Consider the following 52221-nt stretch of genomic DNA (forward strand, 5'->3'; position numbering starts at 1 on the left):
TAGACGCATTTATTCATTATTACACCTCAAATAAAATAAATACGCTTTATTCAAAGTATTGTACTTGCAATTAATTAAAAAGATTTTTTTAAAAATAAGATAATGTTCCGTATTTTAGAGATTTGAGAAAGTCGTGCCCTAACTTATAGGGCTTCTATTTTCTCGTTAAATCTAAACGACCAAACATCCTTCGAAATTTAAAATACCCAAGTTTTAAAAAATTAAAAGCAAGCTACATGTCGTCTTTGGAACTTCAAGAAATCGTGCCTTAACTTATGGGGTTTCGATTTTCTCGTCGAGCTAAAACGGCTAAACATTTTCAGGTTTCAAATACACGAAATTTCAATAAAAATTAAGGGCTAACTTATTCTCGAGAATTCAAATGTCGCTTCCTAACTTACGGGATACGACATTTTATCGCCTCGGGACGAGAGGGCCTTTTATACTTGTTCAAATTTATCTAAATGTTGTTTAAATAAAAAGGGAATTGTATTTTTAAAATCTTTTTAGGTTTTCGATATTCGACTTTAAGACATTAATTAATAAATTAGGTACCAATTTTAGGCGTTACGAGGGTGCTAATCCTTCCTCGTACGTAACTGACTCCCGAACCCGTTTTTTAAAAAAATTCGTAGACCAAAACCGTTTTCAAGGTGATCCGATCACACCTCAATGAAAGATCGGTGGCGACTCCGATCTTTTTTTTAGTCGGCAACTATTTTATCTTTTCAAAAAAAATGGTTTTGACATGTTTGATTTAGATTCTCAGTTTTTTTCCCTGTAACAACCTTTTTCAAGCCGTTTTAAACTAGAATTGCCATCATCCGAACTTGCCATAAATTGAAATTTGTCTCACCATCGAACTTCTCAATTTCAAACCTTGTTGCTGCCATCTCTGAACGGGCTGATCTATGAAAATTGAAATAGCTCTGATACCACTTGTTAGGATCGTCCCGATTAAAGAACGAACAAGTAAAAATAGCAGAAGAAATTGAGAAGATGAACACACAAATTTAACGTGGAAAAACCCCTCCAAAAATGATAAAAAACCATGGGCAAAGATAATTTTATTATAATGGCAAAAGAACGAAGAGTACAAAAGATGAAGATAAAACTAAACCCCAAAAACCCGAAAAATAAAGAATCCTCCAAAACGTAAACACAAAATTCTCTAAATATATTATGAATTCTAATCTAATGAGTGCGTCTCTCTAAGATTGTAAAAGAGCCTATTTATAGGCTAAATTAGTAAGTCAAATAAACTATGCTAATAAATGCTAAATATATTATACTAATAAATACTAAATTTTCTAGAAAGAAAATATATTTTTGTTTAACTTAACTTGAAAGCAATTTCTTAAAATTTGGGTCACACAACTCTAACATATTCCAGCATTCCGCCACTTCCCTATCCTGTCAAACCAAGGCTTTTACCGTAAGTAATGCCACAGGTTCTATTATTCTCATTCTTTTTTCTTTTAGTAGAAAAATAAGAGTTTCCCTTCGTATCTTTTATTTGTAATTTAGAACCCCTGGATTTTCAATTGCCACGCTAAGTACAACAGCACCAACGACTCGTCGTCTATCATCGCCTCCACGAGGAACTCCATGGTTTACGACTGTTTGCACTACATGCAAGAAAGAGATGGAATGCCCTAGGACTTATATAGACGCTTATATTTTTTGCCCTTGCTGCAAATTCCACTTTTTGGCTTCAGAGAAGGGCGACTCTACAAATCTTAGCACTGGCCGGTTAAGAAAATTTCTCTAATTCCTCTTTTATATATACACCAAATGAACCAATTAAAAAGGGAACCCGATTTGTTTCCTCTCTAAATACATCTCCATACCAAAGCCCTTCTCGATACCTTTTAGACAATCCTCCGGACTTCCCCTCTGCTGGTTTGTGCCAATATCTTCTCTTCTTTTGTTAATTAATGTGACATAAAAGTTGGTCTTCAAGTCTAACCCTATGGCACCAATGCTTATTCTCACAGATGATCAAAGTTCACACACTACACCAAAACAGGCTTTTAGCGGCGCTTTTCTAGCTTTTTAGCGGCGCTTTGAGAAGCGTCACAAAAAACGCCACTAATGATAGCGTCGCTAACTTTAGCGGCGCTTTTACAACAAGCGTCGCTAAAGACCAAGACCTTTAGCGGCGCTTTTCCAACAAACGCGCTAAAGACCACGACCTTTAGCGGCGCATTTTCCACAAATGCCGCTAAAGACCATGACCTATAGCGGCACTTTTTCCACAAACGCCGCTAAAAAAGCATTACCTTTAGCGACGCTTTTAGCACAACGCCGCTAAAGAATAAACCCTTACCGACGCTTCTCATAAAAACGCCGCTAAAAACATAACCTTTAAAAAAATATATTTTAATCAAATAATATTTATTTTTATGATAAATATTTTATTTTATTTTTTAAATTTGAATTTTAAATATACTTTTAAGGATAAATATTATTTAAATTAAATTTTCCATAAAAATTTTAACTTTAAAATTAAATATAAAAATTAATGAATTTAGTTTTAGAATTGAAAATAATAAATTAATAACACAATTAAAATCCAAAAGTTAGAATGCAAGTTATCGTAAATATTAAAGTAAAAATAAAAAATTAGAATCAAAACTAAAATAAATAATACCTATGATTAGCAAGGTAATAAAAAATACAATGCATTTTCTTAATCAAGTAAATCTTGGTAATAAAAGATATAATACAATTTACATGACTCAATAATTTACAGTTTAATAAAAGATATAATCAAGCAAATATGAAATCCAAATCCAGAATAAACGCCTATTTACATCTCTAACTACCATGCATTACTTCTTTACATGACTCAACAATTTACAGTTTAACGGAATTGAATTTCTCACCCACTACACCACCTTTTTGTTTTTGGAACTGAATGTAACGCAAGGTGCTGGCAAGGAAAGCATCCGCCACACTATCAGGGTTTGTGGAATCACTTTGCATCTCAGTATTATTTAATTCTATCAGAGTCCTATGATCAATAAACATTCATGAAACCCCACACAAATTAGAAAGGCATAACAGACTTCAACAATAGCTGATTTGAGTAGTACAATTACCGCAATTTCTTCTTCATATAATACAAACGCTTGTGTGAAAAATTCATACGCAACATGCTCAATATCACAGCCCTTAGCTGCCTGATAGTCAAGAAACAGAACAAGGACAAAATACAGGTTAAAAAGTTAAACATAAAATTCAAGCCTCTCTTCATCAAAAAGGAATATAACCAAAGACAAAGCCTGCAATACTGTTCACTATGCATATATTGCTAATATCATAATGATAATATGCCATTCATTGAACTTAAAAGTCATAATGATAATATGCTATTAGAGTCTTTTGCATAATGTGATATAAGTTATTAGATTGTAGTATAAAAAGAAAATCAGTATTATAAAAATAAAACATCTGATAACGTTTTAATTCCACTTGTGGAATTAAAATTTATTACTCACAATATATCAGATGCTAATTTATATTAACATATCAAAATATATAATTATAAAACAAAAATATAAGCACAATATATATATATATGAGAATTAAGGATCGTTGAATTTTTTAAATTTAGAATTAAATTAATATAACATATAAATATTAGAGGATTAAATTTGTTATTAGACTAATAAAAAAACTCACCACAACTTTTCAATCACTCACCTACAACTAATAAGAGAATATATTAAATATTTAATTTCAAAAAATTAAATAATTAAATAAAAATGAATAATTAAGCGACTAAAATAGAATAAATTATATAATTAAGTCACTGTTCTTATATATTACCCTAATATAATAGTGAAGGGAGGCGTAATTATTTGGTTACGTGTCCCATGATTGTGTATATTTTAGAAAAAAAAAAAAAAGGTACTTGTACTTGAAACGCAAGATACTAGTGGCTTCTACTCCAGCTAATATACTAATTAATTAATACCTATTCTTATAATATTCCATTTCTTAAATCTGTTCAATGACTGCATTTCACGTCCCCAACTTGTTATTCCCTTTTAGATATCTTCACATGCCTCTCACCTTTCTTCTAACTCTTTCTTTATTTTTTTAAAATATTTATTCAAATATCAATCAAAAATATAATATGTACTTTTTAAAAGAATATATACTATAAGGATACTCATTCAATTATAAAATTTTTAGATGTTTTCAAATTTTGATTTTTTTTGTTATTCTATTATTAAATAGTTAAATTTGTATTTTTTATATATAAGAAAAAGAGGGAACTTATTAAGTAAAATATTCATTACAGTACCTAGGAATGATTATCCTTTAACAAGACACATGCACAAGTAACTTCACTAGTAAATCAAACCACATCATCATATTTGATTGTATAGTACACATTGGGGGAGCAAGGTGAAAATAGCAGTGGTATTCCCTAAATTCACTTAACAAAACCTTCTTAGAAAGTCATTCTCTATTGTGATGGTGAAAGACCTAAGAGCTAGACAGACAATTGCAAGAATGACAACAATAAGACAAACCAAAACCAAAAACAACTCAGCAGTGGGAGATTTATATTCCCTCAAAGGTCTTTTTCCTTGAAAATTTAGCTGTTATGTCAAAAAGAATTACACAATTCAATGGTTCCTTCACTAGTGTAACAGAATTAATGTAGATGCAAAACAAGAGCTTAACAGATTAGAAGATATGCTCACCTCAATAATACCTCTCTCTGGACCAGTTGGGAGAACACCATAGGGAAATAAATAGAGATTAAGTCCAACAGCTGTAAATATGTCTCTTAGAAGAGCTATCACTTGAAGAGCAAGAACATCTTGTCGACAATCATCTCCAACCTTGTATAAAAGTCAATTATAAAAGATGGCAGCATGGCTTTATGTAAGAAATCAAGATAATGCATTTTACCCAGCAAAACAAGAAAGCTAAACAAGTTCAATTATGCAACCTGGAACTGTATTAGGAATTTAAAATTGAATAACTAGAAATTTGTTACATAAATGCAACTGTAATCTCAAAAGGTGAGTTAGGGTGCTTTTATTCCAGCGGAAAGATCAATTTCTAAAATCCAAAACTCCCATAACATACTAAAAAGGAAACCCCCTTTCAGAGTTGGTTGGTGCTCATAGTATCCCTTGTCTTTTGTAGGAGAAAAAAAGGGAGATGGCCCCATAATTGGTGCATAAATGTGCCAACATGGGCAGCCAAGCACATAAAGGGGGTTTCGAATTTTCCCAAAATTATTGGTACAAGATAGAATTTTGTGCTTATGTGTAAGCAATTCAACCCATAATGTGTCCTGTCCAATTAACACACAAGTTTATTAGGAGCAGTTGGCAAATAAAGGTCATCTCCCTGCACTTGAATTTTCTCCAACTCCTTAAACCAATAGCATGCCACTCAACCAATTTAATTGCCAGAAAGAAATCAGACATGACATAAGTGTAATCATTAATAAAGGGAAATACCTCCTGATGCCAGCCCGACGTTCCTCCTTTGGAAGAGGAAATAGGACACCAGAAATGGATGTAGCTTTGTCAAAGAAATCAAATTCTCTTCGAAATACATCAATGGCCTTGGGCGTGAAACCATCAATAATATGTTGTCGAACAATTGGTAACAGTTCTAGAAATGAACTATTCTGAAATGAGAGAATGTATACAAGTCACTGATCAGAGAATGGAAGACTACAGCTGTATGCTTTACAGCTTCAAAAGTTCAACAAATTAATGGCGTCAGAACAATCATGTTATGTTTAGCATTCAACATAAAATCCCATCAGAAAAAATATTTTTTTAAAGCAAAGACAGAAAAAGAAACTGGAATAGAGATCCTTCACCTTCTTCAACCTTTTTTTTTATCTCTTTATTTCAGCGAACAGCCTTACTCCCCTCTTCGTTTCCTTTATCTTTCAACTCCTCTTCCTCCGATTTCTTCTCATCTAGGGTTTCCGTCGCCACAGAAATCACCAGTAAAATTAAAGGAGTAGCTATGGTGAGTGAATTTAGTGCAGTGAAATGAAAAGGAAAAAAAATGATGGGTTTATTTCCAAAATTTTTTCTTTCACTGAAAATAGTCTCAAAAAAAAATACTGAAAGCAATAGAAATAAAAAAGAACACCTCTTGAACAGGAGGAAGTGCGGCTCTTCTTAGTTTTTCTCTTGACATCTTCCCTTGATATCCTCTTTCACTTCTTGTTCTTCAATGGAAAGAAAGTACTGATTTTTCTTCTTATTCAGAAAGATCTGATTGCTTTTTCCTTCTATTGATTTCTTATTCAATGGGAAGTTTCAGTCTCTCTTTCACCTCCTCTTCCTCTGGTTTCTTGTCATCTAGGTTTCCGTCTCCATAGAAATCACCAGTAAAATTAAAAGGAAACTGTATGTTTCCCTTGAAAGCCTAAAATTAAAAGAAACCCTAACAGATTGAGAGAAAATGAGCAGCTATGGTGAGTGAATTCGGTGCAGTGAAATGAAAAGGAAAAAGAAATGTAATTGGTGTAGGTGTATTTACTTGGTGTTGCTGAAAATGGGAAATTTGGTGGCAAATTTTGAGATTAAAAGGGAAAAAGAATCAAGTAGAAACTTTTATTTGGGAGATAGAAAAGAGGGAGCAATGAGCGGGATTTAGATTACCTTTTGCGGCGTTTTTTATAAAAACGCCATAAAAAATATTTTATTTTGAGCAAAACGACGCTGTTTTATTAAGTAAAATTATTTTTTGCGGCGTTTTTTGCTAATTTTTGCAGCGTTTTTTCAAAAAATACCGCAAAAAATTATTTTTTTAAACAAAATGACACCGTTTTGCTCTGTTAAAAAAAATTTATTTTGTCTACTAAAAATTATTAGTTAAGTAATTTTATAAAACATTTTTTATTACTATTTTTTATAAATTGATTTTTTATAAAATAAAAATAACCAAGTACTCTCAAAATAAATATTTTCATTTTAATAAGAAAACAAATAATAAAATGACTGTAATTAATTATTAAGTTAGAATTATCCAATATAAGCAATTAATCTCTCACATATCAAATTTCTATTAAAGATTGAGTTTTAATCATGATTTTAAATTATTCTTTTCCGATCTAATCTCCATTTTATTAGAGATATTTTTTCTAACTAAAATATAATTACTATTATTTTGCTAGATGTTCGATGTGGAATTATTTTAGTACTTATATTTCATTTTTATTTGTTATAATTTGGTCCTATCCAAAATAGATAGTTACCTATCCACATCAATATGTTACTTTTTTTTATTTATCAATTTTTTTAAAATTTAATATTTAAATATATCAAATGGTTTAGATTAAATATTTTTTAAATATAAATGCATTAATTATTAATTGTATAAAATTTCATTATTTAACAAATCTCAAGTAAACCTTAAATCCTAAACCATTTAATATATATAAAGTTTATCGATTATCTCTTAAATAATTTAAAATATCATCATAATTTTAATATATCAAAATTAATATTATCTCTTTCACAATTATATAATAAATTATTTAATATATGAATTAAAAAATACTAATTAATCTAAACCCTAAACCCTATCCCCTAAACCATGAATCATAAAATATAACCCTAAAACCCTAAACCCCTAACCCCTAAAATTTAAATCTCAACCCTTAAACAATAAACCATAAACCATAATACTATCTCTTTTACGATTATATAAATTAAAAAACAATTAGTCATGTACCAAGAACACTATAATCATTATTTTAATATATTAAATTATTTAATATATAAATTATTTATAAATAATTTAAACTATAATCATAATTTTAATATATCAATTTAATATTATCTCTTTTACAGTTATATAATAAATTATTTAATATATAAATTAAAAATCTAATTAATTTAAATCCTAAACCCTTAACTCTTAACCCTCAACCCCTTACCCCTAATCCCTAAACCTTAAACCTCAACCCTTAATCTATAATCTTAAACCATAAACCATAACCCCTAAATCCTAAACCTTAAACCATAAACGGTAAACCATAACCCCTAAACCCATAATCCATAAACCTTAAACTCTATACCATATACCCTAAACCAAAAACCTTAAACTATAGAGATAATTAATTCAATATTTTAAAATTAATATTCTCTTTTACGATTATATAAGAAAATTTTTAATACGTAAATTAAAAACACTCAGTAATATTGTACAAATTTTAAAATTATTTTAAATAATAATATTTTAATATTTCCATTTTTAACAAATATTTTTCTATGTTTTTTATTTCAAATTATTTCTACGTGTCATTGTTTCAAATTTATCTATTTTTAACAAATATTCAATTAAAAATAAATTAAATTTTAATTAATAAAAATAAACAAATTAAATAGTAATTAGACATATAAAATGTTTTTGCGGCGCTTTTACAAAAACGCCGCTAAAGCCTGAGCATTAGCGGCGCTTTTCCAAAAACGCCGCTAAATCCCCTGAGCATTAGCGGCGCTTTTCTAAAAACGCCGCTAAAGCGCTGATCATTAGCGGCGCTTCTCCAAAAACGCCGCTAAAGCCCCTGAGCATTAGCGGCGCTTTTCCAAAAACGCGACTAAAGCCCTTAGCATTAGCGGCGCTTCTCCAAAAACGCCGCTAAAGGCCTGAAAGGTCAAAAAACGATGTCGTTGGGTTTAGGTTTTTTTGCGGCGTTTTCCTTAAAGCGCCGCTAATGCTCGATCTTTAGCGGCGTTTTATATAAAGCGCCGCTAATGCTCGATCTTTAGCTGCGTTTTATATAAAGCGCCGCTAATGCTCAATTTTTAGCGGCGTTTTTTATTCAAACGCCACTAAAAATGCCGCTAAAAGCCTGTTTTGGTGTAGTGACATCTGAGCACTGATTGGGATACAAGTGAATGGAAAGTTCATCCTGAGTTCCGCAGGCATGCATGGGAGCATCCCAAGCATTGGTAATTAAGTCTAAAAGCCTTTTTCTTTAATGTCTTATTAATTATTTGCCTTTTTTGCGCATATGGCATATACATATATAGAAGAGAGAGATTCGTGGTAAGCAATTCTTTAGGCGCTTATAGTTATTACTTATTATAACATTTATATAGCATATAATTTCACTACGTTGTGTCTTTTACTATGTTGATAACGTTGCCTTTGATAAACCATTTTGAAGATCCACAACAAGATCACCGAAGAGTTCAAAAGAGAGATCAACGGATGGCAATAAGAAAGGAGATTCATCAGCAAGTAGTTTCACCATCAGAGACCAAGGCAACCCTGATGAGGATCTTGATATTGACTTCGACTAGCAGAAGGCAGAGTTAGCAATTTTTTTATACATATAAAAGTCGGGATAAATAATAGGTTGAAGAGGTTGAGATTCGGATTACTAGCTCTGATTGCTTGAGGTTTACTTTTGCCAATCATAAATGATAAAAAGAACCCATATTCAGATTACAGTTGAACCAAATAATGCAAAATGATGACCGAGTGGAAGGAATTTTTTAAGAACTAACTTACATATAATATGTTTTAACGTGAAATAATTTGATTATACCAAAAGCGTTGGTTATCTAAACCTAAATAATTTGTACATGTTTTAACGTGAAATCCATACATGCTTTATAAAAGGAACTTTCTGTACTCACTAGCAGTCCTTCACAAAAGTTAGTTAATTTAGTTAAACTCACTAGCTTATATATTGTTAGCACATAATTAAATTAATCTTGCACAAAATAAATTATGAAAAGCTAGAAATGTGAAGAGACTTGAATATGAAGAGTGAAGAGACTTGAAGATAAAAAGTTACACACATGCATGAATAGTCACAACTCCTATAGCATTTAAGTTATGTAAATGAATAGTCACTTACAACTCCTATATAAAGAGTTGTATGTAATGAAGAATTTTTAAGAGTGAGTGAAATAAAAATTTATTAGAAAGGGTGTTTTCTTTCTTTCATAAAAAAATTATTTCTCTTTTCATTATATTCTTTATCATTTTCTTTGTTTTATTTCTCCAAATATTAATCAATTTTCTACAAATTGGTATCAGAGCCTTGTTCGATCGAAATGAACAATTCTATTCCTCTTTCCTCCGTTCCCCAATTAACCAAAGAAAATTATGGCAAATGGAGTATCCAAATGAAGGCTCTTCTTGGATCTCTAGAAGTTTGGGAGATTGTTGAAAAATGTTATAATGAAGTTGGGGTCGAAGAAGAGGAATGATTAACACAAGTTCAAAAAGAGAGTTTAAGAAAATCAAGGAAGAAAAATCAGCAAGCATTATTTTGGATATATCAAGGAGTTCAATCATATGAAGCGACTTGGGAAAAAATAGCTTGTGCCACCACGACAAAACAAGCATGGGAGATTTTACAGAATTCATTCAAATGAGATGAAAATGTGAAAAGAGTTCGGTTGCAAACTCTTCGAAGAGAGTTTGAAAGATTGCAAAAAACAGAATCGGAATCAGTTTCTGATTACTGTTCACGGGTTTTGTCCATAGTCAACCAATTAAAAAGAAATGGTGAAACTATGGATGATATTCGTGGTGTTGAGAAAATCCTCCGTTCTTTAGATTCCAGATTTGACTACATTGTGGTAGCCATTGAAGAATCAAAGGACTTGAGTACTATGACTATTGATGAACTCACAGGTTCGTTGCAAGCCCATGAAGAAATATTAAACAAGAAGAAGAAGGAAGTAGATCTAGATCAAGCACTCCAGTCAAAGTTGTCTCTAAATGAAAAGAAGGGGGATTTTAAAAATCAAAGAGGGAGAGATCGTGGCCGTGAAAGAGGAAGAAATTTTAGAGGAAGAGGCTCAAATGCTCGTGAAAGAGGTGAAGATGCAAGCACGGAGAATGGATGGAAAGAAACCAACCAAAGTCAGAATTTTAGAGGATCACAAAGAGGACATAGACGTGGAAATCAAAGAGGAAGAGGTCGTGGCTATTTTGAATGTTATCATTGTCGAAAACCTGGTTATTTGGCAAGTGAATGCTGGTATAAGAAAGAAGAGAAAAATGAAGGTAATATAGTACAAAATAATCAAGAGCAAAAGCAAGAAACTTTGTTGCTCGTGTCTCATGGTGGAGAGATTGATGATGTCTGGTACATAGACAGTGGTGCTAGCAATCATATGACAGGTAACAAAAATTTATTTTCGAAGTTCTTTGAATCTGATTGTGGAGAAGTAAAAGTAGCAGATGGCAAAGCTTACAAAGTTAGCGGTGTTAGTGAGTTGGAGTTCAAAACAAAGCAATGAAGGGTAGAGAAAATGTCTGAAGTTTATTTTGTTCCTAGTCTTAAAAATAATCTGCTTAGCGTTGGGCATCTCTTGAAGAAGGGGTATGATATTCATTTCCGTGACATGGCATGCTATTTGTCAAGGAAAAATCAGGTTGTTGCTAGAGTTGGAGTGACATCAAATAATCTTTTCTCTCACACCCTTCAAAATCAGAATATGTCTTGCTTTATTAGTGCTCATAAAGGAGTTTCAAAGTTATGGCATGATAGATATAGACATTTGAACTATGGAAATTTGGAGATGCTTTCAAGAAAGATGATGGTCAGAGGTTTACCAAAAATCGATCGGCTTGATGATGTTTGTGAAGCATGTCAGCTTGGAAAGCAACACAAAATTGCTTTTCCTTCTCAATCCTCGTGGAAAGCAAGAAGACTGTTGTAACTTATTCACTCGGATCTTTGTGGTCCAATGATAGTTTCATCTTTGGGAGGTAATCGTTACTTTATCTCTTTCATTGATTATTACTCAAGAAAGTTATGGGTGTATTGTGTTAAAGAAAAATCATAGGCTTTTCAGAGATTCAAAGATTTCAAGGCAGAAGTGGAGAATTTTACTAGGCTGAAAATTAACACCTTGCGGACAGATCGTGGAGGTGAATATTTTTCAAAAGAATTTGAGAAATATTGCAGAGATAGTGGCATCCGGCATGAAATGATAGTCTGCCATACACCTCAGCAAAATGGTGTGTGTGAAAGAAAGAATAGAACAATTATGGAAATGGCTAGATGTCTTCTTAAGAAGAAGAGGTTATCAAGAAGATTTTGGGCTGAAACTGTTTCTTGTGCAGTTTATCTTATCAACAGATCACCAACAAGAAGCTTGGAGAATTGCACACCACATGAGGCGTGGTATGGTACAAAGCCTATTGTTCGTCATCTTAGAGTATTTGGGAGTGTTGCTTACTTTCATATTCCAGATGCAATGAGAAGCAAGTTGGATGACAAGTCAGAGAAATGCATTTTCATTGACTATAGTGAAAGAAGTAAGACATACAAGTTGTACAATCCAGAAACAAAGAAGATTGTGATAAGCCGAGATGTTCGGTTTGATGAAAATTCCATGTTTGAAGATATGGAAGTTGAAAAGGAAAATTTACCAATTTTTCCTTTTGAACTTAAAGAAGAAGAAGAGGCAGTAATTGAGACTGCTGAAGATGATGCTCAAGCAGGAAATCCTCCTGCTTCCCCAAGTTCTTCATCAAATTCTTCTTCATCCAGCCCGATTTGAAAAATGAGAAGCATCCAAGAGTTATATGATGTAACTGATGAAGTTGTGCAAAATGATGTTGTATTCTTTGCCTTCTTTGCAGGAGAAGATCCAATTTTTTTTGATGATGCATATCAAGAAGAAATATGGAGGAAAGCCATGAAAAAAGAGATTTGCTCAATTGAAAACAATGATACATGGGAGCTTACAGATTTGCCGCCGTACAAGAATTCAATTGGAGTCAAATGAGTGTACAAGACAAAGATGAATCCGAATGGCTCTATCAACAAGTACAAGGCAAGACTGGTTGCAAAAGGATACAAGCAAAAGGAAGGAGAATATTTTACAGAGGTATTTGCTCCAGTTTCAAGACTTGAGACAGTTCGGTTACTTATTTCTCTTGCTGCCCAAAACAATTGGAAAATGTTCCAAATGGACGTAAAATCTGCGTTTTTAAATGGTGTTCTCAAAGAAGAAGTCTATGTTGATCAACCACCAGGGTTTGTCAAAAAAAGAGAAGAAGAAAAAGTTTACAAGTTGAAAAAAGCTTTGTACGGGTTGAAGCAATCACCCGAGCTTGGTACAGCCGCATCAATTCTTATTTTCAGAAGTGTGGATTCCAGAAATGTCCATATGAGCATTCTCTCTACATCAAAGGCAATTCTTAAGAAAGATTCATGGTTGTAAGTCTCTGCGTTGATGATCTTATTTTCACAGGAAATGATGTGAAAATGTTGAAAGAATTTCAACATTCAATGATGGCAGAATTTGAGATGACAGATTTGGGAGAACTTCATCATTTTCTTGGCATTGAAGTTCATCAATCTGAGAAAGGAATTTTTATTTCACAAGAGAGCTACGCAAAGGAAGTTCTAAAAAAGTTCAAGATTGAAAATGCTAATCCAGTTTCTACTCCATGCATCACAGGTCTGAAGTTATCTAAAGAGGGGGAAGGAAAGCTTGTCAATTCCACCATATTCATAAGTTTGGTTGGGAAGTTAGTGTATTTAACTTCGACAAGGCCTGACATCGTGTATGCTGTTAGCTTGGTGAGTAAATTCATGGAGAAACCTACTCCAAGCACTAGGAGGCTGCCAAGAGAATATTGAGTTATATGAAGGGAACCATTGATTATGGAATTTTCTATAAAGCTAATATATTAGTTGATCTCATTGGTTATACGGATAGTGATTTAGCAGGAAGCATTGATGATAGCAGAAGCACTTCTGGTTATGTTTTTCACCTTACTAGTGGTGCAATTTCATGGAGCTCAAAGAAACAATTAGTTGTGGCACTTTCGACTACAGAAGCTGAATATATCGCTGCATCTTATGCAAGATGTCAATTGATTTGGTTACGTGGAATTTTGGAGAGTCTTAAGCAGAAGGAGAGCAAGTCAACGATTTTGTTTTGTGACAATAGTTCTACTATTTCGGTCACAAAAGATCCAGTTCTTCATAGAAGGACAAAACACATTCGCATTCGGTATCACTTCTTGAGGGAACTAGTGAATAATGGTGATATTCAAGTTGAATATTGCAAGACGGAAGATCAGATGGCTGATATCTTCACAAAGTCGCTAAGTGGACAAGTCTTCAAGAAAAATGGTGAAAGGTTGGGAGTTCGAAGCAAGTTTAATTTAAGGGAGGCATTGTTGGCACATAATTAAATTAATCTTGCACAAAATAAATTATGAAAAGCTAGAAGAGTGAAGAGACTTGAAGATAAAAAGTTACACACATGCATGAATAGTCACAACTCCTATAGCATTTAAGTTAAGTAAATGAATAGTCACAACTCCTGATGTAGATGAATAGTCACTTACAACTCCTATATAAAGAGTTGTATGTAATGAAGAATTTTTAAGAGTGAGTGAAATAAAAATTTATTAGAAAGGGTGTTTTCTTTCTTCCATAAAAAAAATTATTTCTCTTTTCATTATATTCTTTATCATATTCTTTGTTTTATTTCTCCAAATATTAATCAATTTTCTACATATATAACTCTTTTTTTTTCCGTCATGATAAGATTCTACTAAAATCTAAAAGGATAGAATTAACTAAGATGTCAATAGAGACACATCTCCCCTAATTATAGAACACTGGTTTCTTTTTTGAAAGTTTGAAATATATTTTTCAAATCTAAAAAATCAACTCCAATTATTAACACCATTAATTTATTTTAAATTCATTAGAGTGACATTTTAATTTTTTTTTAAATACTCACATGGTAACTTGATGTGTCTCACGTGACTAACTAAAAATATGATTAAGGCAAGTGCACGTATCGATAAATAATATAGTTGTGGTGAGTAGAGATATCGTATCCACAAGGATTAAAATTATTAGTAATTGCCATTTTCTTATTATTTAGCCGACAAAATAGAGTGATGTGTTTAAAACTAAATTTACTAAACTAATTTAACTAAGAACTCAACAGAGAATGAATAAGGAAAATAATCGAAAGATAACCAATGAGAGAGACAACATCTAAGAAAGAATCCACCTAGACTTCATCTATTATTATGAATATGAATTAAATGATTTATTCACTTAGTATTTTGATCCGTAGAAATCCCTAAATTATGCTAATATCTCTTTCGAGAGTAAGAGCAACTGACTTTAAGTTGATTAATTGAAATCTCTTTCTAATTAAAACCCCTATCGTCGTATTAACTCGATCTATGGATTCCTTTATTAGATTTGACTCTAATTCAGTAGATTTATGTTGTCTTATTTCTAGGATTGCATGCAACACCACTCAATTATGATAGATCTACTCTTAAACAGGACTTTTCCTCCACTGAATTAAGCACATTAAACATGAATTAATATCCCAGAAATATTAAAACAAGAAATAAGCACACATAATTGAGAACAAGAATCAAGTATTTATCACATAAAACAAAAATAAAATAATAGAATTCATCATAGGTTTCATCCTCCCTAGGTATTTAGGGAATTAGTTCATAATTCTGTATAAAAAAAATTTCAAAGTTAGAAAAACTACAAGAAATAAAAAAAACTTATAAAAACTTCAAAAGAAATTAAAAGGAGGTCTTCGATCTTGATTGAAATCTACTTCAGAGTTGGCTCCAATGGTGTTCTTCAAGTTGTTTCTTCGATATTCTTTTATGGCCCCCTATCTCTTCTTCTATTTAGCATTTATAGACTTTAGAATGCCCAGAAAGCCTAAAAATTGTGTTTTTACGCGTGTTTGAGAAGCAGGTTGCAAAATCTACACGGGTTAACACATGGGCGTATGTCTAGCCTGTGTGCTCCTGAAATCTACTTTTTTTTCTCTAATTTTCGCTTCTTTTTCACTTCTTTCTCTCCCAAATGCTCTCCTAAGTAAAGAAACATGAATTTAATTAAGGAATATTAGTATCTAATTCACCAATTTGCATAATTAATCATCCAAAAATGCATTAAGAATGAGTTTAAATATGCTACTTTTGTCATTTATCATAACCATGTTACAAAAAAAAACATTGTAATGGTCATAAATTTAATAGATATTTTAATGGTGTTGACAACTCTTAAAAATTACATAATCATTTTAATCAAAATAAAACATGTGGGCTAATTAATGACATTGTAAAAGTTGAGGTACTAAATTATGTCAAGAAGTTTAAGTGTAAAGATTAAATCTTAAATTTGAGCATAGTTTAGGGACCAAAATTGAAACTTGACCATTGTTAAATAATCTATAGAAAAAAGACGGTGTCATTCCACTTTGCCATGCTTACAATATTTTTTTTGCCAAGACGTTTATCAATAGTTGAAAAAAATCACCTTTAACCTTTCACATATAAATAACTTTTTTTTTCATGGACATTTGTTAGCGTATAAATGATATGATAGTACAATAAGATAACTATCATATATAAGTATGTTAAATATTTGGACTAATTAATGCCATTTGTAAAAGTAAAGAACCAGATTATGTAAAATTAAAATATAAGGATTAAGTATCAAAAGTGAGCATAGTAGAGAAATCAAAACTTCAATTTTACCATTATTTTATAATGACTAAAAAAAGGAAAAAGTAATGTATTAGTTAGTCCAAATAATTAGCACGGTTAATAATTTTTGTAGCTGATGTGGATTTTTTAAAAAGACTTATTCCAAATCATCATGCCAGTTTAGCATTTATTCTCATAAGCACTTTTGAGATAAAAACATTGCTACACAAGATTTTTTTGAGTTTTTTAAAAGTGCTTTTGGGACAAAAAATACTTTGAAAAATCACTTTTTTGGCCAAAAGCATAAGCACAAAATTTTAGCTTTTGCTCAAAAGTTCTTTTAGCACTTTTGAAAATCATTGCTAAACTAACCCTTAGTCACAAAGTCATTTCACTATAGTATTGTGACTGAACTCTCCCTAACTACATATCATTACTAAAGCAACTACTCAGTGCTCGTCCAATGACATTGTCATAAGTGTGTTACCCTCATAGGATATCTTTGATCTATTTGGGATAATATTCGTTCTCCCAATATGATTTTATTTTATCTCATGGTAACCATTACATATTCCTTCATAAAAAGTCAACTACTATCAAATAGTAATTAAGTCATTCATCACAAAGCGATATCTGGGGCACATATTTCCATTTTATTCATTTTTGTATTTTGGTAAAATACACCATCTTGATTAATTTATTCTCATTTTGTATTCTAGCAAATTTGCTATCTTGATTAATTCATTCATTCCGAGCTTTACTCTCAACAAAACTTCATCTTGTCCATTTTGATAATCTTTTTCAAGTATTTTTCATTGAAGTAACGATTAATGGACTGATAATATTCAAGCAGAAGGAGTTCTGTATTTTACTCTGAAAGTTTCTAAATAGTACGAGGACCTGAAACAGAGCTATTGTTTAGAACTAACCAACTTAAGGGTTGAAAGCATTTGAGGAAGAATAGTCTAAATTGCGACTATATCTTTGATTTTTTAGTTGAAGATACCAGTTGAACAAGAAGGCATTAGTGATAAAACCTTGATGAACAACGAGGAATGACAACCCAAACATTAAAAAGGGGTCATTCTCGAAAAATGACATTCTGCATTCATGCAAATATCATATATACACATCTAGTTAGGAGCATTTGATTCATTCTAATCATGACATCCTAAACACTAGGTATAAATAGGTCCATAAAATGGATTTTACAGGTCATGTTCCCCACAGAGCAGATCAATGAAGTTACCCATACCCCTGAAGTTACAGTGGGATGGATTGAAATCATGACGGCGAATCTTATCTTCCCAAGGTAGTAGGGAAGCAGATTTAAGCCACCAGCCTTATCTCCCTGAGCAGCAGTGGAGTAGGTTGAAAATAGTAGATCTTGCATTCCTGTACTGGCAGCGAAGTAGATCGAAGACACCAGTCTTATCGCCTTGATGTTGCAATGGAATAGATTAAAGCTAAAGATAGCGAATCTTGTGTCCCTGGCGTTGCAGCAGAGCAGATTAAAGCTAAGGGCAGTGAATCTTATCTCTCTGGCGTTAAAACTTGGATTAGCTGAAGTGGAGTGGATTAAATCTATGGGCAGCGAATCCTATCTCTTTGGCATTACAGTGGAATAAATTGAAGTTATAACGGCGAATCTTACCTCCCTAGCAGTGTAGTGGAACAGATTGAAGCTACGACGTTGAATCTTGTTTCCCCGACATTACAGGTAAATAGATTGAAGTTACAACGGCAAATCTTACCTCCTTGGCGGTGTAGTGGAATAGATTGAAGCTATGATGGCGAATCTTGTTTTCCTGATATTGCAGTTAAATAGATTGAAGCTACAACGGCGAGTCTTACCTCCCTGGCGGTGTAGTGGAACAAATTGAAGCTACGATGGCGAATCTTGTTTCCCCGACATTGTAGTTAAATAGATTGAAGCTACAATGGCAAACCTTACCTCCCTGGTGGTGTAGTGGAACAGATTGAAGCTACGACGACGAATCTTGTTTCCATGACATTGCAGTTAAATAGATTGAAGCTACAACGGCGAATCTTACTTCTCTGGTGGTGTCGTGGAACAGATTGAAGCTACGACAATGAATCTTGCTTCTCTGGCGGTGTAGTGGAACATATTGAAGCTACAACGGCGAATCTTGTTTCCCCAACATTGCAGTTAAATATATTGAAGCTAGACGGCAAATCTTACCTCCCTGGCGATGTAGTGGAACAGACTGAAGCTACGACGGTGAATCTTGTTTCCCTGGTGGTGTAGTGGAATAGATTGAAGCTACGACGGCGAATCTTGTTTCCCCGACATTGCAGTTAAATATATTGAAGCTATAACGGCGAATCTTACTTACCTGGCGGTGTAATGGAACAGATTGAAGCTACGACAGTGAATCTTGTTTTCCCGACATTGCAGTTAAAATATTGAAGCTATAACGGCAAATCTTACTTACCTGGCGGTGTAGTGGAACAGATTGATGCTACGACGGTGAATCTTGTTTCCCCGAAATTGTAGTTAAATAAATTGAAACTACAATGACGAATCTTATCTCCCTGAAATTGCAGTGGAGCAGATTGAAGCTACGACGGCGAATCTTGTTTCCCCGACATTACAGTTAAATAGATTGAAGCTACAATGGCGATTCTTATCTCCCTAAAATTGCAGTGGAGCAGATTGAAGCCACTAATCTTATCCCCCTAAAGTTGCAGTGGGGCAGATTGAAGATACAAGTCTTATCTCCCTAAAGTTGCAGTGGAGCAAACTGAAGATAGCAAATCTTATTTCCTTGAAGTTGCAGTGGAACAGATTGAAGCTAAATAACAGATCTTATCTCTCTGGAGTTGTAGTAGAACGCATCATATCAAACCTTATCTCCTTGAAGTTGTAGTGGAACAGGTTGAAGCTACTAATCCTATCTCCCTGAAGTTGCAGTGGAGTAGATTAAAACGATGAATCCTATACCTCTGAAGTTGCAGTAGGCCAGATTAAATCTACCATGACAAGTCTTATCTCCTTAAAGTTGCAGTGGAGTAGACTAAAACCATAAATATCGTCCCCCTGAAGTTGCGGAAGCTTAGATTGAAGCTACATGTCGTATCTCTCTCAACTGCAGTGGAGTGGATCGAAGCAACAAGACGCAGTGGACTGGAATGAAACTACCTGAAGAAGGAAAGCACCAAAACAAGTCAAGATCCGGTGAGACCGGGCAAAATTGGTCTTTTTTGAAGTCTTTTCTCCATTCTCGTTACACAACAATGAGCAAAGAGGGGCAGCTGTAAGACCCAAATTTTGCCCGGGCCCAACACACTCAAATCAGACAAATAAAGTCCATTACAACAAAATTAACCCAAAATACCCAAAACCCAAAAACTTAAAAAAAATTTCAGCAAAAAAAGAAAAACAAAGAATAGCAGTAGACAAAGAAGAAAAAACAAAAAGAAACAGACAAAAGAAAATAATGGCGAATAGCCTAGGTTCGGCTATAAGAGCCGAAAATGAAACTTTTTGTTTTTTCCAAATTTCTGAAATAAAAAAAAAGATACAAAAGTTTGAACTTTGATTCGAAGGTGATTTTATTTTTCTCTATGTTTTAGATCTAGTTTATTATTATTATTTTATTTCATCTACGAAAATAAAAAGAAAAAGGAAGGAAAACTTACCTGAAACGCCCATCGGCCGCGTCGCCAGAGATCTCACTGTCGTTGAAATTGGCCTTGAAAGGTGGGTTTAGGGGTCCTTTTCTCTCGACCTTCGGGCCAAGAAAGTTTGGCCTTCGAAGGGATTTAAAGCGGAGGCTTAAAAATCGCCCTTTGCGCATTGCCGGCCACCGGCCACGGCGGCGCTGCGACGGTGGCCATGGCTGAAATCCTATGGCCGGATGTGGGGGGAAGAGTTTTTGAAAGAGTGCTGCAGTTTTTTTTCTTTGGAAATGGAAGAGAATGATTTTTTTTACAAAAATTTGGATTATATAAGTGCAAGAAATGGCGCCGTTTTGCGCCAGTGCACATCGTCGTTGAAACGATGTCGTTTTACACCCTTAAACCCGCGCACGACCCGACCCGATCTAGGAGGATCTGCGCGTTTTCATGAAATGGGTTATTTACAACCCTGGTCCTTCCGCTTTGTTACTTGTCTTGAATTCAGTCCTTTTATCTTTTCTTTAGCATTGTTAATTTGACACCGTAGATTTTGTACCTATTTCGATTTGGTCCCGCGCGAAATGACGCGCTTTAAGGGTCAGGGATTAATTTCCCAATTGGCCCCTTCATCTTTGCGCCTGTTCCATTCGACTCCAAATTATTTTTCTTTTATATTTCAAATCTAACCCACTGATTTTATTTAAACTCCAATTCGGTCCTTAATCAATTTAAATTCAAATTTCATTCTTTTTTTTTAAAATAGTTATTAATTTTATTTATTTATTTATTTATTTTATATTCGTTTAATTATTTGTTTTAAATTGCCAATTAAACTTATATGTCTTTCATTTTATTTATTATTCATTTGCCTTATGTTTATTGGTTGATGCGTATTATTCGTGCCTTTATTTTTACTATCTATTTATTTGTTAATTTCAAATGCTTCCAAAATTTAGATCTATTAGTATTATGTGCATTGTCGTTGTTAAGTTCGTAATGTTATATTTGTCATTGTATTACAATTATTCATGCACATTGATACTAGAACTTTTAAATATTAAAACATTTGTATTTTACGATGCATGTTAGGCCTTTGTTTCAAATGTATGTTGTATTATTATTAATAGCCATGTACAATTCCTTTTGCGTGTTAACGATTTTGTTGGAAGCATAATGAATTAAACGTGTACCCGTTCAGTATTTTATTCATCTTTGCTCAAAAAGAAGAATTTCCCAAAATAAGGAAAATATTTTGCACTTTAAAAAAAAAAACAAGAAACCATACCCTAACTTACGGGGTTTCGGTCTTTCTTGTTAAAACTAAATAGTAAAATATTTTTTTAAAAATTTCAAAAAAAAATGGAAGAAATTTCTATAAGGCAATATTTTTACATTTTGGTGATTCGAGAAATCGTACCTTAACTTACAGGGTTTTGGTTCTCTCGCTAAACCTAAATAGCGAAATATGTTTTTTAAAACTTAAAAAATACAAAAGAAATTTTGTTATAAGGTAACATTTTGTGTTTCGGTAACTTGAGAAACCGTACCCTAACTTACAGGGTTTCGATTTTTTTCATTAAACCTAAATAGCGAAATGTTCTCCTAAATATCAAAATATGAATTTTCAATAAATTTTTTAAGACGAGTTTACTCTCTTGAGTTCCAAATATTGCGTCCTAACTTACGGGACATGATATTTTGGTAGCTTAGAGACAGTCAGGTCTTTAACCTTCTTTTTAAATTACTCAAATGATTCCAAAGCATACATTAAATAAAAATGGATGTACTTTAAATTGCTTTTCAAATTTTTAATTTTCGACACTAAGACATTAATTAATCAACTAGGTACTAATTTTGGGCGTTACGAGGGTGCTAACACTTTCTCGTGCATAACCGACTCGCAGACCCGTAAACTGCTATAAGGTAAGATTTAATGGGAATTGAGACCAGTGATAAACATATAAATAAGTCTTAACAAAATCAAGAGTAAAAAGCCTAATTGGACTCTCTTCAAGTCGTCCATTTGTTCTCAAGAAACTCGTGTATAAGCCTGTTTCCTAGCTTGTCAGCAGTTCTTCATCTGGGTGGATTCCTTTTCTTGTTTCTAATATAAATAGGGAAGTTTTCTTTCTGCTTTGCTGGTCGCTTAGAAATCAAGAGGATTAAGAGACTCCTCACGTTTCTCCTTGCGATTCCCGATGTTCTTTGTTGGATCTTTTCCTTCTCTAGTTCTAAATCAACTAAGTTTCTTGAATAAGCAATCGTTTCTGGGTTCTTCTTATTTGCTTGGTTTATTGGACATAAGATTACAAGGACCAATGGCTCACAATGATCAAGGTGAAGATGATAAACGAATCAGAGTCCGAGGCCAAGGTCGAGGTCGAGGTCGCCCACGCAAAAGGAAGCAACCTGAAGCATCTCACTTTTCAACGTCTACTCTACCAACAGACTATAACAATACGTCCAATTCTTGGAGTAAGAATTATCGTTATGGAACAACCTTTCTTGGTGCCCCCTCTTTGGCAAACCAACTGTCATTTAAGACTGCTTGCACTATATGCAAGGAGGAGATGGACTCTCCTATGATTTGCATCAACACTGATTTTCTATGCCCTTCCTGCAATCACTGCTTTTTGGCTTCAATCAAATCTTCAGTTTCGCAAAATCCACAACCAAAGGTTCCGCCACCTCTCTCTTCAACTATCTTCCGAAGCCAATTTCTTGAAATAATGAATCATCCCTACAGCACAGATTTACCGGTGTACAGTTTATATGATCAATATAAACTTGCACTGAAAGATCCACGTTTCTTCCGTATCATGCTGGACCTTGTATCTATTATAAAAAACAAACCTCTCCCGTAAGCCTTTTTCTGTTTCTTATTTCACCCTATTGTTATTATTTTAATGTTCTTGATTTTCAGATTTTTTTTGTCTGTGCAAATCGCAGAGTTCCTATATTCCAGGGAAAGGAACTCAACTTGCATCCGATTTTCGTCCAAGTTACTTGTCGAGGTGGCATACGTAAGGTAAGATGAAACAATTTTAGAATTGCAAGCAGCTCTTGGTTCTTTCAGCTGTTTAAATGACTTTTATTGCAATGTGCAATATTGCAGGTTGTTCTGGAACGAAGAATGCAAGAATTGTGCGCTGCACTTGCTGCAAATTTAAGTGCTGGGGTCTTATATAAAATGTATATGAAATGGTTGTATGACTTGGAATCCTGGTTCTTTGATTCCCCTCATAGTGAGTATTTACAAACTTCTTCAACTTCATTTGCAAGAGGACATCTCATGCAAGGGTTACTAGGAGGACAACCATCATCACAACGAATACAAGCATCAGCTCCATATAGAAATCCAGCATCAGTGAATACCAATAGGCAGTCGACTAGCTTGCAGGCTGGTTTCGACTTCGGTTTGACATGCCATCTGAATAGTTCATCTTCCAGACCATGTCCAATGCCAGGGGTGATAGGAGGACAACCATCATCTTCAAATTTGGATTCAGCAGTAGCAAATAACAATCGGCTCTGGATTACTGAACCCTCCGCCTATGATTACGACTCTGATTTCGAGTACAATTTGGATTTTGATTTCGCTTCACCAGATCATCCTTTCAGTTCTCTTCCCAAACCACATCCGATACAAGGATTGATAGGAGGACAACCATCAGAACAAGGTCATACATCATTAGCAGATCTCAATTCAGCAATTGCCAATGATCAGATAACTTTCATTGATGATGGTCAGTTAAGAAATTTCTCTTCATCTTCTATATGGAACTGTCATATCAACTATTCAATATATTGTGAACCTATTTCAAAGGGGGCCTGAATCAAGTTTAGCACTACCAGGTACTACATCTCGAGACTTTGCAGACAATACTCAAGACTTTTCCCCTGCTGGTTTGAGCCAATAACTCGTAATTTCTTTAGTTAATGCAACATAAAAGTTGGTCTTCACGTCTAACACTATGGCGCCAATGCTTATTCTCACAGATGAGCAAAGTTCATATGTGAGCTCGGATTGGGTTCCAATTGAATGGGAAGTTCAGCCTGAGGTCCCAGTCCCAGATGTATATTCCACAGGTATCCATGGGAGCACCCCAGGCATTGGTATATCCAAACAATGGATAACCATAGAATGTCGGTTTTCACTTTGTTATGTCTTTCACCACGTTGACAAAAGTTGCTTTTTAACACCTTTTTGAAGATCCATCTCATAATGAGCGGAATATGGTGGGATCAACCGAAAGCAGGGATGGCAACTATGAGAAAGGAGCTTCATCAACAGGTACTGTCACCAGCATCAGCGCTGAACAGCAGCCAAGTAATGACAGAAAACCAGAAATTCCCAACAAGGAAACTCCTCCGACGTATGTTCCTACCCGACCTGGACAAGAAAAGACGGCAAACCAGAGTGTGAGATTACAACCTTCATAGATGAAGAAAGAGTAGCAGTCAAGAATAGAATAGGATAGAAAATAAATTTTTCAAGTCTAAAGCGAACCCCTTTTTTTTTTATACAAAAATCATGATGTGAGTGTCAAGACTCAATTTTTGACCCATGAATGTGATGTTGACACTAGCTCAAGGCTCAACAACAATGTTGTTAAGCAAATTAAATCAAGATTCGATCAAATATTGGTTTTGTTTGTCAAATATTTCCTTACAACATATTTTTCTTGTTGGTCAAATTTCATTAAACCTTGGTCTGAAAGTTCAACTGATTTGATGGGTTTATCTACCTTTGTTAAGGTTAAAAATAGTAATTCTATTGCATTTTTAAAGCATTTTATATATTTCCTCTTACAACAAAATTTTCTATCTTGACCTTTAACGATGAATTTTTACATAATAATATTAATTTTTTTATTTTTATAATTATATGAAATTTTTGACTTATCGTTAGAAATTCTTATGGATGACCATGCATATTCAAAAAAACTTACAGGTTATTTTTTACTTGAACATTCATGTGCCTAATATTTCCTTATGTAGTGTTGATGATTTGTTTTTTAAGGAGAGATACTTGATCCATTGTGATTTGGGATATCAAAATCATATCTTTGATCCTGGAGATAGTTTTGGCTCACAAGAAAGCTTAGGTAAGTATTTTATTCATTTTATTGTTATTTATTCTAATTCATTTTCTTTCTGTGCAGCTAAAGATTAAGGGACGAATCTTCTTGAGGAAGGGGGGAATGATGTGAGTCTCAAGGCACAATTTCAAACCCATGAATGTGATGGGTTCACACTACCTCAAGGCTCAACAACAATGTTAAAGGTTAAGCAAATCAAATCAAGATTTGATCAAAGACAAGATTTGAAGAAAAATCTTTTTGAGGAAAGGGAGAATGATACATGCACAGATGGGGTGAAATTTATTAGATTTCGATCATCAAAACTACCAATTTTCAGGCTTGGGAAATCAGCAGATTTGTAATGACTTTTTGAATAGGATCCTGGCATTTTTGGGTTGAGATGTCTCATGGCGTTTGAAGATCTATCTCTTAGCTTCGAAATGCATTTTGAATCACTTGATTTTGAGTTTGGGAGCTCAAGTTATGACCGTTTTAGTGAAGACTGCGCGAGTAGAATTTATGAACGAGATTATGACGGGAATTACGAGTTTTAGGCTTTTAATTCAAGTTTAAATCATATTTGGTTTGAGTTTTAGGCTTAATTTTATTATATATGAGCCCAATATTATATTTATCATCTCTTATTATTTTATTATTTTATTCCGAATTTTTTATAATTATTAAGTATTTTAAGTTATTTAGGAGTTTTATGTTAACAAGAAAGTTTAGTTTAAAACTACTTCTTATTTAGATTAAATTAAAGTTCTATTATACTTAAGAGTTTTATTTAGATTTATTTAGCTAGCTTATATATAGGTCTTTGCATTGTACACAATTAAGACAATTAATTATTATTCTATTTCTCTTTTGAGTTAATAAATTATCTCTGAGTTTTTCTTTTCAAGAATTTCTCTTGAGTTTCTTTTAAGAGAGTTTTAATTCAAGAATTTCTCTTGAGTTTCTTTTAGAAGAGTTTTAACAATCTTTTTAGATTGTAGGGATTATCTTCAAACTTTTTTTTACCAAAGTTTCTATCTTGGAGGGGAAATTAGAGCCGCTTGAAGGGGGTTGTGGATTCTTCGTGTTTCCAAGGCTTCTTAGGACTTCTACACGTCACGTTCTATCTTTCCATTTATCTTTTTTAATAGCTTCCTTAATCTTTGATTTATTATTTTATTTTAGTTATTTATTTTAATTTTTTATTTGATTTGGATTCAATTTCGTTTCAGGTTGTGTCAAAATCCAAGTTTTTTCCGAATGTCTAGAGCCCTAAGTCAAACCCACGACTTTGACCAACTTTACGATCCACTTTCGCGTTCATCCTTCTCATCCTTTATCAAAACAAGTTGCATTTGGATAAGGAAAAGAGTTGAAAGATGTTGAGATTGGAGATGGAAGTTTACTTTTGCCAATGATAAAAGAATCCAAATTCATATTACGAAGTTGAACCAAATATTCAAATCAAGAAAACCCTTTTTAACAGTATATGATAAAAGGAGATAATTCTCATCATTAGTTTAAATAAATATATCTGTAATTTGAAGAAGGAATCAAAATTTATGCTATTTGATTATACCAAATGAGGTGGTTGTGCTAACCCTGAATAATTTGCATATATTTAAACATGAAATACACGCATGGTTTCATAGGAAAAGAGACAGGGTGGCTTTCCGTACTACCACAAGTCTATAAGTTCGTTAATTTAGTTAAACTGTTTTCCAGCCTTGCCACATGCTATATAATTGAAAACTGAAGCCACAACAAGGACATACATACGTACATACATGCAAGCATGCATACATACATATATACATACATACATACATACATACATACATACATACATACATACATACAACAATTCAAGAAAAGTTACATTGTCACCAAGTTAAGTGTAAATCTCTCTTAGAAACTCGTCACTTTTACAAAAGATTACGAAGATCAATGGCTGGTAATGATGAAGGGAAATATGATAAAGGAACAAGAGTCCAAGGCCAATGCAAAAGGAAGCAACCTGATGCAGCCAACAATATTGCAACGTTGAATTCTCTGGCTAAGAAACGTCAACATCCAACATCCTTTCTTCCTCTCCCTTCTGTTACAAACCGACCTTCATTTAAGACTGCTTGCACCATATGCAAGTGTCACGAATTTAGAATTTTCACCTCGTGAATTGTACGACCTTAGGCAGTTTCGTCGCTCCAAAAATGCCTAAGTCAGCCTAATTCCCAACAATTGAGGATTCAATAGAATTCCTCTAAGGCACCAACACAAAGCGGAAGCAACTTAAAGATGAACAAAGAACAAAACAAGAACAAAGCCACAGAAAAGCTAAGAACACAAGAGAGAAAGTTTTGAGTGAATGCTCTCAATAATTATTATTACTCAAGAATGAAATGATTTACAATGAGGGGAGAGACCTCTATTTATAGTTGAGCCTCCCCAAATTCAACGGTACAGATCAAAGTACATCAACGACTAAGATTAAAATCTATCTACAAATCAAATCTCTAAAATTATAGAATCATACTTCTAAAATTTACATATCATATCTAAGATTGCATATCTTCGAAGATTATGTTCCATATGTGCAAAGCTTTGTAGATGGGCTTTCAATCTCTCCAAGTAAAGGGTCAGTCTGATTGGGCCAAATGACCTCCTTTGAACTTAATGGATCACACAAGTGTTCCATGGTTGCAGGCTCCCATGCGCAACCCATGACATTCTCCCCCACCTGTTTTAGCGACGCCCTCACCATGTCCTCTACATGGAACTGGTCTATCTTGTCTTGGAACTGCCACAAGGCCATGGCGGGTTCCCAACTTGTCTCACTATTGGGAAATCCTTTCTGTCGAACTAAGTATTCATAACGTGGCCGATAGTACTTTTTTTTGGTCACATGGTCTGCCTTGATGCTTTCAACTTCACGATCGAGACCTTAACCCCCATTGGTGCTCATTCAGACTTACTTCGATTTGGATCCTCTTGATCCTCATGGAATAACTTAAGCATACTTACATGGAACAATGAGTGGACTTTGAGCTTTGCAGGCAACTCAAGCTTGTAGGTCACCTTGCCTACTCTCTTCACAACTCGAAAGGATCTCTCATACCAATTATAAAATAATTCAGATTCATATTACGAAGTTGAACCAAATATTCAAATCAAGAAAACCCTTTTTAACCGTATATGATAAAAGGAGATAATTTCTCATCATTGGTTTAAATAAATATAACTGAAATTTGAAGAAGGAATCACAAGTTCTGCTATTTGATTATACCAAACGAGGTGGTTATGCTAACCTTGAATAATTTGCATATATTTGAACAAGAAATCCATGCATGGTTTCATAGGAAAAGAGATGGGGTGGCTTTCCGTACTACCACAGGTCTGTAAGTTCGTTAATTTAGTTAAACTGTTTTCCAACCTTGCCACATGCTGCATAACTTAAAATTGAAGCCACAACGAGGACATACATACATACATACATACATACATACATACATACATACATACATACATACATACATACATACATACATACATACATACATACATACATACATATATACATACATACATACATACAGCAATTCAAAAGAAAAGCAGAAAAATATTGTCACCAGGTTAGTTAACTTTGATTAGTTAAGTTCAGTTACATTGTCACCAGGTTAAGTATAAATCTCTCTTTTATACATAAGACCCTTTGGCATTTTCAAATTGTCAGGATTGTTAATTATCTAACAAATTACGAGACAGAAAAGAAAAACCCGCAAATTAAAAGCCTAATTCGACTCTCTTTAAGTCGTTCATTTGTTCTCAAGAAACTGACTGAAGGTCGTCGAGTAAATTCTTTTCGATGTTCTTCATAACTTTCTCGTGCATTGCTTCTCTCTGTTCTCTTGTGAATGATTTTCTGTTGTTCTTGATCTAGGTGGGTTCTTTTTCTTGTTTTTAATGTAATAGGGAAGTTTATAGTTTTCCTTTTGCTTTCCTGGTCGCTTAGAGATTAAGTTACTTGAGTAAGCAATGGTTTCTCAGTTTTTCTTATTTGCTTGGTTTCTTAGACGATTGTGGCTACTACTTTTACAAGGACCAATGGCTGGCAAAAAACGAAGCAAAAGCGGACGCAAAACGAAGCTGCTATCATTTTTAATGTCAGATACAGAGACAGCCTCCAACAGCAGTAGCAATACTGCAATGTCGATAGGAGAACAGCAACCATCGTCTTCAAATTTGGATTCAGCGGTAGCAAATAACAATCAGCCTCAGGATGACTTCAATTTAGGTGCGGCAGATCATCCGACTCAAGAGTTGATAGGAGGAGAACAACCATCAGAACAAGGTCATATACCATTTGCATTTCTAACTTCAACCATTGTCAATGGTGAAATAGTTTTCCTGGATGAAGGTATCTTCCATATGCAACTGTTATATCAATGTATTATGAATCCATTTGAAAAGAAGCTTGATTCAAGTTTACTACTACCAGATGTCAATCGATACTTTGCAGAGGAGAATCCTCAAGACATTGTCCCTGGGGGTTTGTGCCATACCTTGTTTTCTTTTGTTAATGTGACATAAAAGTTGCCCTTCAAGTCTAGCCCTATAGCATCATTAATGACTTTTCCTCTGCTGGCTTGTGCCAATAATTTCTTTTAATTTTTGTTAATGTGACGCCTTCAAGTCGCACCATTAATGTTTATGTACAGATGAGCTTTTACTACAAATGGGGAAGATCCAACTCCAAGATCCATGTTCCACGGGCATCCATGGGAGTACCCCGGGCATTGGTATATCCAAACAATCAATATAGAGAGAAAGGGAGATTTGTAATTAACTTCTTTAGGCATTTCTAATAGTTGAATTTGATAACCTTTCTGAAGATCCACCCCATAATGAGCCGGCGAAGGTGGGAAGACAGGGATCAGGCAAGAGCAAGAAGAAAGGAGCTTCATCAGCAAGTAAAAACGCCATCAGAGATCAACAACAGACAAGTGGTGAGGGAACCGGACACGGATATAATCTCCGAGTTCGAAAAGCAAAAGACAGAGTTAGCAAAGCAAAGTGAGATTACAAACTTCATTGATGAAGGAAGAGTAGCAGACAAGAATGTACATCTAGCCACTAAGGAAAGAGTATCTAGCTATTAACCAACTGTTTCTACATAGCATGCAACAGTTTTTTTTTGTTCCGTAGGGGGGAAATTTAAAGCTGAAAGTATTTTTTTTCCAGAGTTTACGATGTTAAGATTCGAATAGCTAGATGTCAACCTCGGATTGGTCGATAACAGAAGCATCCATTGAGCTATCAAATTGCAAAGTTGAACAAAATTATGCAAAATGATAGACTAGATGGAAGGAATCTTCGTCTTTTAGTTGGAGAAATGATATTGTGGATCGACAATGATTACATCACTGGATGCATTTTAAATATAAATCCAAATAAATTCATGTGTCGGGTGTTGTTCCTTGGCTTCACTTTTCAGCTATGTAACGGAGTTATACGAGTTAGAGTAGAGAGTATAACTGCTAATGGGTCAGTCAAAATAAGTGGGTTTCAAGAAAATTTAAAGTATATTTTTTTTATATAGATTGAGTCTTGGACAAGATTTTTTTGGCCCGAAATTAATGCGGCCTATTCAAATATATAATGTTATAAAATATATTATGTTAAATAATAATTATATATTTATATTTATATTAAATTATTAACTCAATAACAATTAAATTTATTATCTAAAACCTAAAAACCACTTCTTCAACTAAATAACCTAACTCAAAATTTAAAATTTAAAAAATATATCTATTACAATAAAATATTTATTATATTCATTTGTGCTTTTTAATATAAATACTTTTTAATGTAATAGAAAACTTTTATTTTAACATTTTTAATGCATTTAGTGTATTATATATATTTTAAAAAATTAAATAAAAATCAATCTACAAAATTTAAATATGGGCGAATCAAGTCGAGTCTGGGTTTACCTTTCTTAAATTAAGCTAGGCTTAGACAAAAAAAATAACTCCATTTTTAGACTAGATCGAACCTAAACTTGAAAAGAAATATAAATACCTTACATGAACCTAACCCGATCCATGAGTACCTTTAGTAGAGAGCATGGGCCAAGAATGAAAAAAGCAATTACTTTGTTGGAAAAATGAAACTAAAGAACAAGAACACATTTATATATCATCCCAAGAAAGTCAAAAAAATATTTCTCTATTTGAATACATTATGAGTGAAAATTTTAGATTCCAAATAATGTTTAAATAATAATGTGTGTAGTAAAAATAAAATTTAAAAATTAAGTATCAAGAAATGAGTATGATAGTATTTGAACTTATTTGTGTAACCCTATTTCAAATTGCACACGATTGTGTGACCCTATTTTCGAATTGTACACAGTCTGATCACACAACCATGTTCTTGAGCCACACAAGCTAAGCTTTGTCACACGGCTAGGTGACACGATCGTGTGACCCCAAAACCACACGGCCTCAAGTTTTTGCACAGTTACTTGCACGACCATGTGAGCCATCCACATGACCTCGACCATTCCACATGAGCAAGGAACACGGTCGTGTGCCCCCTGTTTTCAATTGTTTTTATTTTTTATTCAAATTGATCCCTGTTCATTCCCTAATCGTTTTTAAGCTTTCATTTTCTCTGTATTTACTTGAAATAGATTGAATAATGACCTTATACATGCTTGTATGAATTATTTAGTATTTATTTATGAATTTTGAATTGTAATTTTTGTAATTATATGGTAATTGTTTGTATCACCCTATGGCTCAGATCTGATGACCAGACTAGGCGAGGGGTGTTGCATTATCCTATGGCATGCAAACTATATTCGATTCTGCCTAAATAGTTAATTAGATAACAGTTTATCAATTTCATTTCTTAATTTCATCAACCAATCATCAATTCTCAAATATGATAGCATTTTTCATAACAATACTGATTCAAACTTATAATAATATATAATATTTTCACATATATTCAATTCGGTCATTATCCCTATCAACCGATCCAAATCAATTCAATTCAACTCATTTTATCAAATCATCAGTTTAACACATAACATATCCTATTTCAGTCCAATTCAAGGTCAATTCCTTAATTTATCGAATTACACTGTTTTAATTCTATTCAATTTAATCCTCTATCTCGATAATCTATTAAATTCACACTAATATTATTCAATCAATCATAACCAATTATCTATTCATTAATTATCTCCAATTGAAATTCATTATACTCAATTTATCAATTAATTGATCATTTCCTTACGATTTAGCTCATACCTCACTTTTTGCACCAAATTGCAAGCAATTTAATTTACTATCAAACATACGCAAATTTATAATTCAAATATATAGAAAAATAATTATAATCATAACATATGAACTTACCTGAAAAAATACAGCAAACGGACAATTCTCGAAGGACTAATCAGTAAATTTGTCTTTTCCTTGATTAATTTTGATTTGGTCCAATTCCTGATCTATACAACTATTCAATTCAATTTATCAACTTCAACCTCTTATTTCATCCTATTATAAACATGTATCAGTGCAATTCTATTTTTTGAATGCTCCCTAAGTTTTTACATTTTATTCAATTTAGTCCCGAAAACCAAAATTACCAATACTTTCAAATTTAAGCTTTGATTTCGAAATCAATCTCAATTTCATCCTAATAAAGCCCTATATTATCTATAATTACAGATATTTCATACAAATTTTAAAATATTTACTATAACACCCCTAACATGTCTCTGTCGTCAGATTAGGGTTACGAAGTATTACGGCACATATCAAAACAATTTACATCATTAATCTATTCATTTATTAATTTAAAAAACAACATTCAAGCATGTATTTCATTCATAGCAAAATAACATTTATGGGCCTTAAAACAGGCTTACGAGGTCCTAAAAATAGTTTGGGAACAATCAGAGACAAATTTGAATCAAAATAGAAAAATATGCAAAAATTTGAAAATTTTGGAAACAGGGGTCACACGGCCGTGTGAAAGAGGCCAGCCTGTGTGGCTTCAAACACACCCTATGGATATCCTGCACGCTCATGTGGCTAACTCACACGCCCGTGTGTTTAGACCATGTAACTCAATGTGACCGTGTGAAAAATCTTGCACTTAAAATTAATAAGGCACACGGCCGCGTGGCCAGGACGTGTGGATAAGCCCAGGCCATGTGCACCTTAAAAAGCTTTAAAAATAAGGCATACTTTCATCCAAAACTTAGGTACCAAGCCAAATCAAAATCAACCATTTCCACACTTTAAAAATTCATTTAAACAAGCCTAAAACAAGCCAAAACAATCAACCTAAGTGCCAAATCAATGTGTCCTCATTGACATTAGAATTCAATTATCAACTTCAATTCACATGACACATCAACTAATTTGCATTCAAATTTATAAGTTCATATATAAAACTCATACCAAACTTATCATTTCTTCTTATTCATTCACATTCATTCCTACCATGATTCAAACACTTAAATAAGGTTTATATCAAAAGACCAAAACAACTTTATATAAACATATTCACACCAATATTAAAGGCAAATACACAAGTAAGCTTATACCAAGCTTAATACATAACATTTGTAATAAGTATCCAAGCATATACAAATACACCTATTACATATGAGCATTATACATGTCATTTATAACCGTAACCAAAAAGTTCAAAAACTTCCAAATGATTGGAGGATAGTGTGATAGGCTCCAACAAGATTCCAACTGATTGAGCTTTCCGATGATCTATAAAGTAGAGGAAAACAACTACGTAAGCATTTAATGCTTAGTAAGTTCGTATAAGAGAAACTTAAACTTATCGTTCCTTAATAATTAATCATTCAATCATGCTCATTAAATCATATACTACTTGACTTTCCTAAACACCACAATTCACATCATTAGTAAATAACTTAACAATTCATCATCTATGAACATAGGATACAACATGAAATGAGTTGCATTTACTCACATTACTTCACATATGTGATTAATGCCCTTATTCATTCATTTTCATAGCTCATCTTACCATTTTATAAAATCATCGATATCCGTAATTTCATATCTAAACCTTTCCGTTACTTTCCTTACCTATTGAATTGTATAGAACAACATCAAATACTCGAGAACACCTTTCCATATAACCATAACCTTTTCAATAATGCTTACACAAGTTATGAAATAGGCCTGCTCACACGAATTGTGGGTCATGTTGGCTACACGATGCTGCTCACACAAGTTATGGAGAATCCATAACAAATGTAGGACCTCAGCTATCGGTAGGACATCCAGGACCATCACCCGAACATATAATCCCTAATGACATGTCATTTGTATCATAAGCATTCTCTAGGTTCAAACAGGACTTTTTTGTCAAGTATTCAATTATCGAATTATTACCAAATCAATTATAAATAATATAACATTAACAAATAATAAACCAAAATAAAATTTAATAAATATATAATTCATATGAACTTACCTCGACCACAACAGTTGTATAAATAAAAGTTGAGAATTAATCTGAGCATGTTATCTACCAAAATTTAGGCATACATTTAGCTAACACATGACACTAACTGTCACAACAAAGTGAACGTAATAATCATAAGTATTCGTATGAATTAAACATGATAAACATAACTTAAACATTACCAATTTGCACACTTTCATATAGGTTCATAACATTTTCACATTCATTAAGTCATTAATCTATGCCATTATCATTTTAGTCACATACCTTTTTAGCATATAAATCTAGTTTATTAAATGTACACCACACCATACCAAAATAACTCATATGAGCATAAACTACTCCACACCAAGGCACCAAAGTGCAAAGCCCATAGGCATTAAATGTTTAAACATATTCAAATACATCCCTCCACCACACCAAGGTCTCCGTAAAGACAATGAATACTCGATGATCCATAACAAATACTGGATTCCGAAATAACATGTCATAATTTCCATATCATCAACTATCCTATACCTAAGCGCACATATGACCCTATTGGCATGCCAACTGTACCTTAGCATTTTATTAAGTTCACATGAGCATCAATCATTAATAATTACATATTCATACCTTGTACTATCACATATCAATTTCCAAATTCCTTCAATTGAATCTGAACATATATTGCACATACATTTAATGATACACTTTCAGATCCTTGTCATTCTTCTAATTTCATTCAATAGATACAAAATCAATCACTTGTTTCAATTCAATTTCATTTACTAGCCATGTATGCCAATTTTTATCAACATTTCAATTTATGTTCAAACATAGATAAAATGGAAATAACACAAACAAACCTAAGGGTGAGCAAAACTCGATTCGATTCGAAAAAAAAATTGAGTTAATCGAAACGAGTTATTCGAGTCAACTCGAATAAATAATTCGAGTTTTAAGTTCGAGTCAACTTGAATTTTACAATTCGAATAACTCAAATAATTCAAATAACATATTGATGTAAATACTCTTTAATCCCTGTCAATTTTGAAAATGAGCAAATTGGTTACTCTTTCAACAAAAATTACAAAAATATTCAAAATAAATTTCAAAAGTTCAAAACAAATTTTAAAATTCAAAATATTTATAAAAATAAAAAATTTATATTTTATAAAAAATTAAAAAAAATCTAAAAATATATAAAGAAAGTTAAAATTTTAAAAATATTCTAAAATAGTAATTTTGAGACCTAAATAAGTTAATTAATAATTCAAGTTTATCATACTAAAGTATCTTTTTTTTTAATTAGTTTGTTTTGGAAATGTTTTCAAATATATATGGTTTCAAATCTATGTGCTCTAACATAAAATTAGTCATACTATAACAAGATTTTAATTTCACATGTTTAAATTTTTTCATTTAACTTGAAAATTTTCACTCGATTCGAGTTGACTCAAATTTCATTTCACTCGACTTGATTCGAAAAAATTTCAAATCGAATTAGGATGATAAAATAGGACTTGTCAACTTGAAAAATTTTCACTCGATTCGGTCGAATTCTCACCCCTAAACAAACCTATTAAATAGAAAGTATAGTAAGTTCCATAAGAACTTACCTTTCAAAACACAACCGAGTGGTTTCTCAAGACTTATTTTACAAATTTAGCTTTTCCTCTACTATCTCCACTTTTATTGAGTTTCGGTTCTATACAATTATATATACATACCAATCAATATCACATATTAATACAAAATAGCCATTCATTGGCTCACAAAAACAATGCCATGAAATGCATGATTCAACTAATCCCCTTTTTGATTATATACATATTTTATATTTTATTCAATTTAGTCCCTGAACTCGAGATAAACATATCTTTCAATTCCCAGCTTTAGATTAAATCCGATTTCACATTTTTTTCATTAAGGACCTTATACTTTCTATTTATAAAACATAATTTCATGACAGGTTTTACATTTATCCAATTTGGTCCCTCATGTTACAAAGCTAACAAACAAGCTTAACTAACTTTACAATTTAATCCTTTTCTTAATCTAAGCTCAATATCTATCAATTCCAAGTCTAATTCATCAATTTATCAACAATGAAAACATTCTAAAAGTTCAACAATTGAACAAGTTGATGCATAAGCTAACTAAATTAAGCTCTCATGATCATAAATCTATAGAAATTACAAGAAAATAACTTCAATTTCTCACTTAATTGAATGGTCGAATGTAAAAAGGGTTGGAAGGTTTTCTTCTTATTTTTCTTTGTTCTTTGGACGGTGAAGTGAGGAAGATGATGATGGTTGTCATCTTTTTCCACTTTCTCTTATATTTATACTTTAATTAAACTTAATTAATCTAGTTTAATTTAACTTAATGGAGCTTTAATCACACTAATCCTAGTGCTAAGTAATCTAATTGGATTCTCACATCACCATCCACTAAATCATAATTAAGAATGGTCTAATAACCATTTTGGCTCTTTGGTTAATTATTTTCTAGGTCCTCAAGCCTATTCTCAATTAAAACTCAATAGCAATTGGACTTTTACAATTTAGTCTTTGAGTTTTAATTAAGTATTTTATCGGCTAAATTATTTGATCATTTTTCAATATATTTTATGCCAACTCTGTAAATATTCCTAGTTTATATTTATGAACTCTATTTACGAAAAAGGGATTTCGAAATCGCATTTTTTGATACAACTAAAAATCGATGTAACACCCCTAACCCATATCCATCGCCAAAACAGGGTTACAGAGCATTACTGGGGTTTACGGATCAATCAGACAGAAATTTCAAACATTTCATTACATATCAATACTCCTAATAAAACCAATCAAAATCATATATATTGTCTCTTAAACGAGCCCTTAAGACCCGAAATACATATTAGAAACAAGTCGGGACTAAATTGAAAACTTAGAGAATTTTTTAGAAATATTTAAAAAAATTAACACTACAATGGTCACATAGCTGTGTGGTCATCTGAAATAGGGACACACGGCCATGTCTCAGCTCGTGTCCATACCCGTGTAACTCTCTGACTTGGGTCACACGGCCAAGTCACACGCCTATGTGCTAGGTCGTGTGAGCATACTAACTTGCATTCCTAAAAGATACAGGGGACATACGACCGTGTCACGGCCGAGACACACACCTGTGTCTTTACTCGTGTGGACGAAAATAGGCTATTTTCTAAGCCACAATTCTCACCCAAATTTATACCAACTTAGCCTCAACAATTTGCATATCAACAAACCATAACAAGGCACTCAACACAAACTAATATCAAGTCTAAAACATGTATTATCACCACATACAACTAATAAACCCTTAGATACCTCAAATGACAACTTAAAAAAATGTCAACCAAGTCTCCAAACTTACTTAATGAAACTATCTAACCAAGTTACCAAAGTTCACTTTAACTCAATTATATATATACATATATCACTTATACTAACATCACAATCATACATTAATTTCATAGCAATATGTATGTTGGTTATATAAACAAACTATTGTTCATAATATTTATATAAGCTAAACTTTGACTAAGTTCGTACAAAAGCCTATACATGCCATATAAATTGTATTTAATGTTTCAAAAACTACCGAGATAAGCTGGATAGTGTGACTTGAGTGCCAATCTGATTGTCCAACCTTCCGAAAATCTACAAAGACATTAAACAATACGAATAAGTTTAATGAAGCTTAGTAAGTTCTACGGGTTAAACATAAATCTTATCGAACCTACTATAACAAGTCGAATAAATAAAATCATTCATGTCAACTCCCTGACATTCACAACTTCAATTGATAAATACCTTCGTATTCAAATCAATACAAAAATACATAACATGTCTTTCAAATTCATTAAATAAATCACTTTACCAAAATTTTCCATTCGAAGAACGACTTACGGATAAGAGTACATCGTCAATAGAAGCTCGAAAGCTGAACAGAAGCTCGTAAGAGCTTAACGGAAAGTAAAACACGAGAGTTCACAACAAATTTTGAACCCCGGTTTACTTGGGAAAAATGTCGTTGTCTCCTTCCAATATCATCATACACCAAAAAATGAATGTACTCAAATCTTGCATTTCATTCAATCCGAAATCCAATTCAATATTATAATTCCAAAAATAATTCATTTCCAACAATAGAATAAATAAATAATACCATTCACCAATTTATACAAAATATTAAATTTTAACTGTACGAACTTACCTGGATTGAATTGTAGTAATTGTAGAAGTTCAGGGACTATTCCACTATTTTTTCTTTTTCACGAGTCTCTACAGGATCTTGATCTAAAATATAAACTTATTCATTTATTATCATATATTTCATTTCCAATTCATTTTACAATTAATACCCTCTTATTTTTCAAACCCAAACTTTTACATTTTTTTCAATTTAATCCCTTAATTAGTTAATCTATCAAATCAACTAATTTTCTCAATCAATAATCTATCAAAATATTTTAGGCCTTCATACAGCCCTTAATAAACCTAAAATTCACTATCAAACCCTAATATTTTAATCTTTCCATAATTTAATCCTAAAATCAATATTTAACAAAATTACTTTATAAAATCATCATTCAACACAATCAAAGCTCTAAATCCATGTTATTCATCAAAAACATCTAATATTTATCAATGGAAACTTTCAATTTTTTTAATAAAATCAAAAACAAAGGTATAGTTTAATTGGACCTAATTGTAATAATCTCAAAAACATAAAAATTATAAGAAACGTGTAAGAATTGAACTCACATGAAGAAAAAATTGAATAATCAGCTTAAAATTTCTCCTATGTCTGTTTTGAACCGAAAATCGAAGAAGAAATGTCTAGAAAACTATCCAAATCTAATTTGTTTTATTTTGATTTCATCAAATTTACAATTTTGCCATTGAATGGCCTTATTTTATTATCTTTCTCTTATTATGCCACCTCATCCATTAAATTTAGGTACAATTATTACTAAGGTTCTTCTTTAATTACTAATCAAGCCATTTAGTCACTTAAATATTAAAATTAGCAAGTTTTTCATCTTTTTCAATTTAATTCTTTTTAATTAATTAACTATCGAAACGTTAAAATTTTTCAACGAAACTTTAGTATTACCTTAATGACACTCTGTAAATATTTATAAAAATATTTACGGCTCGGTTTATAGAAACGAGGTCCCGATACCTCACTTTCTAAAACCACTTGACCTAGGGTATTACTACTCAAACCTAATAAATCATTATAAAATATAAATTACCAAATCAAAAACCTTTTTAAAACCATATTTGACTCATAAATATTAAATAATAATATTTACGAACTTATTTGCAGGATTTGGTAGCCTCGAACCACTATTTTCAACACCACTGAAAAATCGAGCTATTATAATCGTTGTATGATATTAATATAATATCTTAGTCAAGCTTGATTCAGTCCAAAATATGAGCTCAAAATTTGCCGAAGTCTATATTTATTTATAAATGGTTAAGTCAAACTTATTTTAAGCAAACTCATATTTCTTTTAAAAATTATTAAAAATAATTTATGTTATTTTAGTTTAATATCTAATAAATTTATTTTATTTTTATTAAAATTTTAAATATAGAGAATTTAACATATTTTTAATATTTTTTAAGTAAAAGATCATTTCATTAAAAATAAAATCTAGATAAAAGAGAAAACGAGAAGAGAACCTAAACCCAAGCCAATAGTCTTACCCTATACACCCGGCCTTAACTAACCTCATTATCACCCAAATCATGACAACAGTTAGAAATTAAAATTTATCCAGTAGGAGGACAAATGACAAATTTAAAGTAGTCCACTTGAGATAAAACTATCCTCGTTAAGGAATGAGGAGTTTTATTAGTGTTTCTACAAGCCCAACAAAAAGATAATAGTTAAATCTTGAATCTACAACCTAGGATTCGAAAAATCAGAAATACCATGGGGGAGGGCAGCCTAAAGTCCACGATAATCAATTTCCAAAATGATACCCTTCGCATGACAAGATCTAACCCATGAGAGTGCCTCTTGAGCAGCTATAACTTCAGCCATAAAAGGGTCCAAATTACGTCTCTTAAAAACAGCTATGCACCGAACAAAACGACCCGAATCACTCCTCACAATAGCTGCCCAACCAACAACTCCATTATTCGTAAAAACGGCCCCATCAATGTTACATTTAAGCTTACCCGTCAGTGGTTTACGCCATTGTACCTCGCCACCCGTACTCGGCTGTGGCGATACTGTCTGAGCCTAATGAACCACGTGAGCAGCCAGCCATCTGTGTAGATAGACATTCGCATGCTGCTCGATATACCCTATTCTTGGCGTTTACTGTTTTCATAACGCGACATTTCTATGAAACCATATCCTTCATATGGTGCAAAGGATTTTCCCTCTATGCGCCACTTGTTAATCCGCAAGAACCATGATAAAATCCATAATTAATAAAGAATGGCTATCGATTCCCATCAAACGACAGACATCCCTAGCATACGTGCATTAGAAAATAGCATGCTCAATATCCTCCCCCACCTGCCGGCAACGAAACATCTTGGACCAATATTTATTCCACGGTGAAGAAATTTACTGTTACAAGAAATAAACCCCCTCATACATCGCCAAATGCACTCTTTAACAGGCAAAGCTTTAATCCAAAGTGCTTGCCATGGGCCATCAATGTGGAAATTTGATATATTTGAGAAAAGTCGAATAGCAACCTGATACATACCATTATGGGTGAAGTGCCAAATAATTCTATGACGGAAACCAACTAACCCGCCTGCGCAAAACCCGTTGAGTATCATAGGTAGAAAGCAACCCTTCTACCATATCAATATCCCAAGAACTGCCATCAGGGTGCAAGAAATCATAAACTTTCATACTCTTACACCCTTCAAGCGAAATAGATTCAACATAAAAAATTTCAGCAGGATCATTAAAAACATCTATCTTCGTCTTATTCTTAACTCACCATCTAACACTTTTAAAAAGCAAAGATTTCGTCTTATAAATACTTTTCCAAATGGAAGAAGAGGTTGATCTTTCCATGCATCAAGAAAACTGTACTTCGAAAAATATTTAACTTATATTATAGTAATATATATTATTCTAGATTTAAATTTTTTTATATAAATTATGTAATATATAAAAATAAAATAATATATTATATATTAAAAATAAGTCAGGTCAAATAGAATATGTATTTTAAATTAGCTAATATTCTATTTAGATTCTTTTTTAAAATTTAATCTTTCTGTTTAATCTCGTAAATATTAGGGTTGGATAAATAACTAAATTAAAGAATCTAAGGGTTGGATAAATAACCAAATTAAAAATTCTAATCTTAATCTAATTCAAAATTGTGTCAACTGAACTTCTTATATCACTTGAACTGTGTTTCAATATAAAGTATCATGTTTATATGAAGAGACGGCTTGGTATTTTCAATTTTGGTAGGTTTCTTTTCCATTTTTTTCTTTCTGGTTTGTTTGTCGCTTAGAGAAAAATCAAGAGAATTACAGAGACTCGTCACTTTTACAAAAGATTACGAAGATCAATGACTGGTAATGATGAAGGGAAAGATGATAAAGGAACAAGAATCCAAGGCCAACGCAAAAGGAAGCAACCTGATGCAGTCAGCAATATTGCGACGTTAAATTCTCTGACTAAGAAACGTCAACATCCAACATCGTTTCTTCCTCTCCCTTCTGTTACAAACCGACCGTCATTTAAGACTGCTTGCACCATATGCAAGAAGGAGATGGAATATCCTATGATTTGCATCAACGCTGAGGTTCTATGCCCTTTCTGCAATCGCTACTTTTTGGCTTCAGTTCCGCAAATTTCACAACCAAGGTTTTTCCCACCTCTCTCTTCAACTAATTCACCGGTATTCACTGATTATGATCAATATAAACTTGTACTGAGAGATCCACGTTACTTCCGTATCATGCTGGAGCTTGTATCCATTATCAAAAGCAAACTTTTCCAGTAAGCCTTTTGCTGCTTCTTGTTTCGGTCTTTTGTTATTACTTTAATGTATTCTTGATTTTAAGAATTTTTGTTTCTCTCTGAAAATCACAGAGTTCCTACATTCCAGGGAAAAGAACTAAACTTGCATCGGATTTTCGTCGAAGTTTCTCATCGAGGTGGCATACATAAGGTAAGATGAAACAATTGTAGGACTGCAAGCAGCTCTTGGTTCTTTCTGCTGGTTAAATGATTTTTATTTCAAATGTGCCATGCAGGTTATTCGGGAACGAAGACTGCAAGAAGTGTGCGCTGCACTTGCTGCAAATTTAAGTGTTGGGCTCGTATATCAAATGTATATGAAATGGTTGTATGACTTAGAATCTTGGTTCTTTGATTCCCCTCCTAGCGAGTATTTACAAACTTCTTCAAGTTCCATTGCTGGAGCACATCTCAAGCAAGGGGTAACAGGAACAAAACCATCAGAACAAGGCCATACATCATTTGCAGATCATTCTTTCGGTTCACTTCCCACACCATATCCGAAACAAGGGTTGATAGGAGGACAACCATCAGGACAAGGCTATTCATCATTTGCAGATCTAAATTCAGCACTTGTCAATGATCAAATAATATTGGTGGATGATGGTCAGTTGAGAAATTTTTCTTTCATATGGAATTGTTATATCAAATATTTATTCTATTATGAATCCATTTCAAAGGGGCCTGAATAAACGACCAGGTACATCTCGATACTTTGCAGACGATACTCAAGACTTCGCCCCTGCTGGTTTGCGCCAATAACTTGTGTTCTTTAGTTAATATGACATAAAAGTTGGTCTCGCGTCTAATCCTACGGAACCAATGCTTGCTCTCACAGATGAGCATGGTTTATCTCTGAGCTCAGATTGGGATCCAAGTGAATGGGAAGTTCATCCTGCGGTTCCAGATGTATGTTCCCCAGGCATTGGTATGTCCAAACAAAGATTAATCATAGACTGTTGAATTTCATTATGTTATGTCTTTACATTGACAAAAGTTGCTATTGATCGCCTTTATGAAGATCCATGTCATATGAAAGGAGCTTTATCGACAAGTAATATCACCAGCATCAGAGCTGAACAGCAGCCAAGTAATGACAGAAACCGGTGAGGCTCACCAAGGCAACTCCCGACTTGGACAAGCCAAAGGCAGAGAGTGTGAGATTACATTCATTGGCGAAGGAACAGCAGCAGTTAATAATAGAATAAAAAGAAAACCAAACCAAAGAAGAAGAGTTAGGAAAAAGAGTTAGATGGTATTCCAAGGTCGAAGTTTTTGAAATTATTTAAATAATAAAATATATAGCAATTCGAGAATGCAGAAAATTATTTATATGAATAACTTCCATTTTGAGTTTTCATGAAGAACTTAGTAAAATTTTATGGATGTAGTTTAATATTGATTAGTTAAATGCAGTTACATGAGGCCAGGTTAAGTGTAAATATCTGGTTTATGCAAGAGACGCCATACCCTTTTCGTTTCTCAAAATTGTTAATTATCTAACAGTTTAAGAGGGGAGAAAAAAAAATCCTAATTTGACTCTCTTCAAGTCGTCCATTTGTTCTCAAGAAACTGAAACTCGTTCAGTAAGTTGTTTTCTATGTTGTTTATATATTGCTCATGCATTTCTTCTACCTGTTTTCTTGTGAATGATTTTCAGCTGTTCTTCATCTGGGTGGGCTCCTTTTCTTGTTTTTAATGTGAAAACAGGGAAGTTTATGGTTCTCGTTTTTTCTATGCTAGTCGCTTAGCAATCAGGAGAATTAAGTTTCTTTAGTAAGCATTTGTTTCTGGATTTTTCTTATATGCTTGGTTTCTTGGACAAGTGTAGCCTATTTTTACGCCAAGATTTCAAGCAAAGATTAGGAGGACTAATGCAGTGTTGAAGATTTGTTTCAGATATCATATAATCTAGTTATTTTTAGATATAATCATAACTTTGATTTATTTTAGAATTTTTAGATATTTTTGTTAAAGATTATGATTTTGTTATTAGCCTATTTTTAGTTAGTAGTTGTTAACTTGTTTACTATATAAACAACTAGTTTCAGTTTAATAAAATGTACATTTTTCATTTCAATTACTTGATTTCTCAGTTCAGTTTTCTTCATCATTTTAGTTTTCTTTTCTGATAAAATACCAACAATTGGTATCAGAGCTTTCTTCTTGAGAGACTTGTGTTAGTGTTTTCTACATTATGGAAGCTGAAATTAATTTCTCTTCGATTGCGCCACCTATTTTTGATTGAGATAATTATCATGTTTGGGCAGTGCGAATGGAGACTTATCTGGAGGCTATAGATCTTTGGGAAGCCATGGAAAAAGACTACGAGATTCTTACATTGCTTATCAACCCTACTGTGGCATAGACCAAAACACAAAAAGAAAAGAAGACAAGGAAATCAAAGGCAAAAGCCTGTTTGTTTGCTACAATTTTACCAACTATTTTCACACGAATTATGTCTCTAAAGTCAGCAAAGGAGATATAGGATTATCTCAAGACTAAGTACGAGGGAGACGAGAGAATTCGAAGGATGCAAGTGTTGAATCTTGTACGTGATTTTGAGCTGCAAAAGATGAAGGAGACTGAGACAGTCAAGGAGTATTCTGAAAGGCTCCTTAACATAGCCAATAAGGTCAGGTTGCTAGGTTCATCTCTAGTAGATTCAAGGATTGTGGAGAAAATTCTTGTAACAATACCTGAAAGGTTTGAGGCTACCATCACCACCTTAGAGAACACGAAGGATATGTCAAAGATTACTTTGAAGGAACTCTTAAGTGCTTTACAAGCATAAGAGTAAAGGCGTATAATGAGGCAAGAAAGGGTTGTCGAAGGTGCTCTACTAATTAAGCATCAAGATGATGGAAAGAAAAGAAGGTCAAAGAACAAAAAGTTTCACGCTGCGAGTGGAGAAAGCTCTACTTTTGGGAACAAAAGTAAAATTGGAAATAGAATATCAAGAGTAAAGAAGGATTATCCTCCATGTCAACATTGCGGCAGGAAAGGTCACCTTCCTTTCAAGTGCTGGAGAAGACCAGATGCAAAGTGTAGTAAGTGTAACCAAATGGGACATGAAGCTGTTATTTGTAAGTACAAAAATTAGCAACAAGGAGATGAAACGCAAGTGGCAGATCAAGAAGAAGAATATCAGCTTTTTGTTGCAACTTGTTTCACTAGTCACGAACCAAGTGAAAGTTGGCTCATTGACAGTGGTTGCACTAATCATATGATACATGACAAAAAGTTGCTCAAAGAACTGAAGAGTACCAAGTCCAAGAAGGTCAAAATTGGGAACGGTGACTACATTGCAATCAAAGGAAAGAGCACTATAGCCATTACAAGCTATTCAGGTACCAAGTTCATTACTGATGTTTTATATGTACCTGATATTGATCAAAACCTACTTAGTGTTGGCCAATTAGTAGAGAAGGGTTCAAAGTGAAGTTCATGGAAAAGGCATGTGTGATAGAGGATGTTACAGGACAGAAGATGTTCGAAGTTAAGATGGCAGGAAAGAGTTTTTCCCTCAATCCAATGCAAGATGAGCAATCAACTTTTATAATCAAAGAAAGCCTCATAATGTTGTGGCATAAAAGGCTTGGACACTATCACCATCAGGGGATACTACAGATGAAGTCTAAAAAAATGGCAATTGATCTTCCAAAACTTGATGATCACATATGTCAATTTGGAAAGCAAAATAGGAAGTCATTTCCATAGATAGCATGGAGAGCCACTTGTAAGTTGCAGTTGATTCACACAGACATTTCTGGACCTTAAAGAACACTTTCAGTAGGTAGTAGGTATTATGTTACTTTTATTGATGATTTTACAAGAATGTGTTGGATTTTCTTCTTAAAATTCAAGTCAGAAGTGGATGGAGTGTTCTGGAAATTCAAGAAGACTTTGGAAAATCAAAGTGGCAACCACATTCAAATATTGAGGTCCGATAACAACAAGAAGTATACATCAGAAAATTTCAATGTATTTTGTGAAGAAGTTGGCATTGAGCATCAATTAACAACTCCCTATACTCTGCAATAGAATGGAGTTAGTGAGAGGCAAAATAAATACATCTTAGACATGACCAGATGTATGTTGCATGAGAAAAATTTACCCAAAAAAATCTGGGCAGAAGTAGCTTATACTGCAGTTTTCCTACAGAATAGATTGCCCACAAAAGCGGTCAAGGATCAAACACCCTATGAGGCTTGGTATGGTCATAAACCATCTTTAAATTTGCTTAAAATATTTGGTTGTTTGTGCTTCACTCGCGTTCCTCAGATCAAGAGATACAAGTTAGACAAAAAGAAACTTTTAGGAGTCTTTATCGGCTATAGCACTGTTGCAAAAGCTTACAAAATTTTCCAACCATAGTCTGGGAAAATTGTTATAAGTAGAGAGGTTCATTTGGTGGAAAATAAATAGCAGAACTGGAATGAGAAAAGTGGTCAAAGCACAGCAGATTTGAAACTTAAATTTCCTGTTTCAACCATAGATAAAGATAAAAATTGGCTGAATGAGTTGGTATATGATGCTCCAACAATGGGTACTAGATTGCTTACTGACATTTATGCAAGATGTAATATAGCTATTTGTGAACTTGCAGATTTTACTACGGCAATGAAGGACATAAAATAGGTGGTTGCAAAGAATGAGGAGTTGTCCATGATTGAGAAAAACAAAACATGGGAGTTGGTTGATCGACCCCATGATAGGAAGGTGATTGGAGTCAAGTGAGTGTACAGAACCAAGCTTAATGCTTATGGCTCAATCAAAAAGCACAAAGTAAGACTTGTGGTCAAAGGCTATGCACAAGTTTTTACCATGGACTATTCAAACACATCCGCGCCAGTTGCTCGTTTGGACACCATAAGACTTTTACTTGTTGTAACTGCTCAAATGAATTGGAGAGTGTATCAGCTTAATGTAAAATCAACTTTTTTTAAATTTCATTTTACATGAAGAAATTTATGTTGAATAGCCTAAAGGTTTTGTGAGGAAAGGAGAGGAAAACAAGGTGTTTCTTTCAAGAAGACTCGTTATGGACTGAAACAAGCTCCCAGAGCTTGGTACAGTAAGATAGATGATCATTTGCTGAGCTTGGTTTTGAAAAAAATCTGTTTGAGACCACTCTTTATGTCAAACATCAGAAAAATGATATTTTGATAGTCTCTCTTTATGTTGATGATCTCTTGCTAATAGGAAATGATACATGGTTGCTTGAGGAATTCAAGCAAGAGATGATGAAGGTTTTTGAGATGACAGATCTCGGACTGATGTCTTTTTTCTTGGAATGGAAATTAAATAGGCTGAGCATAAAGTATTCATCTACCAGAAGAAGTATGCCAAGGAAATCTTGAAGAAATTCAAGCTTGAAGAGTGCAATGAAGTAAGCACTCCTATGAATCAAAAGGAGAAGCTGTGTAAAGAAGATGGAGCTGATAAAGTTGATAAGGGATATTTTCGAAGTTTGATTGGTTGCTTAATGTATCTTACAGCAACACAACGTGATATTTTTAATGCTGTAAGTATTTTGTCACGATTTATGCATTGTGCCAGTGAATTGCATCTCAAGGCTGCCAAGAGAGTAGTTTGTTATATCAAAGGCATGAGTAATTTTGGTGTTAAATTCACAAGAAGCAAGGAGTTCAAGCTTGTTGGCTTCTCTAATAGTGATTGGGGAGGTTCCATTGATGACATGAGGAGTACATCAGGCTATTGATTTACTTTTGGACCTGGTGTCTTCTCGTAGAGCTTGAAGAAGCAAGAAACTGTGGCTCAATCCACTACAGAAGCAGAATTTATTGCTGCAGCAGTCGCTGTTAATCAAGCTTTGTGGTTGAGAAAATTATTAAGTGATCTTAACCTTGAACAGAAGGAAAACACAAAGATTTTCGTTGATAATCAAGCTGCCATTGCAATTTCTCATAATCCAGTATTTCATGGGAAAACTAAGCATTTCAACATTAAGCTTTTCTTTTTTAGGGAAGAGCAAAAAGAAGGTAAGGTTATACTGGTTCATTGCAAAATAGAGGAGCAGGTTGCAAATATCTTCACCAAGCCACTCCCAGTAAGCAAATTTCAAGTTTTGAAAACAACAGTTGGTGTTTGCAGCAACTGAAGCAAGGAAGAGTGTTGAAGATTTGCTTTAGTTATCATAATCTAGCTATTTTTAGATATAATCATAACTTTGATTTATTTCAGATTTTTTAAAGATTTTTGTTAAAGATTATGATTCTGTTATTAGCCAATTTTTAGTTAGTAGTTGTTAACTTGTCTAGTATATAAACAACTAGTTTCAATTCAATAAAATGTACCTTTTCCATTTCAATTACTTGATTTCTCAATTCAGTTTTCTTCATCATTTTAGTTTTCGGGTCCGTTTGATTGCCAGTAAAATGTTTTCCGTAAAATGATTTCTAGAAAATATTTTACTTTTCTGTAAAATGATTTACTGGAAAATATTTTCTGGTGTTTGATTGAATCTGTGTAAAATATTTTCTACTGTTTGGCAGATTTCCTGAAAATATTTTCCGGAAAAGTTGTTTTTACATATATTAATATATATTAATAAATTTTTATATTTTAAATTGTTTTTACATATATTGCAATGATTTATTTATAATTAAATAAATCAAATTAAATATATAATAATACTCAATTATTAAGCTAGAATATTAACCGTATGAACTAGATAAATGAATCAATGAATCGTAAATTGGCAGCAAACTTTATTCAAAAAACATTGAAATTCAATTTTATCGTTCAAGATTTTGATGTTTGTATATAATACTGTTAATGTACACTTCTTAATTTGAACATCTATGGAACTGGCAGGATCTGCCTGCTGAACTTTTTGTGTATGAAGAAAGGGTTGGAACTTGGAAGTTGTGAGTCGCTAAAAAGACAAAAGGAGCCAAAGATTGAAGAAAGTTAAAGCAAAGGATAGAAACCACAACATGAAAGCCATAGCTGCAGACAACTGATATCTACTGCATATCTTTGACGGGCAATATGTCGAGCTGACATTGACCAAAAGACTTGTCACACTAGCAGTTGTGCAAGCCGCGGCTAGTGAGAGAAATGACAAGGCCTGCTATCAGATAAAACACATGTTTTTACATCAAATTATGATAAGAGATAACACCATGGTGATGAAATGCATAATAAGCCTTGTAACATACCTAGTCTCCAACAATGACAACCAGCAGTACCCTTGGTTGTCGTGGTAAGCCTTTAACGAACACGGAATATGTATCAACCAATGCTAATGACACACTCTATGGAGTCACTAAACCCATGACTGTCACCAAGTAGCTGCGAAAAAATTTAAAGGAAAATTGGAGATTGATTTATCACCCAACAATTGGTGAGCAACAATGAAAACACAAACATTATCTTTTATATCATTAGATCTAATGAGCAATTGAACATATTAGTTTGTACCTGCAATTGATTGAACAACACCATAGACAAGGCAAGTTTAGACATTAAAAGACCTTATCCTATGGCAATTTTTTATCATTCAATAGCTTCTGTTACTAGTGCAAGGGCTTTGAAATTGCAAGAACATATAAGGTAAGACGACCATGCCAGTCATAGCAAATTGGTACTTATGGTCTTATGTCATAGCAAATTTGTAATTATGGTCTTGTACAAATGCTCCCAACATTGTGCATTTTATGTTAGAGTATGCCCAAAGATCAATTATGAAATGGTTGTAATAACATACTTGATTTATCATGTTTATTAATATAAGACGTTACCATTATTATTTCAGTTTCTTTTTTGTGTGTATAAATAAATTGTTTTCTAATAATGTCCTAAGAATAATATGATTATTCTTAAAAGATCCTTAGTCAAGTATTATTGTTGGATAGGACAACAATAATGCATTAAGACTAACATGTAGTTGATTGATGATAAAGAGTTATCGTTGATATGGAATATCAGAATCGATGCATGAATATGTGTGTTAGAGAACAACATATTGGACTGACCCATTATGAGTATGTTTCTCGGATTATTATGTAATTGTCACGACATTACTCATAGTGATTAATATGTATATGATCCTCAGACTTGAGATCATCATAATCCCAACATCGTGAGTAGTATATTTTGATACAGTCAAACGTACACCGTAACTGGTTGTTCTATAAAGGCTAGTGTTGGATATACCACAATCGATGTAGAGGGATATGGTTGGTCGATATAGAATAAGTCCCTCCTACATAATGGGAGTAATATCTTAGGCCACTTGATTAAGTGAGACTAGAAATGCATGGCCATGCTCAAATAAGTTGATATGAGATGTCATACTTATTTGTATACCGTAGTCTGCTTAAAATATTAAGGAACATGGAATGGACTATACAAGTGTGACTATTCCATGACTTGTGTCCAATCCAGAGATAAATGACTTAAGGATTATTGCATAAAAGGTTAATCATAAAAGGGTATGTCGAATCATGATCTCTTGTGACTTAGGTAGCAATGATGCATTGCTAGATGCCACTCATTGTTTGTAACATTGGAATCGTTCTAGTATTACTGCTAACGTTACAAGAACCTACAGGGTCACACCCTATAGTTAAAATGAACGGAATAAGCCATAGTTGGAATTGTTTTTAGGTGTCACTTGAATTAAATTAATTATAGAATTAATTTAATTCGATTTCCAACACATTATGTACAAGGTTGTTGTACACATAATGAGGTTAGCATATGAATTCAAATAAATATATGGTTTACCAAAATTATATTATAATTAATGTAATTATAATTTTCGGTTTAAAATATTATTATATTTATTTTAATTCAAAAATAAAAACCCTAAAAATAAATAATAAGGATATAAGTATCCCGTTTTTCTTTGTTTTGGTCTAGCAGCCGTCAAAGAAAATTCACTCTCAAAACTATTTTGGGGATTTCTTCCGTTCGTAATCAACTGGGTGGATCATGTAGAGGTCAAAGTCTCGATAGATTGCGGCTTAGTTCGACTGTAGATCAGACTACACGTTGTTGAGAAGTTGTTGTCTACTCAGAACAGCATTAGGTAATTTTGTATCCCTTTTCACCCCGATTCGTTCCTCACACATGGATCCGTGGTTAGGGTCGCCGATTATTAAATTTTTCCGCTGCGCCGTAGGGGTGCCGGCGATCCAACAGTGGTATCAGAGCCACTTGTGTAACACGGACTCGGGTTTAAGTACTTGGGTGATGCAATTGTATGAGATGCATGCTTCAATTTTATTAAATTTCTGACTGTTTAAATCGTTTAACAGTAACCAGATAATCGTTCCTTTTGACAATGGATTAATTGTTAATCATGGTGTTATGGCCGAATTGGTTTTATGTTATTACTGTTAAGTGTTAATAGGTCTATGATGGTGCGACGGTGGTGTTGACAGTTTCCAGTAAGAGTTAACTGGTTAACGGAACAAGG

At 33.1% G+C, this 52221-nt stretch overlaps 3 protein-coding genes and 1 long non-coding RNA gene across 7 annotated transcripts; 3 read left to right on the forward strand and 1 right to left on the reverse strand.

Moving 5' to 3' along the window:
- Nucleotides 1-2668: 2668 nt before the first annotated feature.
- On the reverse strand, nt 2669-6641 carry LOC107912563 (uncharacterized). The gene is made up of 6 exons (XR_001688208.2): nt 6145-6641; nt 5864-5965; nt 5493-5665; nt 4722-4862; nt 3105-3185; nt 2669-3016 (listed from the first exon to the last, which is right to left on the reverse strand). It is a non-coding gene; the product is annotated as an uncharacterized lncRNA (long non-coding RNA).
- Nucleotides 6642-10538: 3897 nt separating this feature from the next.
- On the forward strand, nt 10539-11270 carry LOC121223151 (uncharacterized). Its single transcript, XM_041104230.1, has one exon. It carries the CDS (start codon nt 10539-10541, stop codon nt 11268-11270), a length of 732 nt encoding a protein of 243 aa, XP_040960164.1.
- A 10881-nt stretch (nt 11271-22151) lies between these two features.
- On the forward strand, nt 22152-24768 carry LOC121223781 (uncharacterized). 3 transcript variants are annotated; one of them, XM_041106204.1, is made up of 6 exons: nt 22152-22984; nt 23074-23152; nt 23240-23870; nt 23971-24030; nt 24124-24240; nt 24338-24768. In XM_041106204.1, exons 1-6 carry the CDS (start codon nt 22323-22325, stop codon nt 24565-24567), a joined length of 1779 nt encoding a protein of 592 aa, XP_040962138.1. In that variant the 5' UTR covers nt 22152-22322; the 3' UTR covers nt 24568-24768. The 3 variants fall into 3 exon arrangements, with proteins under 3 accessions (XP_040962138.1, XP_040962140.1, XP_040962139.1); XM_041106206.1 differs by having other exon boundaries at nt 24124-24213; XM_041106205.1 differs by having other exon boundaries at nt 23980-24030.
- A 17441-nt stretch (nt 24769-42209) lies between these two features.
- On the forward strand, nt 42210-44314 carry LOC121223782 (uncharacterized). Of its 2 annotated transcripts, none has more exons than XM_041106207.1 (6): nt 42210-42749; nt 42843-42921; nt 43007-43376; nt 43471-43518; nt 43609-43698; nt 43792-44314. In XM_041106207.1, the coding sequence occupies exons 1-6, from the start codon at nt 42316-42318 to the stop codon at nt 43878-43880; spliced, it is 1110 nt and encodes a 369-aa protein (XP_040962141.1). In that variant the 5' UTR covers nt 42210-42315; the 3' UTR covers nt 43881-44314. The 2 variants fall into 2 exon arrangements, with proteins under 2 accessions (XP_040962141.1, XP_040962142.1); XM_041106208.1 differs by having other exon boundaries at nt 43492-43518.
- Nucleotides 44315-52221: the final 7907 nt, after the last annotated feature.

Source organism: Gossypium hirsutum, chromosome D11, assembly GCF_007990345.1.
Source record: "Gossypium hirsutum isolate 1008001.06 chromosome D11, Gossypium_hirsutum_v2.1, whole genome shotgun sequence".
NCBI classification, from domain to species: Eukaryota; Viridiplantae; Streptophyta; class Magnoliopsida; order Malvales; family Malvaceae; genus Gossypium; species Gossypium hirsutum.

Bases quoted from the DNA above. Each gene is read 5' to 3' on its own strand.
- LOC121223782 (XM_041106207.1), top strand. From the start codon at position 42,316: ATGACTGGTAATGATGAAGGGAAAGATGATAAAGGAACAAGAATCCAA. The intron at 42,922-43,006 runs GTAAGATGAAAC...TGTGCCATGCAG, and splicing joins ATCGAGGTGGCATACATAAG to GTTATTCGGGAACGAAGACT. The intron at 43,519-43,608 runs GTTTGCGCCAAT...TTGCTCTCACAG, and splicing joins TCAAGACTTCGCCCCTGCTG to ATGAGCATGGTTTATCTCTG.
- LOC121223151 (XM_041104230.1), top strand. From the start codon at position 10,539: ATGGATGATATTCGTGGTGTTGAGAAAATCCTCCGTTCTTTAGATTCC.
- LOC121223781 (XM_041106204.1), top strand. From the start codon at position 22,323: ATGTTCTTTGTTGGATCTTTTCCTTCTCTAGTTCTAAATCAACTAAGT. The intron at 23,153-23,239 runs GTAAGATGAAAC...GCAATATTGCAG, and splicing joins GTCGAGGTGGCATACGTAAG to GTTGTTCTGGAACGAAGAAT. The intron at 24,031-24,123 runs GTTTGAGCCAAT...TTATTCTCACAG, and splicing joins TCAAGACTTTTCCCCTGCTG to ATGAGCAAAGTTCATATGTG.